This window comes from Pholis gunnellus (genome assembly GCF_910591455.1).
Source record: "Pholis gunnellus genome assembly, chromosome: 10".
NCBI lineage: Eukaryota > Metazoa > Chordata > Actinopteri > Perciformes > Pholidae > Pholis > Pholis gunnellus.
The window spans coordinates 8,822,231-8,880,308 of NC_136537.1; the positions used below are offsets into that span (position 1 = coordinate 8,822,231).

General features: G+C 44.4%; 5 protein-coding genes across 5 annotated transcripts; all 5 read left to right on the plus strand.

Moving 5' to 3' along the window:
* The first annotated feature begins 22,133 nt into the window (after positions 1 to 22,133).
* Positions 22,134 to 24,070, plus strand: tmsb2 (thymosin beta 2). The gene is made up of 3 exons (XM_079167728.1): positions 22,134 to 22,266; positions 23,379 to 23,483; positions 23,738 to 24,070. The coding sequence occupies exons 2-3, from the start codon at positions 23,384 to 23,386 to the stop codon at positions 23,773 to 23,775; spliced, it is 138 nt and encodes a 45-aa protein (XP_079023854.1). The 5' UTR covers positions 22,134 to 22,266; positions 23,379 to 23,383; the 3' UTR covers positions 23,776 to 24,070.
* A 1,382-nt stretch (positions 24,071 to 25,452) lies between these two features.
* On the plus strand, positions 25,453 to 29,471 carry LOC306702560 (protein Wnt-8a-like; the record flags this gene model as incomplete). Its single annotated transcript, XM_079168200.1, has 6 exons — positions 25,453 to 25,592; positions 27,644 to 27,677; positions 27,804 to 27,942; positions 28,318 to 28,443; positions 28,559 to 28,701; positions 28,908 to 29,471. The coding sequence occupies 6 exons, from the start codon at positions 25,453 to 25,455 to the stop codon at positions 29,469 to 29,471; spliced, it is 1,146 nt and encodes a 381-aa protein (XP_079024326.1).
* A 580-nt stretch (positions 29,472 to 30,051) lies between these two features.
* Positions 30,052 to 31,762, plus strand: LOC306702561 (protein Wnt-8a-like; the record flags this gene model as incomplete). The annotated part of the gene is made up of 6 exons (XM_079168201.1): positions 30,052 to 30,113; positions 30,204 to 30,237; positions 30,325 to 30,454; positions 30,701 to 30,826; positions 30,974 to 31,116; positions 31,205 to 31,762. 6 exons carry the CDS (start codon positions 30,052 to 30,054, stop codon positions 31,760 to 31,762), a joined length of 1,053 nt encoding a protein of 350 aa, XP_079024327.1.
* Positions 31,763 to 35,162: 3,400 nt separating this feature from the next.
* Positions 35,163 to 38,529, plus strand: lcp2b (lymphocyte cytosolic protein 2b; the record flags this gene model as incomplete). The annotated part of the gene is made up of 14 exons (XM_079168202.1): positions 35,163 to 35,240; positions 35,514 to 35,576; positions 35,672 to 35,718; positions 35,811 to 35,873; positions 35,970 to 35,998; positions 36,351 to 36,512; positions 36,615 to 36,710; positions 36,803 to 36,883; positions 36,993 to 37,071; positions 37,179 to 37,257; positions 37,586 to 37,660; positions 37,773 to 37,922; positions 38,131 to 38,273; positions 38,497 to 38,529. 13 exons carry the CDS (start codon positions 35,163 to 35,165, stop codon positions 38,254 to 38,256), a joined length of 1,128 nt encoding a protein of 375 aa, XP_079024328.1. The 3' UTR covers positions 38,257 to 38,273; positions 38,497 to 38,529.
* Positions 38,530 to 41,859: 3,330 nt separating this feature from the next.
* foxi3b (forkhead box I3b) lies at positions 41,860 to 43,714 on the plus strand. Its single transcript, XM_079167240.1, has 2 exons — positions 41,860 to 42,575; positions 42,688 to 43,714. The coding sequence occupies exons 1-2, from the start codon at positions 41,975 to 41,977 to the stop codon at positions 43,257 to 43,259; spliced, it is 1,173 nt and encodes a 390-aa protein (XP_079023366.1). The 5' UTR covers positions 41,860 to 41,974; the 3' UTR covers positions 43,260 to 43,714.
* The last annotated feature ends 14,364 nt before the right edge of the window (positions 43,715 to 58,078 follow it).

Here is a 58,078-nt window from a genome sequence, read left to right on the forward strand (position 1 = left end):
TTGGAACTACAACAAAATCTACTACTGATTAATACAGTGTGTACCACAAACTGATCATCTTAGCATACCGTTTTAGAAGTGGGTATACAAAAGCATCAACATGAAATGACGCAAAAACGTGCAAGATCAGATGACGATCCAGTTGCGACTATGAAATGTCACAAAACTCTGCAAATAGAGAGCAAGACGACTTCATCAATCATCTTTTAAGCTGAAAACAAGGGCAGCTGTCGCTCACAGAGCAGCTCAAACAACCCCCGGCTCTTTCAGCCTGATTGTGTCTCTTTCCCACCCACGGCTTTTTCGGGAATTTTAAGGGAAACTCAAATCAAGTCATTCCCACTCCTTTGTTTCTGAAATGTACACTTGCCTTGGAGAGAAACGTGCGGAGGACACAGTGCTTATATTTGTGCAGGTGGATGTGACTCTAAATTGAAAAGCTTTCACCTTTTTTTTCAAATGCACGTGTATCTACTATAAATTACACCAACACGTACAGCGTGCCAATCAACCCACCCCTACACACACAAAATATAACAAACATAAAACATTTAGCTAAACGAACATCCAGACGAAAGCTCTCTTCGGGTGAATGTGTTGACATAAGGTGTTTTCTTTGCCGAAAGCGGGAGGCATGCTGAGGCATCTGGACCCAAAGGTTTGACACCTATCACCATATTTCATTAGTAGCTGGCTGTGTTTGCATAACCCCACAGCTACACGCAGGCACAGGAGTCAGCGGTGAAAACAAGCCTGGCCCAGATGGCCAGAGAATGAAGGAAGAGAAAAGTTGCTTTCAGGATGTTGCTGACAGAGCGGATGTAATTCATTAATACTTATTGTGTCCTCCCTCTGCTCTCATTTTTTTTTTTCCCCTGTCATGTGTGTTACTCAGACCATTGTGCAGCAATGGAGGAGGGCTACGTGCAAAGATTAGCTTTCTCTGAACCCGGCGGTCAATTATTTCAAACAATAGAGCTTTCCCTGACAAAAAGGAAGCCAGCCTGCTTGATTTTGTTTTAGGTCTATTAAAAATGCTCTTTGGCTTGGTTTGTTGGTTCCAAAAGAGTTCCAAGAGCTCTTTGTTCAGTTTAATTCCGTGATTGAACGTGGTGCAGTTGCTTTTAAAATGTTCTGTTGAAGCATTCATGCAATAAAGATTGATAGGTTCCAATGGTGAATGACCAAAAATAAAGATTTATGTTTTCTTTGTTATAAGCAGTAACAAACTAGAGGTACTTTTACTCCGGGGGATATACCCGCAGGTATCAGAGTGTATATAAAAAGACTGAAGAGTAAGTCATTCAAAAAAAACGTAAATCTTAGCTGTAACACCTGCACACCACGTGTTGCCATTGAGAGCGCTTGAAAGCTAGCAAGCGACCAGAGAGGTCTAAGCAGTTAGCTACTGTATTGGATAAACTGTTGAATAGTTAGCCAAGAGTAACAGATTAATGGTTGAAATAGTTTGCTAAATGTAATGGATAAATGGCGAAAAGCCCAAAAGTAATGGGTTTACTGTGGACACAGTTAGCTACTGTACAAATGAAATAATTAGCTACAAAGAATATAGAAATGGTTAAAATAAATAGCCAAGTAACGGTTAAATGGTTGAAACATCCAGCTTCTGTCACTTCAGGTGGCGGTTGTGCAAATGCAAACTTGACCGAAACATTGACAGAGCAATACCATGAAAAAATACTGCAGTAGTATCCACTTTTATAGAATACATGTTATGGAATGTCATCCAATTGAAAATAAATTAAAATGAACACATTTGGAACGTGGTGGGTTGTGACAATAAAGGGTTTATCTGACATGGCTGCAGGGGTTCTTATACCATTGTTATAAGGCATATAATTGAAAGCAACCTTGCCGTAACAACTCATAACTGCATATAATGTAATGTCAAAAACGACTGACTCCCTGTTTTCTTTAAACATCCTTTGAAAATGGTTTTCTACGTCAGAGATAGGTCGCGGCACATTACTTTTAGATTGACATGCCCACTCAAAAACTGACATGACACTCCAGAGTGATGGACGTGGCGCCATGTCAGCATTACCCTAGTGTCGCAGAGACACGAATGACCAAATGACAATCTAGGCAAAAAGCTTTGTATTTGTGGAGAAGGCCTGTGTCCACGCCACATGCAGGAAGTGTGCCGTCGTCAAAAAAATGGGATGCATTTTAAAAACTCAGAGCTTTCATTCGCCGCAGAAGTTCATTTTTCTGCTCTCTCGCTCCTTCCGCTCCATCACCAGTCTCTCCGTCTGTTCCACCTCTGCTCTCCAGCTCCGTTTAACTTTTCCATCATCCCGCCTCACTCCCCCCCCCTTCCTCCATCTGTGTGAAGCTGTTCCAGTGTGTGATCAAAGCAACAGTGCGCTAGAGTTCTTTCCTCCTCCTGTCAGAAGCAAAGAGACGAGGGAAACAAAGGCCCCACAGTAGTCTGCCACAAATAACCTCTTCACAGCACAACACTCACACACAGACACACACACACACACACACACACACACACACGCACAGACCGTCTCAGCCTACAGCAGTAGTACGAAACAGTGAGTGAGGCAATTCCGTTTGAGAGCAGCAAATGTATGCCGCCACTTGTTGGGTCTCTATAGTGATCCCCGGCATAAAAGGATGCGGCTTCTAATTATCTCTCATTCACTCCGAAACCGACGCGACACGTAGAGAATGACTTTGACTGATAGGGGAGCCGGCTGCCTGCTTTGAGGTTTAAAATGTGTCGCAGCCTAAATAATAGTATGAGCTGCAAAGAGCCAAAAATCTAAAGTGCGGGGATGTGCGGTTATGTTCAGACAGGAAATCATGAAGTCAATATCCATTGTCCTTGTTTTGTTTTTTTGTTTTTTTACAAGGCGGTTACTGTCATTGACCATCTTTTTATGTGTTCTTTTTATGTGTTCAGGGAAAGTGTGAATTACATTCCAATTTCCAGTGGAGACAGGCCCCATAGAGTCTGTGGATAAGGAGGTCTTTGAAGTAGCCACTGTGGACCAAATGCAAATATGCCAGGAATTTGTTTGACATTTTGCTGTTCTGAACTCAGTTTCTGGCCGTCCCCCTCTGCACTCGCGTTCCACCTGAAACTCTCCAAACTCCCCTTCACACTTCAAGCTGCCTATAGCCTACATTATGCAATGTTGTTGCATTAATCGGCGGCCAAATTCGGTCTTTCAGATCAGATGCCTCGATCCAAAGGAAACCTGCAGGTCCAAAATCCTCCGACTGATGTTGGATCTGAACGGAGAACAGAAGGCGACGGGCCTCACTTTGGTATTACTTGTTCCAATTTGGCCTCCAGCAGCTCGATGAGACCTGTCTGTTATTTTTCTGCTTGGATGTTTTGAGATGTAACGGCCAATAAATGGGTTCGGGTTTTTTTTCCGGTTGTTTACTGCTGCAATTTTTGCAAGAGAGGTTGATGCAGGCACACAACTGAGGTCTACGTCAGGCGCACTGAAGCAGAGACATCATGAACAAGCAATTTACGAATGATAAAACACTATTCACATCAGGCCATCTTTTTTTATTTTTTTTATTCCGTATTGATGGATTGTCTGGGATTGCAGAACTGTGACTCTGTGGTTACCGAATCCCTGCTCGATGTCTGGTAGGAAGCGGGGAAACAGTGTGGCTCATTATCCTCCATTAGGTGTTTTTTTTTTTTTTTGGCGAATCAGTGTGGAGGCAGCTCTGGGCCGTATAATGAGCACGGCTGAAAATCACAGAGGACAGGCTGAAGCTAACCGCCTCAAAGAGCAGGTGTGCCTCCAACACAAACCGCACCATTCTCTGCATCTCAGCCAGGACGGCAGCAGAGCACGTAAAAGTATGCTGTACTGTTACACAAAAAGACGTGCATACTGTATATGCATATATCTATGCCCACTGATGCATATCTCTGCCCACACACGCACATGGGCCCAAAGGACGCAGCGTTGCGCCTGCACGCGACAGATATATTAGTTTGAGGGAGAAGAAAAAGCAAAGAGAACTCCATCTGACATTAACGAACAGAGCCGGGCTCAACGTCATAATGAGGCTGATGCTTCCTGACATATCCTGCGAGGACTGTCTTCTTGCGCGATTTATCTTTTCTTTCAGAAAAAACAACAACACTGGCGCCCCCCCCCCCCCCCCCCCCCCCCCCCCCCCCCCCCCCCCCCCCCCCCCCACCCCCCCCCCCCCCCCCCCACTGACTAAACACTTGTGTCACACAATAAACGTATCACAAAGCTTTCTCTCCGATACAAAGGACACCGGTTCATCCGTCTTGATTTGTGTCTCTTACTCGGTCTTCGCACTACACATTTGCATTGTTCTTCAGGGGCACTCCGGTATGTCCACGCCAATTAGGATGATATCGATACGCTTTTCATGCCTCCAGTTTATTTCTTGCGCGGCTGGGAAAATGAATGTAAAAAAAAAAGAACTTTTCCCTCCGCCCCTCTCGTTCTGTTTACCTCTCCGCTCACATCAACAAATGGGCTTTCGTCTCGGCTCCAAACACACATTTTGCCAGGCCGGCGTGTTCTATTACACGTTATCGCACGTTTGACGGCTGAGATTGAGCTCCATTAACCTTCTCAGAATTTTTAAATGCTATCAGTAAATTGTTTTCATGCTGTGGATTAATCTCCTGTTTGGTTCATAATAGTTTGTTATCTCGCCCATGTCTGTTTGAACAGCCATTTGGAAGCGTCTACCGATGCAGTTTGTACAGTGGTTGTTTGTTTGACTGATGACTGCAGTTACAGTGTTTGAACTGTCAACAAAAACAGCTGTGGAACATGAAACTGACCGTTCACTTCAACATTTTCCAATCACAGTTTATCAACCGTAACCATGTCAGTGTTGTAAAAAGAGATCTAACCGCAGCTCTACTCTTCAATACGAGATCAATGCTTTATTCCTATGTCTTCTAGATGGATCATTAACTGGCGGAGAATGAGATTTTTAGACATGTCGCTTTAGCCTCAGCCTTTTAGCACAATTGTATGTATGTACTACATGTAGCCATCAAGTGCATATTCAAGCCCACTTTAAGAGATTCCGTAAAATATCATTTTAAAAGTCAGCTTGAAACACTGAAAAGTTACCCGGAGACTGAATTTTCAACCAACTGTTGAAGCTAACGTTAGCTTAATACGCTAACCGGAGAAGATTTCTGTCCAGAATTTAGAAGCCTACTGGCATTGTCTGAAATAAAAGTAGTTATATAGTTGAAAAAATGACTCATTTCAAATGTTAAATCTGACATCATTATCATTGTAAACTGAATATGTGCGAAATGAGAACATACAGCTTGACAGGGGTTCTAACAGCAATCAAGGACAGCAGAGCTAAGCAGTCTTTTGTTTTTGCCTCGACGAATCGGATCGTCTTTTAGTCGTTTCTCATTAAGTTTTCAGAACAGAGTGCTTTACTGCCACAAGCACCCGCCATAAGGCAGCTATGCATGGTTCACATGATAATACGCGGAATATTTCATGGTGGTGGACACTACATCCTCTCGGGCGACGGCGGCCTCCACACAGCTCCTTCACTGTGGCAGGGAAGCGATCATGCATTGCGATCCCGTCTGAGGCACTCTGCGGAGGAGCTTAGGCTGCGATCTGTTCACTAACTCAGCCATCTAAGCGCTACAAATGACCCACAATATGCTGGAGTGCCCGCAGGGGAAATAAGGCTTCCAGACATGAGACTCCATCACCAGTGTGCTCAAGTGGGGGAAATGGAGGGGCAGAGAGCGTTTAACCATGCTTGCTTCACTGGCCTCCTGCGTCTTGTTAAAAGCCGATGGCCACTTATGACAGAAGGGATAGCGGAGATGATGAAATGTAATGGGCCAAGAGGAAAGGGCCTTGGCTGAAGAGGTCTGAGGAGTGAGGGGGAAGAAGATGCGAGAGCAGATGGCAGATTCCAATGGTTCTCGATAGAAAGAGGGGTAAAGTTAGGCCCCGCCCACGCATAACTTGTGCATGTATGTGTGTGTGTGTAAAAAAGACAACACTTACATTACCTGTTGCACGATACGTGATCCACCACTGCACAGTTATTTCCATAACTTTTACTTTCTACCGATTACATTACTGACTAGTTCATGGATGGTGTTTTTGTGCCCACCGTAGACCGAGCCGGTCCCCATCGAGTGCCACAGAGGTTCCATGCGGTCAGATTGTCAGAGTACACATGTTGGCGGGGCCTTGCTGCTCTTCACCCTGCTGTGAGAAGGTCAGCACCTCGCTGTTCCAGAGAGAACCAGTCCCCTGCGTTGTCAACACGCCTACTGGCTTCCATTTGCAACTGGAGGATTTGACAATTGTGTCCCGCTGGCCAATAAAATTCCAGTGACAGAGTGTCCTCTTACTGAATGCTGATGAGAGATTTCTTTTTTTTGCTTGCTTATTTGTTCCGTTAGAATAAAAAATGCAAATCCTCTCTGGTTTCGACCGAAATGGGCAAATACTAATTTGTGCGTGAAGTGGCAGAGAGAAAATGAAGATGAAACAAATCTGGCATCATATCTAGCAAATCATATTCTGAACAAGTGTGTGTACAAACACACCGCATTGTGTAATATGCCACGTCTCACTCCTGCTCTGTTCCGGCATCAAGAGAAGAAATTACATTTGTGAAACGGGAGATGTGCTCTGGCGAATACATCTTCCAGCCAGCCTTTGGCCTGAGCTGTGTTAGCCTTACAAGAAGATATGAGACAGCCTTATCGCTGCATTTCCTCAGTGTAATGCTCGCAGGATACTGACAGGATTATGATGATAACAAGTGCCACCAACCCCCCCCCCCAATCCCCCCTGTGGCTTATTTCGGAGACAGATTTCTGTAACTACAATGTAAGATATTTGAGTCTTTAAAGTGAATTTGGCCCATTTCTCTGATGAGACGTTCATTATTGTGAAACAATCAGGCAGATGTGTTCTTTGTCTCAGTCAATCAACTCTTACAGCCTGCTGTAAGTTGGTGGGTGTTGCACATTTTAACATTTGACACTCGCATTGAACGAAACAATACCAATTAGTATGGTTTGAGTGAAGTGTGGGAGTGAAATTGGGGGAGAGACTGGGGGTGAGCAGAAGAAAGTAACAGGAACTTGTAAAATGTTTCAGTAAAAATGGTTAAAAAGTGGACAATAAGTATTTGAAATACCCAAATAACTAAGTCAGTAAATCAGTAAATTCAGTGTCTCAGTGCAGCGTCTCACAAATATCAAATGTGCTTCTAAGTGAAATGAAATGTATTTATGTCTGGATTGTCCCTGTATGTATATATTTATATGACTATGCATCTCATAATGCTACACCACGATGCTAAAAATATTTACACTTTTATTTTGTCATTAATGACCGGGGTCTGTGTGAGTTTCGATCGTTTGTTTACTAGAATAAATCCAAAGTGGCAAAAACGTACGTATTTTTGTTTCGTCCTCCGTACCACCAGGAGACTACTTAACTGCGAGGAGGGCGGGCGGAAGAGATCCAGCCCTTCAACGTGGTTGACGAGCCCTCGGAGCAGCTCTACTTCTTCGTCCTCTCGTGAGAGCAGACTGGGTGCTACAGTGACTCACTATTGTCTCTCGAGGATCAAGTCCTATTACAGGACAGGACGGGCCCGGGGATAGCTGGCTAGCACGCTCATTCCGGTCTGTGCAGCGCGACACATAGTAATGTCGTCACCTCTTCACAGAATTTGGGCCAGATCTTTCACATTTTGCCATTAATGCCATCAGTATATCACAGTCATATTTTGCTAGGTATCTACTATAAAACATGACAATAATATGTGCATTTAATTGACCTTACTGATGATATTTTGCATGTGTGACGCGTACATTCAATAAGTTCCAACCATAGAATAAAAGAAACGTTGAGAGACAGCTGTATTTAATATATTAGTGTTTCTTGACTAGCAACTCTTGGCTATCATAACAAAACTGTATTGCAATTATGATGTTCATTTAATACAGTTTTGGGATCCACAGCGACGCATCCACAGGCCGGTTTATTTGAGAGCTGTGGGTTAGAAGTAGTTCAGCGTGTCGGAGGTGATTGGATGTTTGGAGGAGGCACGTGGAGTGGTTAGTGGGGCCGCTCACAAACAAGCGACTCCTGTGGTGCTGAAACGGAGGAGCACGAGGACGTATTATGTGTTCCTACTGTACGCACAGTGTCTCAGGGCCAGCGGTTAAATCAATGCCTTTCACCGTGTTCTCAAGATGCATTCATTCACAGCATTGATTAACACCTGGTCCACAACGAGCAGTTATCCATGTAGGAAGGCGATTCGAAAATTCTTCATGTGCTTTACTTGATCATGATTGACGTATTAAGAGCAGCAGATTCATCATGTTTTGTGTGCGTTTGTCAGAGTTAGAGTTTTTGTTTGCTCTTCTCTCCCACAGTCACCTCCTAATGTCACCCCTCATGGGACTTCCTGCCGTCTTTCGGGGAGACAGCTCAGGGACTAGTCATCTGTGTTCAGCTGTCAAAAGGATTCATCCAGCCAGCTGCACACATGTGGACTTGTGTGTGTGCGTGTGTCATGCGTTGTTTAGTTTTTTCATGTATGTGTGCATGCAGTTAAGTGCACAAAGTGTGCCTGTAAGTGGATGTCAGCGCAAAAGAGCAGCAGTGTGGGGGGGGGGGGGGGGGGGGGGGTAGCTGGAGCTGGGGAATGCATTCATCCAAAATATTTTCACTTCACATCCATGATTATAATTTCAAGCCTCTCCGGGAGTCATCGTGTGGAGCATTGACTGGGGGAAGATAACTGGCCGAGGCGAACATACGTATCCCTGCTCTATTCTATCTACTCTTCCAGCCCACTGCTCCACCAGTATCTATGAGTGTGTGTGTGTGTGTGTGTGTGTGTGTGTGTGTGTGTGTGTGTGTGTGTGTAGGTGTGTGTGTGTGTGTGTTGTGTTTGCATGTTTGACAAGAACAAAACGGAGGCGAACGTGAAAGGGAGAGCTCATTGCCGTGAATGTTTTATGTGTTGCACATAATGACACGGTGTCATATCCCATCCCCCTAGTGGATACTTGCTGTCACATCTTCAGAGAGTTTACACACACACACACACACACACACACACACACACACACACACACACACACACACACACACACACACACACACACACACGCACGCACACACGGATATCTGCCGTCCCCACCACACAGGCGGCTAAGCCAGGTGCCCTCGCTCCAAAAGATAAACCCCCAAAGCTTGAATGACAGGTTGAGCACTCTGAGACCAAACACATGCACACGCAAGCACACACGCACACGCACGCACGCACACACACACACACACACACACACACACACACACACACACACACACACACACACACACACACACACACACACACACACACACACACACCCTTTCCAACACTGTTTAGCCTCTCTCTCCATCTATTTATCTAGCTATGACCCTCTTTTCTCTCTCTATCTCTGGGCTCAGCTGGGTCACTTTTGACCCTTTAAATGCACAGATCTCATCCTGTGATGAAACATTTGTCAGCGGATTTCTGCCATATTCATAACCAACAGCTGGTATTTTTCTCCTCACATGCAAACAATTTGATAATATCCTAAGCAATAGGAAAAACGCAAACGCCAATAGGAACATTGAAGTTTTCTCTAAACTATTTAACTTTCTTTTCTTTTTTTTTTGCAGGACAGCAAGGGCGTGAGATTGTCCCTCGGTCTCTGAGGGTCTGAGCGAAATAGAAAGAAGCCGTGTTCAGAGTTAAGAAAACACCCAGTTGATAGACTCGTGCGAGAGATAGCTGGAGAATAGCGGAGAGGAGATAGCCGGGTCTCGTATACGTGTTATCAGGGTAGAGTTTAAATTGGGTTTAAGGGACGCGAGTCTCTGGAGGAATTTCAAATCATGCACTTGTGTGTAGTTGCGTGATAGTATTGATCATTACGCAGGATACATGTAACTATCGCTACTGTTGTATTACTTGGGTGGTATATACAAACAATGTATGTAAACGCTTTATGAAATGAGTCATAGGCTACATGCTATATTAAAAAAAATCAAATCCACCTTAAATTATGCTCTGTTTGGATGCAAATTATTCAGATTAGAGAGAACATAAGGTGTGAGATTGCTTATACCAGAAAGACTACAGACATTTTGTTTAATTATACCCCATGATGCACTTCAACGGGGTCAACAGCAAATGTTTGTTTCAACACTGAAAGTAGACTGAGTTAGAAAGTCAACATTTGGCTCCCAGATGTAGAATAAAGAAGCAAACAGCAGCTGGTTGATGAAATCAGGACAGAAATCCGTAGAAGACAAATAAAAGTCCAAACAAGAACAAAAGAGTGATCGAATGACTTCTGTCATGTCACCACGATCGGCATGGAGGACATTATCACAGCTTAGGGAAATCCACGAGACGACGACGCTCTACTTTACCCCGGTGGTTTCAAAACAATTCACACATCCATCCATTCATGTGAATCTGATGACTCTGTTACATGAGTCCCATGTGACCTCCATTATCAAGGTGCAAATCACCCACGTAGCTGAACAGAACACCCAGCAGTCAATGGAGCTGACATCGCGTCTTGATCGAAACAATATACGCCTTTTATTCAGAAGCTACTCTGTGTCGGCGTGTTGCTAAAGCTACTGGTGAGAAGATGATAATCCAAGAAGCCCAGTGTGAGTAATACATCAATAACTTTAAAGGCTTACAACTCACTTTTAGGGATGTACTGAACCAAAACCAATTCTGACACCTCAACTCAGGGACCGAATACTAGTCTGAATATCTCATATGTGGATCTTATGGGAATGCAGCCGGCTGTGACTGAATGTAACTGAGCAATAAATTGTATGATGACATTGACAAAGAAACTCTTTTGAATATGTAGTTAGTACAAGGTAAGGCATTTTTTTTATGTCAGTCTAAGCATGTTCTTAGTATGAAAAATGTATAAGGTCTCCCTTGTCTCACGAACTACCTCAAATTATTGTTGTAACACCAAATAAGAAAAAACAAAATATTCAAAAACTTGATTATGAAACCTGAGAGGAATGAAAGTGACCCATGCTGTGGGTCAAGCATGGACTCACACCTCTCAGCATTGGACACAGCTAATCTGACCAGGTCAAAGATATGTGCACATTCTCAGGCACAGGCGCGGTAAAGTGCACACTCCAACTGCCGCATGCAAACACACACACACACACACACACACACACACACACACACACACACACACACACACACACACACACACACACACAAACCCACACACAGCTTACTCATAGCGTTGGCAAAAGTGCACAGGCATGAGCAGCATTGGCAAAATGACATATTCAAAGGCGTGAAAGAGAGGGAGAGTTAGGCGAGAGTGTGTGTGTGGGTGTGTGGGGGAATATCAACAGATAATTTGTAAACATCTGGGTCCACAATCAGCATCTCCCTCCCTCTACTGTAATTAATTCCCCTGCATCCTCAGTTTCCATCTCCATCCTTTCCCTCTTTCCGTCTTCCATCTTTCCACCAAAAAAATCTGTCCTCTGCTCTCCATCTCTTCTCCATCCTCCTCCCCCTCCTCCTCCTCCTCTTCTTCCTCTTCCCTTTCAATGCACAGAGAGGCCCATATTTCTCCGGTTTGGCTCTAATGAAAACCATCTCAAATGCAGAAACACGCTCGCACAGACACGAACAAAAGCCAACAGGAAGACACAAACACACACACACACACACACACATGGTTTGATGTAAGGTTGGTTTCTAATGCCATCGTCATGGTAACGCTCCCTCGCCTCGTTCGCTTGCACAAGCGAACAGAGCGCAGATCCCAAGAATCCGTGTGGATTCTTATGTAACTCCACAGCCCCACGCACACGCACACAGAGACAGACAGACAGACAGATGGGAGTGAGTCAGTGCTAGACCACATAGTGAGAGCATCTGTCATCAACGGTATACCTTTCACTGTGACAAGAACACTATGTACCGCCGTGTTACTTCAGCCTCATTATGAGAGACACACACACACACACACACACACACACACACACACACACACACACAGTCACATCAGAGGCATCTTTGGTGCTTCGCGACGCAGCGAGAGGTGGAAATAGCTGCTTAACTAGTTATGGCAACACCGCTGGCTCATGTATCAGCATACTAATTACTAGTTTTCCTCCCTGAGGGGCGGTCGTACGCGGAGATGCTGTCGGGTAGGGTGGGGTGGAGGGTGGGGGGGGGGGGGCTGGAGAAATGAGAATGGGGTCAGTAGAGGCATCGCTGTGGATGTAATGAAGTGACTGGTAATTTTCTCGCCCGCAGAGCAACATGGGAGGGAGTTGTGGAGGGAAACAAAACGGGAGATAACGGCATGCGCCGGGCCTATTTATACGCAGCGCATGGGTTTGAGCGCAAAAAGGGATGAGCAAAGGGCAAAGTGTGAAAGCGACCGAGTACACGGCATCCTGTATCAGCTCCTCCGCGGCCCACTTGTTTACCTTGCGGACGGAGCGTTTCGTCTGTTGTTGTTTTTCTCCATCGGCCTCGGCGCGGCTGTGATACATTTGTATGTGTGGTCGGGTGATGCATTGCTCTCGCTGGTGCTTAATACATCAGACGCCCGGTGTGTGTGATTTATAGATGGATCAAAACAGGATGCCAAAGGGGCGAATGGGTTCAGAGAGCTTTGAATCAAGCATCGTGCTAACGGAGTAGGTGAGTTTCTACACGGTTGATCAAAAAGGCCCGAGGTCAGGTTTTTTTTAAGGCCCACAGCTATAAGAGGTTTACTAACCGCAGAAGTAACTTTTCTTTTTCTACGCCTAAGGGTTGCAAAGGTTGCTCATACTTCACATAAAGCAGCATGCAGATTTTCACCAAGGTGTTCATTGTCTACACATGCCAACCTACACCTGCAAGAAGGGGAAGTAAGAATAGCGGCACATTCATAGTGTACCTCAGATGATTTTCAGAGCGCCAACCAATACCATAGACTTCCATTAAAAGTGAGCTGGGCAGCTGTTTTTGTATTCTTATTTAATTACTTGCCCTATCCGTAAAGAGACCCTGATTTTGTTTTACTTTTATATCACCACATTTCTTGACACAGTGCAGCACAGGCAGATTTACAGTTGTGCATTAATAGGTTATGATGGTCCTAATGGGCTACGAGTTCCTAAGAATTCTAACCTTTCCCAAAATCCCACTGTCACACGCTAAATTATAAAGAAAAACCTCCCGTTACCCCTTTTTGTCAAGTATAAATCCAGCTCTATACAGTATAGACATGTCAATGCCACCACCGACAGGTATGTAGCACTTCTGCCGCTGTTTTTCTGTGTATAGCTGTCAAACACAAAATATTAGGTTTTTTGAAGAATCTATAACAAATTATTGCAAACTTTCCTTCTAAACTTGCACATATGTAATGCCTTTAAATGATCGCACATGTCAAAAAGTGTAGCTGCTATATCTTTACATGCCTTTAGATCGTCAACATCTGGACAGCTGCAGTTTCAAACTGCTGCTGCTGTTGTTACTTTTTTCGGCCACTATGTGATGCAGCGTTAGGCTGTTTGAAGGGTATTTACCACCACGGCAAAAATACCTAACTATAGTCGTAGAAAAAGCACCGTCATCCATCCAAATGATGCTGAAACTTTTAACGAGCAGTTGCTCCATCTACGACGTTTGGTAACAGGATCTGAAGTGACACGCGGCGCAGCCTCCGTAGCTTTGTTTCAAGTCGATACGGAGAGGCGAGGTGAGGAGGCGTGGTAATCGGCTCTCGAAATCATCCTGTTTGCGTAAGCGTCCTGGAGGAGCCACGAGCCAATCATCTCTTCCACTCCAAGACAGAGTACGTCTGTTTGTGGCACGGCCTGTGGTGCATGAAATCTGACTGTCAGGCTCTGCTGACACACCTGCCTGCGGACATGCGCCGACGTGATCACACACACACACACACACACACACACACACACACACACACACACACACACACACACACACACCTACACACACACACACACACACACACACACCTACACACACACTGAAGCTGGTAATTGGGCTAATAAAACCAAAGGACAAGAACAGCAAAATCTCACCCCCTGCCTTTGTGTAGTGTGCGAGTGGTTTTCTGCGTCGCAGTTCAAACGCCCTGGCATACTCTCTCGCCCTCCTAAAAGCCAGGCAATTTCCTGTGCGGCCGTTGGAGTGTGACAGCAGCAGGTGCCTAATGGGCAAATCTTAGGAAACAGGGCATTACCCAAATCCAGCAAACTCAATTGTATTAATCCACGGGATTAGCAGCTTTAATTCTCAACACGTTTCCAGTTTTAAAAGTCTTATTTCCTTGCTGAAAACGGGAGCAGCACGTGAGGGGAATATTGAACTAGTTAGGGTAGAGGAGTTTTCCTCCTTGTTCTACTTGAATGACAGGTACGTCGTTCAAATTTCGGTCTACGGCCATGATGATGTATTTTTGATTTAAGCATCGAAAAGAAAAGTCGAGCTGTGGTGGAGATGACCGCACATCTGGGACTCAAATCAGAGACGCCTTTCCGTGTGTTTTCCCCTCCCGCACCTCCTGGTTTACCTGTCAGTTTCATGATGGGCACCGCTCTCGCTAATTAATCCTGCGATCAGTCCCATGTTGATACCAAAGACCCCATTATCTTAACCCGACACTGCACACTGCCCCTATAACACCACTGAAAAACTGACAGTTTTAATCTCCCTCCCCGCCGCCATCCCTCCTGTCTCTCTTACTCTTACACACACGCACACGCACACGCACACCCACACCGCTTTCAAATAAGGGATTTAGATTACAGTGAACAGAGCCAGCTTCATGACGATGAAGTGTGTGTACTCCGAGGGTGAGCCTTATTGGAATTCATATTCATGTTTGTTGACTCCCTTCATATAAACAGGTGGCTGTGCGGAGATAACGTGCAACATATTGTGCCGACGATGATGCACCCGCGCACACACACACACACACGTGTGCTGTGTGTGTGTTCTAATCCTAAAGCAGTCATCGGGACGTTTATTAATCTCTCTATTTCAGAAGAAGCGCGCCGAAGCCTTTCAGGTGTATGAGCAGGGATTCCTGAACAGATGTCAACTCGTATCCACCCAGTGTGAAGCTGCGGCAACAAAACAAAACCGGTTTTGTTTTGTTGCCGTTGCTGCTGGAAGGTGCACAATTAGAAAAGGCTCCATCTCTCTGTTCTCTGTACCCCCCCGGCTCCTATTCTTCTCGATATACCTCCATCATTTTTTAGATGACTCACTCAAGGTCACATGTGTAGTTTGGATGTGGCTGACAGAAAAGATGATTTATTTATTTTTTCCCAAAAGGAGAGAAGAGGAATGGTGGAACTCACGCTTTTATTTCACTCCTCATTGTCAAGGTAACAGGAACCCGACTGTCACCTTATTGATTTGAATTGAGGATGGGGGAGGGGGAGCACAAAGTATGTGTTTGTCTTTTTGCTAAAAGTGTGTGTGTGTGTGTGTGTGTGTGTGTGTGTGTGTGTGTGTGTGTGTGTGTGTGTGTGTGTGTGTGTGTGTGTGTGTGTGTGTGTGTGTGTGTATCTCTCACTCTGTGAGAGTGTTCCTTTCTTTGATCCGGATAACAGATTTTTTTTTGTTATTTTCTTCGTCTCTTCTGCAGATGTCTCAGCTTGACACCACGCCTAACGTGCTGACCTCGCCACTTCACATCCGGTGCCAAGCCGACCTCTGCATTGATTCCTCATTCCAAAGGCTCAGAAACGCAGGCTGGCAGCGCTGACAAAAGCCATTACAATTCATCACGGCCGAATCAAATACACTTCAGACTGTGCTGGAATGATTGAAGGCACTTGTTAAAAGGTGCTTTAAATAAGACTGCCGTCCCATGACAAAACAATATATACCTGCAAATAGGGAGGTTGAATACTCTACTGGCATTTTCAACTCGTCAAAGATATCAGTAAGTGCTGCAGTGTTGTATAAAGGCTGTTGATATTTCCTCTGCTATAGATGGTAGTGTTGGGTCTCCAATTAGTCTGCAACCTTGCTCTATTTCTGTCCATTAAAAGGCCCCCATGGCTGTGCCAGAGAATGGGACATGTTACAGTTTCTTGGTCACCATCGGTCGTTCAGACCGTACGGTATGAATAACTAGATGCTAGAAAGCTGCTATGACTCACTCTGCCCACACAGCTTTTATTTGAATGTTACAGTAAACACTAATAGCCCTCTTACTGTATGGGATCACAAAGGACTACATCATCGTTGGCTGTTGACTGAGGAAAGCATGAGTGCGTCTTCTATTTGGTTTTGGAGAAAGGGAAAATGAAATGCTTTCGGCGCTGTTAAAATAAAGGGAGATGTTCTGTTCTCGCAAAATCATAATTTTGCAAAAATGATGAAAGAATAAAGTAACGTGAATTTTAGTTTTGCCTCAAATACTACCAAAATTCGATCTTTGTTGCCACACGCTGTAAAACAGAACATTTTACAATGTGTTTACATTTTGTACCCTCTGTATTTAGAATTTAGAAACCACCATGGCGACTGGAAAACATGCCACTTTATCTCTACCCTTAACCAAAGAGGTGAGACAAGGGGACAAAACCGTGATTTTAAAAGTGTTTTTTAAGTGGACTAGTTGCCTGACAGCTGAAAGGGTGGCTGTCCCAGCATGGCCGTGAGCTGCTGGCGAATAACTTCCACTCTGCGTTTCTCCTTTCCTCTTTCCCATCAACTTGTTTATGACTTTACAATGCAGATGTCCACAGCTCACACGTCAGACCTCTCTGTTGCCTGTGTTTTTGTGCTGAATGTGTGTAATCTCAGCTCCCTCTTCTGTTCATTTGCATGTCCCTGCGCTTCTGGATTTATTATGCATTCGATGCCAGAGTGCTGGATATATACATGTATATACACACTGGCAACATGACCAAACGGGACAAGCATGCTATGGGAGGGCCGGTGTAGAAAGTTGTGTAGGAATACATTTGAAAAAAATCAACAAATTTCAGATCAGATATTTTAAAAAAACATGTATATTCAAAGAAGAATTCCTAAAATCTGCAAACATATAAGACTCCAAATCTAAAGCATGACCCCCGTAAAAGCCTCTTGTGTCAGCTGGTAATGAGATTCATGATCTAAAAATCCCTCTAGCGCTGCTTCTAGCTGGACTCAAACAACATCACTCAACAAACACGATTATGATTCTTATCTGGAAAACACATCAAACACAGATTCAACGCAGACATGACTGTTATCTGCTCCTGAATTCAGAGTACAAACTGGCCGAACATCTTTTCTCCGTATGAGATCAAAAGCAGAGATGCATCTCAAACTATTACACCGAGCGACCGCTCTGCTCATATTCAGACGGACGCAGAAATCCAAGACGGCCACGGGGGGAGGTAGTCACTGTGCAACAGAAGAGACTGAAATTGAGGCACAAAATGTTCCGAAAACCGAGTAGAACCTCGAGCTGAAAGGTTTAGTCGATCCATCAATGAAGTAGCCAACAAATAGTTTGATAATTGAATCATTATTGAGTCAGAAATGCCAAAGATTCTTTGTTCTTGCTTTGCTAAATGTGAGGATTTGCTCGTTTTCTCTGAATATCTTAATGTTTTGGACTGTTGGTTGGACAAAACGAGACATTGGAAGGCGTCACCTCGGTTAAACAACAGATGCTGACATTCAGCGTGTTTAGCTGCACAGCGATATGTAACTGCTCCTCATAAACTCACTGATATCAAAAACAACTGACAGCGACGGATAATGGTCTTTATTTGCCAAAGTGTATGTAAGCATCGTTATTGTTGCTTCATTTTGTGTGTTGCCTCTAACAACATTTAGTAACTCATTGTCGTTCTAATTGCCAGTGATAACCAACTCTGCAACACAGTCAATTCTGTATTCCTTAAGGCAGGAGATCATTCTTTCAAGACCCTCCCCCTCCAAATTAGTTCATTTCTTTGTGTCGCAAACTCATTTGGTCATTTAATTTGCGTGGATTTAATCGCTCGCACGATCCATTCAATCCTTCAGGTGTGTGCACGCTTAATATATTGCATTTATCCCTGAGTGAAAGTAGAGGAAAACACTAAAAACCGGAGATGAGGGAGGGATGCTCAAAGGGTGACGACGCATGGAGGACATTTACTTTGAAGTGTTAAGCTCTACAAACAAAGCTTAAGCTCACCCTGTAGATATTTCAGGAAGAGTGATCTAATACACACACACACACACACACACACAAACTGATTATGGGCATTAAATGTAGAGATACCTGATAAGATGCATTTCAAACGCGTTTGGTTTTTATAGCAGCCGTCTAATCTTCCATCTATCGCTTTCCTCTCTCTCTGGGTTCCTCATCCCTCATCTCGGCCTCCATCTCCTCTCCCCTCTCTGCTGTTTTCCTCCTCCTCTCTTCATCTCTGTCACCGGCCTCCAGCTGGCTAGGTGAGATAACTCCTCCACGCCGAGATACTCTCAGCTCATCGGCCGGGTGATGGAACGAGGGTCAGCAATCAAACTCTGCATCATTAGTCGAGGCGATCGGGAGCTCTTATCTGGGGCCGGACTGTTCTAACCTGTTCTCCACATCCCACAACTCTCCCGAAACACACTCCAGTCTGGTGTACATTTTTAGTTGATTCCTCTTTGACCGTGGAGTAAGCCAATTTGTTTGATCGATGATGCAGCACTATTACAATGAGTGACAAAGTAAAAAAGATGGAGTCAGAGTTCCTTTGTTCTTCAAACTGGCGGCTTCAAAAGTACGTGAATGTGGTGCGTGATCTCAGCTTCCATCAACTTGGATGATGTAAAACAACTTCACCTGTGTGCAGGTGTCTATTCCTGTTAACATTGAATGCGTCTGAGAGCACAGCTGCGGCTGGCTAACACGAGAACCAGGGCACAAGGAGGGGGAAAAAAGCACGAGGAGCGCGGTGGTAGGAAGATGAGGGTGAATCGTTAACTTGCGACCACTGGCACGCTGAAACTTTGGCATCATGTTTAGATGTATTTACGATTGAACTTTAGTGCGTCTTCACCGACCTGTTTACCTGACATGAACGCAAACCAACACAACAAACAAACCGATCACAGAGCTGCAGTACATGATGCACACTGCATGCTCCTTTTCCATATTCATGAAAGTTAATGTTGCTTCACTTGAAGCTTCGCTGCTGAATTGAAAAACATTTTTCTCCTTCCACTCATTTGAATCGTGTCCTGTTCTCTCTCGGTGTCATGCTAAGCCACTGAACTATCTGGCTTGAAGATCTACTCGCTATTAGCACACAAGTGTGGAAGAAGTGTTTGGGAAAAGTGTGAAGAAATCTTTTTTTTTGTGTTTTTTTTAATCACATTAGTGACATTAGGACTCAAGCTGTTACTTAGTGCTGAGGGATGAGTGCACCCTGGTGGGCGCTCATGGACTCCTGAACACTTTCTTTAATAGTCCTGTGCTGCCATCATGTGTTTACACCATATGTGAGCATGGCTGTGTTCAGTGCGCACTAACAAAGTCTCCCTATATCTTTTGAATATTGCTAAATAAAGTACAGTGACATAGATAGATATTGCAGTTATAGCATTTATCCATCATGAGAAACATCTTCAAATGCACGGACTTGATGCCAGAAAAGTTTTACGGGTCTATTACCGTCCACCAGCAACCAGCGGTCTGTCTGACTGATTCTGATAGGTCATTCGGCTGCTATATTTGACCTTTGTCCGTGTGCATCTTGTCTCCAAGCTTCAAATATGATAACATTTCAAACAGAAAGGTTAATAAGAGGGCTCAGGCAAATGTAGAGAAGGTCAAAGATGCCCCCCCCACACACACACACACACACAGCATCCCAAAGAAACAAACAACTCAGTAGAAACGCATCTGAAAGGCTGAATCAGTGCGTGGTTTGAAGAGCACCGACTCATAATGAGCTGCACTGGGCAATCACAAAGGTGAGTCTGGGTTGTGTGTGTGTTGCATTCAGCAAACTTCATGTGGAGTGACAGTGAAACAAGGCTGCGTGTTGTTGTTATTAATTGTGATTGAATGTGTGAAGTCCACACATGCACACCAGCTCTTGTTAAAGGAAGCAGTTCCACATTTCGGCCAGCAGGTGGTGGTGCAGCCTGCTTACAGAGCACTCAGAGGCCTGTGCGGTGTGTGTGTGGGTGTGTGTGTGTGTGAGTGACCACGTTGTGATCCAGCAATATGATGTCACACATTAACAGGGCGCTTACCAGGACCCGCTCGCTTGGCTCATTGTGTCATTTCCCAGGTTGAGGTCGCGTTGACTCATCGCCGCTGTGCTATTCTGAGATGAGCCGTCTGCTCTGCATCGGCAGGCCTTAACTGTAACCCTCTGGCAATGTTAAAGAGTAAAGACACAGCAGGTCTCATGACGAGCCCTGCGAGTCATGGCTGTATTTGGGCCCTGATGTGATCAAGAGCTGCTTGATCAACCGCAGAATAAAAGATGTGACGATGTTGAAAATGAACAGCTCAGATGCAGACAATAAACAGCTAAAACATGTGTAAAATAAGTTGCACCACAATAGTAAAAACAGCATATGAGTACATGTAGGGTTAGCACTAAGACATTTTCATTTGAGAAGTGACTTTAAAAATGACTTGGTTGATTCTGAAAATACTGTTGTTGATTCATTTTCTGTTGATCGACTAATCAAGTTTCAGCTCTAAATGTGTGTGATCAGTGACTCAGTCACGATCAATGCTTGTTCATTGAGGTTTATTGTACATGTATTGCATTATTAAATGTATTGTATTATGTGTGCGTTTTATATGTATTTTCACCTACATTTTTTGAGTTTTGTGTGGTTTTATATGTATTTTCATGTAGAGCTTTGCGTATTTCTATAAAGGCCCTACTAAGCATGGTCATTGAAAACTAGCTCGGGCTATAAATGCTGTGGCATGTGGCACTGGTCCATGCTATATACGTGCCCGTATAAATATAAACATTACATATATATAAATAGGGCTTTCTACATTGCTTTGACCAATGCAAGGAGTGGAATGAACTGTTAACTTAAATTCTCGAAAATACTCACAATTTCAGGTATAAAGAAACAGTCACAGTTCCCATGGAGCCGTGCTATTAGCCAGATGAGTTTTAGGGGAAAGGTATCATTGTGTGTGTTTTGTACATTTTTTCTTATGCTTTGTGTCCGTCTAAGGATGATTATTGCAAATTATGTTGGACTATAAATGCTGTGGTACGTGGCACTGGTCCGTGCCATATACTTGTCCCTCTAAAAATAAACCCTACATGAAAGATCTGTAATATGAAAATATGTCCCTATAAAAAGAAACTCATTAGATGACTTGCAATCTTATTATAGATACTCATATCTCTGACACATTCTCAGTATGTAACGGATACTATAAAAGTAAAGGAGCACAATAAAAGTACTTGTAAGTTCTTATTGGTCAGTCACTAATAGGGAAGATTGGCGGCTCCAGTCCGCATGTCCAAGTATCCTTGGGCAAGATACCGAACCCCAAATTGCTCCTGAAGGCTGTGCCATCCATCGGTGTTTGAATGAGCATTAGATTAGATACCGATGAGCACTTTGACCACCTTTTATGGTCACCCCTGCCATTAGCGTATCAATGTGTGTGTGTGTGTGTGTGTGAAAATGAATTGTAAAGCCCGTTGAGTGGTCGGTAAATGCAAGACCTATTACTACTCATTTAGCTCATCATGACTGGCTAGAAGTAGGCAACATCCTCTTTCTACCATCTCTGACCTACTCAGCAAAAAAACGCTGTATAATCGACCTATAATAAGCACGATGTAATACCTAAATGATTTATCATAATCCATCTCAGATGAACACGAACAGCACATCTGCTTCCAATAAGGGGTTGGTTTCCTCAAGTCTTTTCCCTCGAGAACATTAATATTGATGTCATGGAGGAAGGCTGACCAAACACACTCTCTCTCTCCCTCCCTCCCTCCCTCTCTCTCTCTCTCCCCCTCCCTCCCTCTTATACCCACACCCTAGATGCAGGCAGGCGTGCACACACCGGCAGATTCATTCAGCTTCCGCATCGCTCTGCCTTCTCCATCTCTGTGTCTCTATCCCTCCCTGCTCTCTCTTCCGCCGGTGGATTTTAGCGCACTGCTGTGTTGAACACCGGTAAGAACGAACCCATCTCGCCGTCAGTGTGTTTCTCAGTGTCTCTGTGTCTGTGTGTCTCTGTTCTGGCTCTGTTTTACTGGAGCCACACAAAGGAATTGGGGTGTGGCTGGGTGAGTGGAGGCTGACTGCTGACGGCAGCTGTGAAATGAGGTGGAAGAGGGATGTTGAGGAGGATGACGATGGTGCTGATAAGGGAACAATAGAGCAAATGTTTGAATAATTGTGTTTACTGACGAGTTGGAAAAAAGGTGAGGTTACGACTGCTGCTGTTGATATCCAGACTCAGCAGGGCTGGATAGAGACACCATTTGCAGCTAGAGGGTAATCGACAAATGATTCGGTGAACCTCGTTTCAAGAAAGTGAAATATTTCAAATTCTGGCCATGTGCCCAGCATGTCTACTTGCTATGTCAAACCCATTCAATCAGGCCCCATTCAAATTCAGACTAGCGAGGATGATTTTACAGTGGCTTGGGGGCTAGTGGGCTTGTCACATTTCCACAGCAGTCTCTGACAGAGCAGTGGTCCAAACAGGCGTGACCGGGCCAGACTGCGCGGGACGGATTAGTCAGACCTGAGGCTAGGTCGAAGGAATATGACTGCAGTGCCTGGATCCACGAGGCTGCAGGGGTGGATGCAGAGGCAGAGAGAGGAGAGAGAGAGAGAGAGAGAGAGAGAGAGAGAGAGAGAGGGGATGCGTAGGAAGAGAACAAAGACCTCAGCCTCGGAGAGGGAAAGGCAAAGACAAAGGGAGGAACAGGGAGCGATGTTAAAAATAGGCACATGTTAGTGGGCATTTTTGGAGAGGGGAATATCAAGACGGAGCATGTGTGAGGCAGCGACCACGCACGGGCATCCATGTGGGGGCATGGCTGAGTCGCACATGTCGTAGCCACTCCCTTTATGTGCGGTCGGTTACAAAGATTATCTTCGACGGCAGACCAAGCCGTCAAGATTCAAGGCAGGTGAAAACATTGGTCCTACACTACGGAATATGTCCAATGCAATAGATTTGTGTCCATCATGTAACGCCGCATTATCAGCGCGATGGCTGACGGGAAAGGTCAAACTTGTGTGTGCTCAGGTGTTCTTCTCATCTTCTTTCACAGCCAAAATGTCCGACAAGCCTGACCTGACCGAGATCGCCCGTTTCGACAAGACAAAGCTGAAGAAGACGGAGACAAAAGAGAAAAACCCTCTGCCCACCAAAGAGAGTGAGTGCCCCTTGCGTCTGTTTCTCTGTGTGTTTCTATAGGCGGCGCTGAAGCCTCCACCCCCGCCCTGCAACAATTTTTCCTGTCAGCAGCTACTCATCACCTCCACTGCTGACAAACAACTACATGATCAGCTAGCAGAGCAGCAGCAAAAATAATTCGCTGCAACATCAGCACATCATTGATATACATTAAATCCTGTGCACCAAACACAAGCCTGCTGACTTAAACCATCTTCCTCTTCTCTTCCTCAGCCATCGAGCAAGAGAGGAAAGGCGATGCCACACCTTGACTCCTGAGCACATGAAGAAAAAGACGCTGAGATGCCGCAGCAAAAAAGCACTTTCTTTTGATTATCACAGTATTTCAATCTCTTACTTTTGTCTTGGGATGAGGGTGCTCTTGAGCTCCCTGGGGTTGCCGTAAAGGGGTATGTGGCATCCCCACATGGGAATGCTCTCTTACCACTTTAAAAAAACGTTAGCCTGGGTGTCTGTCTCGCACTGTTAGCCTATAGCTAACATGTCTCCAATATTGCCAAACTGGGGAGTGGTGTAGTGATGTAGCCCAGAGAGATAGACAGGCATCCAGGCTATGGGGGTGGAGGTGGGGGTGGGGGGACTACAGTCATGGGAGCACTCGGAGTCTAATCATGTGGGATGTTTTCTTAACTTTTTACTTTTCTTTATGAAATAAATACGAAGACATGGAACCAGTCAGCCCTCTGTGCATGTTGCTGTCTCTTTTGTGTCCATGTGCAGATTCTTAGACACTCATGAGGCATGGACTCATCGTGCACGGCCATGGAACAACTACACATTACAATAAAAAGGATTTTTATAGACTGCTTGCAATTGGCCTGTGCAGAGTACAATTAAGTAATTCACACCTCATGAGTGCATATTTATAGCCATAGTTCAATGCACAAACAGGGGCCATGTTCCTGTGTAGTTTACCGAAAGAAACATTTAAGAACACAGGCTGGCGACTCGCTTTTTTAAACCGTAATTATAATGGTAATGTACTCCAAGTGCTAATATTACACAAATCATCATACTAACATATTAATACATTTATGACAAAAGTCAACTCCTTATTATGAGAACTTGTTTGATCCTCTCCTTTAAATTGGCTCAACAAGGCAGCTAGTCTGCTAGTTTTTAAAGCTAGCTTAGATTGTGAGTTTTTGTTTGGCATTAGAGCTTAAAACATTATTTGATAAATGGACATACAATTAATAATAATCGGTTAATTGTTCTCATTTTCAAGGAAAAATAAAAGAGTCAAGGGGTTCAATGATTCCAGCTCCTCAAATATGAGTATTTGCTATTGTTGTTAGTCTTTTATGATAATTAAAAAACATTAGGTTTTAGAAGTTTAATCGGGATAAGACAGCTATTTGAAGACCTCACCCTGGGCTCTGGGAAATTATTACGGGTATTTTTCCCCCACTATTTTCAGGCACGTTATCAACTAAACGAGCCCTACTTGATTTCATTCAGTGAAGATTAACAGCAGCATCACTGCAGTGAAGAAAACGCCACAGTGCCAGCAAAGACAGTGCTGTGAAGCTAGCAGGAGCTAGCTGGCTAGCTGGCAGTAGCTGAGGAGACTTGAGGCTGGAGGAATGTGGTTGGCTGAAAGGCGAAGGGGGGGGGGGGGGGGGGGGGCTTAGTGACAACATATTGAGATTGACATTAAACAAAAGCAGCACTGTAACAATATACCACTGTGGATTAAAAACAGACCGTTGGGCATTTCGAATAAAAATCGTATGACATAAAACTAAGAATAACATCATAACATTTCAAAACAATCATTTGAGTTGAATTATTTAACTTTTTACCGAACTTTCCTGCATTAACGATTGGATACTTCTTTGTGTTGCCTATCATTTCTTCATTACAGTTATTTTTTTGAATTCTATAACAGCAGCCTTTTTCTATGGTCATTTACAGCCCCACATGGGATGTCGCTGGCTGGCGTCAGCAGTCCTACCACCCATCCCCGGCCTGTCAAGCCCGTCACCTCCCGAGCCTTTATTGCTCCATTTCTCTCACCTCGCATGGCTCATGAATCACTCGTCAACGCTCACCCGGACGGCCTAATGTGTCCGAGATGTCTGTTAGAACAATTTAATTAGCGCGCATTTGGACTTCATGTTGTTTTAAACTCAGTGTGTTTCAAAGGGGGTCCCCCGTACCCTGACGTGTCCTCTCTTGGAAGTGGTCGTGCTGGAATACACATAATTTACATGGAAAATAAAAATACATAGGAGCTCTTAAACTGTTACTATTATAGTAACATTATACTATTATACCATTATATGATTAACTTTACGTTTAGTCTATATTACTAATATAGGGAAATAATGACATTAACATATGATAATATACACTATTTATCAAATAGACCTTTGTCCATTTTTGCCAATTTTGCCATTTAATAATAATAATGAAATTGAATTAATTTCTTTAAATGACGTAACCCACGTGTCGTCCCTGAGAGTTTCGGTGCGTATGAGACAAATAGCGCCCGTGCTGAAACACGCCCAGCTGCATTGACTACTATTGTTTGCAGGTTATTAACCCATTCAATTCGATAAAGGAGCCTTGGGTTGAGGACAAATTATGAGGCATCGCAGATTGATTTCTAATCGCTCTGTATTACTTCCCAACAAGGTGTTGAGGGGCTCGAGGTTTCAGTCGTGAATGCGGTCGATATCTAATTAGTGGGGATTATCCTCACCTCCACCTCTCCACTATTGTGCGGAGGACCTCGCCCAGCCGCCCGTCTATTGTCCACCGCGCGGAGTGAATTGTTGTTTTAGGGGATTTTGAGTGGCTTAAAGTGGATTTGACATGTGTAAGCGATTCGATTTTTAAAAAGTGTAATGTTAATCAATAACTCTGCAATCAAATCACGGTACGAGTATGAAATGGCAGAAACCGGCATGGTGATGACGCATGTGATTATAGGCTAAATTAAGGATAATCTGAATTAATCCCGGATTTCTACACTGAACTGAGCAACATGAATCTGTTTCTTTTTATTTAAATCTACGAATCAAAACCACCCATGAAACACACATTATTGACCGTAGGCCTACAATGTAAAAAAAAGCATAAAAGCTCTTATTTGTTTACACTCTTGTAAATTCCAGACTGTTTTCACACCGAGTAGTTTCCCAGGGAAACATCTATTATCCTATTATCAAGACGATGCCAATGTCGCCGATGTGTGAAGCAGTATTTACATGACTATATACCATCAGCTCCTGAAAGACTTTATGGCGTTCCCCCTGGGGCACTGGTGCCATTTCCCAAACGTTTCCAACTACCCATGAAGTCCCAAAAGCTGCCCCTCAGTTCTGTATTTCTGACTGCACTGTGATGAGAAAGAGCCATATTTAATGTCTTAATGTCTGAGCTTTGTTGTGGCCTCAACCCCTCTTCAAACCCCTTAACAATAAATCATTGCAATATACCTATAGCAACATGATACACAGTGTTTTACAGTGATGTGTCATGATACACCTGGAATTAAAATATATGATGAATGACAACGTTTGTGTGTCCTATTTGTAACGCTCAGGATGATGTACACTGCATATGCTTCGTGGGAAAAAGCGTGTAAGGATCGGAGCCTGGGAACGGCAGGTGAATGAATGAGGGGCTGTTTAAGTGTCTGCGTCACTTCTTTTGAAGTGCACTTATGCACCGAAGGCTCCCATTTGTCTGTAGGACGCGGCGATCAATGTCGTCGTCGACGCATTTTCACAGTGAAACGCTACCTGCGGGACAAATCTGTCAATCAAAAGGGGCAGGAGCATATAAATATCATCAGCGAGGAGTCTGGCTACAACTTCAGTTGCCCTCCTCTCTCGCTCTCTATCGCGCTCTCTCTCTCTCTCTCTCTCTCTCTCTCTCGGCACTCACGTCTGGGATACACACACACAGTCCTCCGGTTTGGATTACAGCTGTTATGGGACCTTTGAATCTCCTTCCAACCGTGGTTTTGTCCATGTGCTGTCATGTTCACTTTGCACTAACCTGGTATGTCGCTAACTTTTGGATTAATTCATTTCAAATTACCACAGTGTGATGCGTGTTTGTCAGTGACCTTGGATTAACGTGGCTGTCCTGTTTTCTTTCTAAAAGGACGGTGAATAATTTCCTCATGACTGGACCTAAGGTAAATACAGTTTGGGCATGAAATCTCTTCTGTACATTTTTATATTTTAAATGACTTTGTTATGGACAAAAATATTGGTTGAATGCAGTAATGACTAACGTTTATATTTGGTTTTCCTCTCCCAAGGCTTTTCTCACCTATGCCGGTAGTGTGCAAGTGGGCGCACAGGGTGGAATACATGAGTGTAAACACCAGTTTGCGTTGGAGAGGTGGAACTGCCCAGAAAACACGCTCCAGTTGTCCACACACAACGGACTTCGAAGTGGTAAGATATTAACAGCATATGTCTGTATCATATGCTTGACTTGCAGCAGTGGGGTGGAGTGCTGCATGAGTTCAATTCCAGCAAATCTCGCTCTTTTGCACAAAGTTAATCCTCCAACACAGAGAGGGGGTTGTGACCGACTGTGCGCTCTGACCTCAACGGAGGAGGGAACACACTAACTTCAGTTACTTGTTGGAACTGCATTTATAAAACACCATGCCCAACATTATTACTCTATTCAATTCCTGTACTGCCTTTACGCACGGTTTACGCGCCTTTTACGCACAATATGAGCGCAGCCTTTGCGCAGTTATGGCCCCAAATTGGATCGCAAACTAAAACGTTGTGATTCGCATTCTTTGTCACTTATTGTAGCCACAAAGGAGACGTCTTTTGTCCATGCCATCAGCGCGGCAGGAGTGATGTACACGCTCACCAAGAACTGCAGTATGGGAGACTTTGACAACTGCGGCTGTGATGACTCCAGAATTAGACAGACAGGTACATTGTCTATGATTTGCACACCAATTGGCATGTCTGGTCTGTTTTACAGTTCAACTTTTATTACGTGAGACTTTTCGTTCTGAGAACTGAATGTGCATTTTTGACTACCCAGGTGGCAGAGGGTGGATTTGGGGAGGCTGCAGTGATAACGTGGCGTTTGGAGAGAAGATCTCCAAACAGTTTGTGGACGCCCTGGAAGGTGGGCACGACTCGCGCGCAGCGGTCAACCTGCATAACAACGAGGCAGGCAGACTGGTAAGATATGAGTGTACTATTATTAGTAACTGGAGTTTGTTATCGCTTTTGATGGGCTGTGTTCTCAAATGTAAACAAGTGTATTGAGAGAGGAAAAAGCGATGTCTTTTGTCAGTGGCTTTTACGCAAGGGTTCAAATAGAAGGAGAAAGTCGTGCACATTTGATCATTGCATTTCCATCACTAATACTCTCGCTCTCTTGGCAGGCCATCAAAGCGACCATGAGGAGAGCGTGTAAGTGCCACGGAGTGTCCGGGAGCTGCAGCATCCAAACCTGCTGGATGCAGCTGGCCGACTTCAGAGAGGTGGGCAACTACCTGAAGGTGAAGCACGAACACGCGAAGAAGCTGGAGATGGACAAGAAGCCGGCGAAGGCCGGGAACAGCGCGGACAACCGAGGGGCCATAGCGCACGCCTTTCGGAGCATCGCTCGCACAGAGCTCATTTACCTGGAGGACTCTCCGGATTACTGCGTCAAGAACCGGAGCAGGGGATTTCCGGGCACCGAGGGGCGGGAGTGCCTGAAGGGCAACAAGAACATGTCCCAGTGGGAGCGAAAGAGCTGCCGCAGGCTGTGCTACGAATGCGGCCTCCGAGTGGTGGAGAAGCGCATCGAGGTAGTCAGCAGCTGCAACTGCAAGTTCCACTGGTGTTGCACAGTGAGGTGCGACAAATGCGCGCAGGTTGTTACCAAATATTTCTGTGCGCGTAAAGGTGGGAGAAAACCGCAGAATAAAACGAAGTGGAGGCACCGTGCGCGCGGCCACTGACTGCCATTTGGTACATAGACTTCATCACTTTTTTATTTTTTACAGCCTTGTGGAGATCAATAAGCATTATTCTGTATTATAAGAATGTTATTTTCATCACATCACCTGAAGCCTGTTTAATGCACTTGATCTTATTGATTTGATCCTGTAAATCACGCCATGTTTTTTTTGAGGACCAAACTCTTCACGCATGCTCACTCGTTTTGGGGATTTGTTGCGTCTGTCTTCTGTGAAGTCTTAAAATTGTCTAATATTTTATATGTATTTTTATTAATTGAAAGGATCACCTAATAAATATTTTTCTACAATACGCATGACTCCAACTGATTTGTCAGGGGCAGAATTTTGTTTATTGGTGTCCTGGTTTCATATAGCCTCGGGGAAGAAAATAAGCTGTTGCCTAATGCCATCCTTTGATGTGCGCATAGGCGTTTCCTAAACTCGTCAACCAATCAGCTGTCTCGGACTTCAGGGGACAAAGAACAAGAGTTCCATTTGTTCTTCATTCAAATAAAAGAGAAAGTTGCAGCACACAGGGGCAAATAGAGCTCTACTTTGAGGGGCAACTGTGAAGGTGACAATGGTGCATGCATTTTTTTGGCTCCTGCCTCTTTTATACAAAACGTGTCCGGGACATGCTTGGTAAGAGACTATATACTGTTTGCCGGTATCTTCTAAGTGTTTGTGTCAACCTAAGATTGGTCTCATTCTCCTCATCTGTCTTCCTCTCAGGGTGGCAAGTAACTTTCTCATGACGGGACCCAAGGTAAATAGATTAGATTACCCTGACAAGTTTAGGATAACGTTTCGAAATGTGAATCGGGCCAACAACATGACATTGTCTCTCCTGCAGGCCTTTCTCACCTATGCAAGAAGCGTGCAGGGGGGCGCACTGACTGGGATCGAGGAGTGCAAACACCAGTTCGCGTGGGACAGATGGAACTGTCCCGACTCCGCCACTCAGCTCAAAGGACTAAAACGCGGTAGGTTGAGATTGTAAATAACAATTCCTTCATTGAAGGTATGAACGCAGGTCCTAAACTGGAGAAGAAAAATGTAATGCGTAATGTGCATGCGTAAAATGTGTCAAGAATATACAATAACACAGGACATCATAGATATATTAGTGTTATGAACATTTGTTTAACAACAAAAAGGCACAGTTGCCGTTTTATAGTTTTATATTCGCTTGTATGAAACGTGATTGCACTTTTTTTTCTCATTAACAGCCACCAGAGAGTCTTCTTTCGTCCACGCCATCAGTTCTGCGGGGGTCATGTACACTCTGACCAGGAACTGTAGTCTGGGAGACCTCGACAACTGCGGCTGCGATGTCTCCAAGAACGGGAAAATTGGTGAGCTTCTATAAGCAAAAACACATTACCCAGATTATAATCTTATGCGTATACGGCATGCTGTGCACATACAATTTATATTATTTCCAAACTTTAGAGGGCTCCATTTGGTGACCTGATTTAAGTTGTATATTTTTTTTTGTACAGGCGGTCGTGGCTGGCTGTGGGGTGGCTGTAGTGACAACGTGGATTTCGGAGAGAGGATTTCCAAACAGTACGTGGATGCACAGGAGACGGGGCAGGACTCCAGGGCTGCTGTCAACCTGCACAACAACGCGGCTGGGCGGCTGGTAAATTCCGTTCACGCCACAAGCATTCATCTCACATTACACCATTTTAAATTGTTAGGAGTTGTTAACATTCCCAGGTTTCCAACAGGCTGTGAAGGCAACAATGAAGCGCATCTGCAGATGTCACGGCATGTCGGAGAGCTGCAGTGTCCAAACCTGCTGGACACAGCTGTCCGATTTCAGAGAAATCGGCAACTACCTGAAGATCAAGCACGGCCAGGCCCAGAAGCTGGACATCGACAAAAAGCGCATGCGTGCTGGCAACAGCGCGGACAACCGGGGCGCAGTCGTGGACGCGTTCGGCGGCGTCGCGCAGACTGAGCTCCTGTACCTGGAGGACTCCCCGGACTACTGCCGGAGGAACACCAGCATGGGGCTGTACGGCACCGAGGACCGGGAGTGCGTGCAGCACGGGGAGGGGTTAACCGCGTGGGAGAGGCGCAGTTGCCGCCGGTTGTGTCACGAATGTGGCCTGAGGGTGGAGGAGAGGCGCACCGACGTCGTGAGCAGCTGCAACTGCAAGTTCCACTGGTGCTGCACGGTGAACTGCGACGACTGCTCTCAGGTCATCGTCAAACACGTGTGCGCGAGGAGGGAAGGGGCCGATGGGAACGGCTTTAGACGGAGACTCCGTGGACCCAAGTGAAAAAATAAATAAATATATATATTAATGTGTCCATTACCTGTCTACATCACAGTAGTCTGTTAAATAATGGCCCAAGATGCTAAATGTCTGTTTGCACTTTTCACGTCTCGTTGTATAAATACTTGAGTGTCTATTTATGAAGAATGTGTTTTGTTTTAATTCAAATAAAAGTTATAAAGCCCTCCGAATGTCACGTTTCATGTCAGTCAAGTCTTTACCTTGTAAATCGCGGGGTCAATGGATTTTTATGACAGGGCGCACAAGCGTCTATCAGAATGAGAATGGAGCGAATACACTTAACAGAGGATTACATGGATAACATGGCGCAGTTCGCACCTCGCCAAGGTGTTGATCCAGCATTGATCCGCCATCACTTTGATGTTTAACGTGTATTGATGCCATTCAAAGAGCAGCGAGGCTTTGAAAGACAAAACAGGGAAGCATTTCCACCGCTACAAATTGCTATTTGGCCTGATAATCCGTGACACCACATCAGCCTATATACTAGTCTTTGCATACCACAGGCAATGCAAATGTACCACAATGCATCAAGAGGGCAAACAGATAACCAAACTCTGTTTCTCAGCAAAGTGGGTCACATTGATGTCCAGACACTACATTGTAAGTGAGGCAATAGTTCTGAATGAGTCAAGATTCCACCATGAAAGCAAGTTAATTTCTAATCTTATAATTTGCAAGTAATTAGGCCCGAGAGAACCCTGGTCTCCGCCCACCGGCCTGGCCTCTCTGTGTCTAAAGGAGCCATTCATTTGCCTCCTTCTCTCCTCATACCCCCTGTATCTACAAAAATCTTCCTCTCAGCTGGACGCGTCATAAATCTGCCACTGCCTCAGCTAAATGAGTGATGGCATGGATATTACCTTCGTGAGGGGGTCCATGCCTGGGGGAGAGGGGGTGGTGGGGGTGGGACAAAGCTGTTCCACTAAATTTAAAGACCAGTTAGACGCAGTAAAGAAGGAGATAAATGAGAAATTACAGCATAGGATTATCTTTATCGGTTGATCGACTGGTGTCACATTGAAGTCAATGGAGTCCACGCCGCTTGTCGTCACTCTGAACACTTCAAATTATATATATATATATTATCATTCATATGCACACTGTTTTTTGTAACATGTGTGTCACTGCCAAAGAGAAATCTAAGCAGCTGTATATACTGAATATACAGCCAACTGACATACTGTATTGTTGTGTAAAAACAACTTAACGAATTGAGTTCGAGGCGTTTACTTAGATTCAAGCAATAGTTTTATTTATCACAGAGATATTAGCCGAGCAGTTAAACGTGAACGGTCCTAACAGTTCCTCTCCGATTGAGAGCAACGTGAAAAAGGCGCTTGGACAAGGCAGCGCGGTAAGTTTTGTAGGTTCTCCTTAGAGGAGCCATTGGTCAAAGTCAAGGTGCAGGCGGGATCGATTTTAGCAGAGTGATGGCCTGGTTGGAGCACTGAGCATATCCGCTCGCACCGGCTCTCGTCCGGGATCCTCCTTCGATGCGTCATCAGTGTGTGTGTATGTTGTGAAAGCCTAGCCTAACAGGCTCCAAAGTGTGTAATCTACGTTTTGCTATCCCAAGCTGTGGTACGTACTGTTCTCAGCTGGCAGTTTACTCCAAGATTTGATATCAGTGTATAGTTGCCCAAGCGTGGCCTTCAGAGTTACAGTTTTCTCATTCCTTTGTACAGGCGAGTGCTAGAGCGCCCCGCTTGGAGTTTTAAACCTTCATAACCTGTAACTCGCAACTCTGCTAATTAGCACATAAAGCTCTGATTAAATTTATTTACCTAACAGTATCCACCTACGTCATAGCAACCTGTTACATCGGTTATTCAATATTTATTCCAGCATGCACCATTGTACTGCTGTATTGTTTACAGTCAATACAAACGGTCTTACTTATAGACATTGTATGTTGTTTTTCATTATTGTGAAACACACACACACACACACACATATCTATATACACACCTATCTATATACACATCTAGCTGTCCTTGTTATAGCTGCATTTCTATTTCTGGTCATGTACATTGAGAGAAGCAAAAAAAAAAAGTCAAATTGCTGCTATGTGTCCTCATATCTGGTGAATGAAGCTGATTCTGACAAACTGAAAATTAGCATTTTAGCTCAGAGTCACTGAAAAAAGAAATCACAAATAGCTAGAAACACTTACAAAGCTGAGAAACTACCACTACACGCTGAGTAAAAACAAAAACAAAACTTAATTGTAGAAGGAACAAGTAACACTCTCACAGACCAAAACACTCCCTCCCATGCTTCCCATTTGTCTGTTTGCTTGTGGGGATGTCCTGTATTTCCCATGCTGCCCTGCTGTGCGTTAATGAAGGTTTCGCCCCCCCCTCCCCGCTCCGCCCCTTCCCTCTGCTCTCCACTGAGTGCATCATTGCTTCCATATTGGTCCATATGATGGCTGTTGCTTGTGGCTGCGCGTCACAAACTCGCCGATTAACCCTCTTTTACCCGCTTTGAGAAACAACCACAGTAACTGAATATCATCTTACATTGATTAAATTTTACTCCATTTCATGTGTGGCAGTATCATGTCTTTCATTGGAGGGGCATGTTTCCCAATCAGGACAGAGGAGGAACACCCGGGAGGGGGTGGGGGGGTCGATTCTCCCACGGAGACCCCCCAGGAGGACTCATGTATTCACCCAGACATGCCCGGGGGTGTAGGGGGGGGGGGATCTGAGCGTGATTGATCATCCCTCCTCTCTGCTGCCCTCCTCTCTCACCTGGGTGTGAGATACCAAGAGGCCTGACGCAGGCTGCGGCTGGGACTCCAGACCTGACGCGGCCTTCAACAAAAGCCGCGTTATGAATTAGAATGTATGAGACAACAACATGACTTGTATCTCTGAGCAGCAAACATTAACCAACGCATATGAACACAACTATTTAGAAGAGTCAACTTTTAAATCCACATTAGATGCGAGCGACAGTCTATTTGGAGCTAACCATACTTAAATCTGCATCTCACGTTAAGGTCCGGCTGCTCAGTCAACAATCGGACACAAAATTTAGCGCAAACTAAAATAACCACCGTATGCAGCTACAAGCATGTGGTGGCGTATGTAGGTGTGCGACAGGAAATCAGCAGGCTCTCTGTTTAGAGCAGGAAATACAGATATATCATTTTATATCACGAGTGCTTTAAAACCACAGAAACGTTGCTACTTCAGCCTTTTTACGCGACAGACGAGGACGAAGTTGACACAAATATGCCTATAAAGGGCAGAGAGGTCGAGTGCGTTGAAGACTTCAAGAGCAACAGTTTTGTGAGCCCACTGCAAAAAGCAAAAAGCTCCTCCTGTTGTCGTTTGAACCCTTCATTTTGTGACACTTACAGGAGACGAGCATGAGTTTGAACAATGTTCCCTCTAAAGCGGAGGTGCTGGGATGGAGTCCCCAAAGTCTGGCCGACTACATGAGGAGGGTGAGTGTCAAAAGAGACGCCGTTTCCATATCTTCTGTACCGTCGCGTTCCCTTTTCTGCCACGTTAAATCAAAACTTGATATGTGACGAATCTTTAAAGGGGCTGTACAATACATATGAAACTAAAGTAAACATGTGCAAATAAATCGCCTGAGTAATGTAAGCAGCAGTTCAAGGTTTACTCGGTTACAATAGACTTGAGCTACTATGATATTTCAAGGCAATTATATAACTCCCGAGACATTAAATTAAAAGTCTGTGACGTCCTCTCAGCTAAAGTTATTCAGCTGCGACAAATTCGTGATGAAGGATGGCATAAGTGGAGCAGAGTTCATGGTAAGTACGTTCTACATCTCTGCAGGCCTGTGCACGCATTTACTATTCTGAAATACAATTGATTTTTCTTTAATATTCAAATCTACGTCATCCAGGATATGACGACACGCGACCTTCAAGTGTTCCCCAGCCTTTCTGTCCCGTGAGTCCGACTGAAAACCTTTATTTCATTGACAACGAACAGTATTCCTAACCAAAAACATTGTTTAAAAAAACGTTTTTCTATCTTCGTAGATCAGTTGCGAAGATTCAAAGTGACATCAACAAGGGGGATCAGAAGAAGGCCTTTGGTCAAAGGTAAGAAAACAGATTTCATTTTACAGCTCATACCGGATGTGATACTGTAACAACAACAACAACAACAACGAATAAACTTTTTAATTTTCTGTGCAGATCAAAAGCACAAAAGCTCCCAAAACAAGGTAAAGGACACTTGTGGTCGACTATGCCACTGACATCATACGGCCGTCCTTCCTTAGGCCTGATGATAACATATTATTTGGCTTATTTTCCAACAGCACTTGTACATGAGGAAGAACACTGGGACTCTGATGAGTTTGTGAGTAAAACACATCTTTTAATGAACAAAAAAATGAGCCTCAAAGCAAGATAATTAAATTAAGTGACACATAACGCAAGGAATAGATCACATGTCTGGGCTGTGTGTGTGTGTGTGTGTGTGTGTGTGTGTGTGTGTGTGTGTGTGTGTGTGTGTGTGTGTGTGTGTGTGTGTGTGGCAGGACAATGAAAGTGATAACTACTATGAATATCCAGAGGAAGACGACTACATCTGTGCTTTGACTGAGCCACAGACAGCTGAGCAGCAAGACGGGGAGGAGACCTACGAAGAGACCAGCGAGGGGCCTTCCTCTGCAGACACACCGAAGCCTCCTCGACCTCCCAGAGTGACTAAACTTCAGGACAGTCCCTGCAGAGGTGACAGAAACATGTAAAAACATATCAGCATATCTCCCGCCTTTCGTTTTATGTGCTTGGTAAGCAGAATTGGTTAAAACGTACGTGTGCGTGTGCGTGCAGATCCTGTTCATAAGCCGTCCACAGCTGAAAGGACCTCAAAACTGCCTTGTCCACCCAGAGTGAACCACACACCTCAGAGACCTTTCAAAGCACCAGGTGACGACACATTTACTGACTCCACGACCACCTGAGCTATTGACGATGATGATGATGAACTAATCCTTCTCTAAAACGTGTTCAAACACCAGCCAGCCAACCCAACCTGCATACCGACAGGAGCAGGAGGTCCGGACAGTCTGGCCCATCCCAGACAGACCTTACAAAATCAAGTACGTGCTGCTTATTACGTTCCGTTTGGGGCGATTGTACCAGTTGAAAAAGCTAAATGTTGCGATCTTGTCACAGTATTGCTGTTCACATTTCTGTTTTGTCCACAAGAGGGCGGCGCTTTCAAGGCTCCTGGCTCATCCACGAGCATTAAAGCCAGAGCCCCCAAACCCTCAGATGTGTCCAACAGGTAGGCCAACAGTAACGGTTTATGAGTCTAGCTAGCCCGTCACTCTCAGTCATGCAATTACGTGAGTATTATTTCAATGATGCTCCATTTCCTCTCTCCACTCCCAGAGCAGCTAAAGTCATTCCAGGTCCTCCCGTGTCAACACAGGCTGCTAAGATTAACAACTCAACACCAGGACAAAGTAAGGTGAGAAGCAAATGTGGAATCACAAATGAGCCATGACTTCCGTATAAACGGTGCTAGTGAGCGCCAATGATATTAAGGGGGAGCTTCTCTGTGCACACTTTGAGTCATTTCAATAGGGAAACAGCAGATGGCGCTGTTGTAAAGACAAGAACACAATGGTGTCTGCTCTGAACTCAAGAGATTCTGCATTTTATTCACTAGACTGAGTTAACTGAGGAATATCCGTTCCATTTCTTTCACAATGACAATAATGTAAAAACACGTTTCTGTCACATGAGATGGGAAGGAAGTAGTCTTTACTACGACTGTGATGTCATGTTGCATCCAGGGTTTGGATCCCAGCTGGTACGGCGGAAAGGTCACCAGACACCAAGCTGAAGTCGCCCTCAGAGAGGTGAACAAGGTCAGGTCGCCGCCTCTCTCTGGAGCACAGACACACGTACACGCCAACATGCCGCTTTGTTAAACTGGCTGAATGTGTGTGGATTTGTCCACATATTTTGTGTTTTTTTTAGGACGGGGCATTTGTGGTGAGGGACAGCTCACACGGTACGGCTGAGCACCCCTACACCCTGATGCTGCTGAAACAAGGCAAAGTTTACAACATCATGATCCGCAGCCAAGACGACTCCTACTCCCTCGGCACCGGCTTGAGAAAGACCCAGGTAACCTGGAAACGCTGACGCCATTAAATAACGGTGATCAAATGAGGAAGGCGAAAGCCGGTCTGTGTTCACTTCAAATAAGCTGAAAAGTTCACATCTTGTGGCTTCGCCTCGGGCAGTGTTTGATGCTGACTGGTGCCGCGCTGCTTCATTAGGTCCCGGTCATCTTTTTCCTGTGTGTGTGTGTGTGTGTGTGTGTGTGTTGTAGAGTTTCCCCGGGGTGAAGCAGATGATTACCTATCACACGGACACCCCACTGCTGCTCATCGACACCACAGACCAGAGCGCTGGAGCGCAGAGCCACTGCTGTCTGCTGCACCCTGCGGGTCTCTGACCGGCACCGAGCTTAACGTGGGTGTTTGCATCCGACTCTCGATGCTAATTTGTGCGCACGCATACCAGTGGCCCGTTCATTATAAAATGTCACTGTTTTTACAAAAGGTCATTGTTGTGTAATTCCTCTTTTTTTTTCTTTTTTGTAATGTCATTTGTATTTTTAGTGAACAGAAATGATTTGTTTTTACTAAACTACGTTGACACAGCCTTACCTCTGTTCTTCATGCCTCGGTTTCAGGTCCAGCTGGGGGGCTGCTGCTTCAACGCCAACTTGTCAGGGTGGCCAACACAAACGATCAGATCACATTGCCTCAGCTGGGTTCGCACTGCAGGCAGAAAACAAATCCAGGAAAACCTGGTTTCACAAGCGCCTCGGGTCAACACATGTCCTAAAGTCCCGTTTCAAAAATACAGAAAGGTTCCACACCAAGGATGATAGTACTTCAGAAGAGATAACCTGAATGTTAAACTTGGATACATGCCTCTCTATTTTCATCCTGTTATTATAAAGGGGTCCTGGTATTCACTGAGATGTGCTACTCAAACATAAGTACACTGTGTTTGAGATCAATGACAAATGTATTTTTATTCCCAAATCTACTCTACACATGAATTTTAACCAGGCTTTGAAAAAGTTGTCGATTAACTCTGTAAAACAGGATAAAGGGTCGGTGTGCACTGTGCATACTAAATACGTTTTTGAGGGTGGTGTTGATGAACAAAATTGTTCCGCAATGACAACAGAGGAGCTGCTCCCGGACGGAACAATTCAAAACGAGCACTCGATCTTTTGAAAAAAACGTTTTCAAATCTGAAAGCTGGCAACAGCTCTCAACAACAGGTTGAACAACAGGTTGACTGACAACTACTTTGACTGCCTCTGCCCAAAACTGTCTCCCATGGCTAAAAAATAAATAAAAGCTGCAACATCATGCCTCATGATGGACAACCACGTGTGTGTAATCTTTCCGTTACTCCTATCGGCAATTACTCCCCCTTTCCGTTACTCCTATCGGCCCATCAGAGCAGAGTGCAATCTGAGTCGAGCAACTCCACTGACATCTACAAGCGAGGCGAAGCTGAGCAGCAGCTGGTGCGACAGTAATCCGATTTGGTTATCACGTTCCACATCTCAGATAACCGTTAGTTACATCACGCGCTTTGCATATCGATCATCTTACTGGCACAATTTGATTTTTACTGACATTTATTGGAGATGAAACAAGTCAAAACATACATGCCAGTTGATCCATGCAGTGAGATAAGGAGTCCAGCCCTTTCAGAACCTTTTCCAGATCAATGCAGGCGGTTGAGGCAGCTTGCTCGGCGTTCTCCATCTGAAAAGTAAGTGCAGAAGAACAAAGCAGACCAAGTCAACTGTAACTAGACCACACTAAATCTTACAGACTTGAAAGTGCAACATTCGGAATGCTGGTGTAATATCCCAAGTAAAGGAGGTACTGCACACTGAAATGTGATTTATTGAGCTGTGAAGTGAACGATAGGACAGTAGTGTGATGGAACACATTAATGCGGGTGTTAATATTGACATCATTTATAAAGATCTGGGTTTTGAAGGTTGAAAATGGCTCAAAACTGTTTTAATTCAGCCCTGAAGGTTAATTAAAAAGAACAATGGTCACAGATTCCCCCATTTGGTATCTATGACACGAGATCATTGGTAAATCCTGAGGGCAGAGTTACGCTTTAATACATTCCAAAAGTAGGTGACAAGACATGTACGTCTATGTCTATATATATTTTTTAAAAACACACCACAGAAGACATTCTCACTTTATGTGTTTTTATTATTGAATTTAACAAGCCATCAGAATACTTTATAACCACAGATCTAACACAAACTGAAGACCTTGGTAACATCAACTAAGTCTGTACATTACTGAATGTAACATAGTTATGAGCCAGAGAGCATCTGAATAGATGTTGAGGCAGTAGGATCAGGTTATATCTCTGGCTCCTGGTCTCGGTCTCCGCAGATAATAGCGCGGCACTTATGATAGGCTTCTTTCAGCTTCAGCATGGAGGTCCCCAGCTCGGGACTGGTCCGCAGGGCCACCATGTCATAGCCCATCCAAGTCAGCTGCACTACGGGTGGACACACAGGAAGATAACGGTGGTTATAACCAGACATGCACCGGTATGTGACATCTGATTCCCGAATTGCAGCCATATTAAAAGAAGCCGGTCTAACGCGGCGTTACAACGAGACAAAAGTTACACACCTGATATGTTTTCAACGGCTTCTATAATTCTCTCCAAGTCCTTGTTCAGCTCCAACACTTCGTTCACGCTGTCCTGCGGTAGGTCGTGGAGCAGCGTCGAGTCGGCCATCTTAAATTACAAACCGGCGGTTGGCTTTTTAATCAGCTGTCCCGTCACACAGACGCTAACTTCAGCTAACGTTAGCTCGTCATGGCAGCTACAGGTAAACGTTAGCTAGCTAGCTCGCGGCGCTGTGGTGTTAAGTTAGCAACGGTCGAGTTAGCGTGATATAAATACGATTAAAAATACGATTCTGACGGACTTTCATCTGTCAAGGGGAACAGCGGCATCTACAAACAATAGCTGGAGTTCAAATAATTAGTTTATACGGTTAAATGTGTATTATCTCATTTTAAAATGAGCAAAACTTACGGTAGAGCGTCTTGCTTCGGTAAGTTAGTTTGAAATAAAAAGCTCTCGCGCTAACTTAAAAAAAAAAACGACGCAATGCGCGTTCTCATTTTATAACGTGATGATATAACTTCCTACGACCACTCAAAACCCTTATTACGTACAATTATTGTAAACAAAACGGTCACTGACTGTATAAATATTAATAATTCGGAACATTATAAAAAAAGATAATTTTAGGTAAAGTTGCCTGTATAACTTGGAAATATCTGTTAGCTAACATATATGAAGGGAAATGCTACGCCGCCTACAGTTGCCATTTTAATTGGCTAAATAATATCAAAATACTATTATATTCAAATGATACTGTGTAAACTACTGTCACTGTAATGCTGTTATTAGCCCATTATTCCTACTACTGTGGTAGTCTGAAGCTACTTTTATGATATTCCTTTGATATCGCTACAGCTAAGAGGCCATTACAGTTGCTTTTGTTTTATTCATCATAATATCACTCTTTAAGTGTGGTTAAGCTTTATAGAAAATATGGATGCAATTTAATATCACAAAATGGTCTGTGTTCTGTGGGTGAAGGTTCATCTTCATAATGACTAAACTGGCCAGGATTAGCAAGCAGAAAAAAAGAATGATTAAATGTATAATCTATATCTAAATGATTTCATTGTGTGTCAATTTACATCATAATAATCAAAAAAGGACCGATGACTGAACAGCTTGAGTGGAAAATTATTTAATTGAGGGTGAACAAAACCCCTGGAGGAAGTGAACCAGCTGACAACAGGAAAAACACTGAGAGAAAGCAGGAACGGGCTTCTCACCTGAGAAAACAACCAATGAAACGAGGCAGGGGGCGTTTCCAGAGGAACAGATAAAGCAGGTACGACAGGTGACATCTTGACATAAAGCAAGGGCAACCAGACCAGAAAGGGGAGGAGAAGAGTAGCTTACAACTTGGAAGTGTCGAGACCATCATTTGGACCAGCTCACATTCAAATACCTGCAAAAGTCTGAACAAGGAGAAGGACTTTTCGAGCAGAGCGGTAAGAAGAGATTTTTTTACGATGTCTGCGTTTGAGGCCCAGGGACAGTCTCCTCCTCGGTGTGGCCCACAGTTCCCTAGCCTCGGCCAGGAGCCCCCTGAGCTCAGCATGTACAGCGACTGCTACTACCCTCCTCCCTCGCTGCCAAGTCCTCAGCGCACCACTCCGACCTCCTACGACCTGAGCGACTACACCACCTCCTCCCCGAACCCTTACCTCTGGTTCAACGGCTCCGGGATCAACACGCCGCCGTACCTGGCTACCGCCGGCCCGCCCGGTAACCCCGGCCCCCCCTTCGTCCCTCAGCACTACGGCATGCAGAGGCCTTACCTGGGTCCCGCCGGAGTCGGGGGTCCGGGAGGGGAGCTGAGCTGGTTCTCTCTCCCCTCGCAAGAAGACCTGATGAAGCTGGTCCGGCCGCCGTACTCCTACTCCGCTCTCATCGCCATGGCCATCCACGGAGCACCAGACCGGAGACTGACATTGAGTCAGATCTATCAGTATGTGGCCGACAACTTCCCTTTCTACAACAAGAGCAAAGCAGGCTGGCAGAACTCCATCAGACACAACCTGTCACTCAACGACTGCTTCAAGAAAGTGCCAAGAGACGAGGACGATCCAGGTAATATCTGTGTTTTAATGTGCTGTAGTGTTTCATTGGTGTGTTTTTAAAGACATTTTCCCATTTTCAAATTTATATTGAGCCTCACTAACTCTACATTCTCACGCCACAGGCAAGGGCAACTACTGGACGCTTGACCCAAACTGTGAGAAGATGTTCGACAACGGAAACTTCCGCCGCAAAAGGAAGAGGAAGTCCGATTCCCTCTCCGGCGCCGACGGCGGCTCGGGGGCTCCGGAGTCAGGTGACAGCGAGAGGGGAAGCCCCAAACACTCGGCCGGCCTGAACATCTCTCCCACGCCTGACAGGATCCCCTCCCCTTCATCGTCAGGCCCCGCACCTTGCCTCAGCAGCTTCCTGTCCGAGATGACCGGCGTGACGGCCGGAGCAGCCGGCGAGGTGGGAGGCGACGCGCTGAATAGGCCGCTGCAGATCAACCTGCCTTTAGATGGGCCTCATAGACCCACGCAACCTGGAAGCTTTGGCAATTACTCCCCCAACTCAGGTGGGCCAGAGTGGGCGCCGCAAGGGCCGGCTCCCCCCGTGCTCTCCTCTTCACCCACCCACGCCTCCCTAGGCTACGCCAGCCCCATCCTCAGCCAATACAGTGCGTCCAGTGGGCATTTCTACCCTACGCTGGGCTCGACAGGAATCATCTACCATCGCGAGGGCACAGAGGTTTAATGAGACATTAAGGCGAGAAAGTTTGGGTTTGAAAGACTCTTGACGGGAAATGTCACCTGTCTGGTCACTTTTTGTCAGAGAGAGAGAGAGATTCGGTTGTGAAAGACAACACAAACACACACACACACACACACACACACACAGATTGCGCTGACTGAGACAGTTGAGACCACTATAGCGTGTGACAGCTGAGTAAAAAGGGGTTAGACTCCCACAGTAACAGCTGAGTCAGCTACTACGGGTGTCACTCCCTGAAACCGCAGTCAGCCCCGCTATCAGATCCTCAGTCAGCTTTTACTCAATCGAAAGCCGGCACCTATCAGATCTGACTCATTATTAGCAGATCCTGGATCTGATCTGCTGACACCAGGTCATTTCACACTGCTATCTGTGATTCTTTGATGGTATCAACCATACAAACAATGCTCAGACAGCACATTTAGAGGAGCAGTTAATTACACCATTGTCTACGTATGGGAGTGTGTAGGAATTAACAGAAGCTTAAATGTAGATGATCTTTTTTTGTAGTACTAAAGCTTAAATATTCTGATGTCTGTTAGTGGTTATTGTACTTTGTAAATATGTCAATGTGTTGTGTATTGTTATGCATTTATATTGTTGGTTTATTGGTACAACTGTTATTGTATAAAATTGATTCCTAATGAATGGTACATGCTATATGCGTTGTGTTTTTGATATGAATAAAAGGTTTTAGAGTTCTACACTTTTTCTCAATTTCTCAATTTATTTTCATGAAGAATAATTATGACTCAGATTTCTCTCAAACACCGCATCATAATCTCAGAAACAAAAAGAAGAAAGAAAGTAAGCAAGGCATTAAGCTACCAGCCGACCGAAAACAGTCCTGTCACAAAACTGATGACCAGCAGAGTAGAACCTGCATGTCGGTGTAACACGATCTTTGTGTGATGGATAGTTAACTGATTCTCCTCAACGTTCCCATGTCCCTCTTTGCGCCACAAAACAACACTGAAGTCCCTGTCCGTCACACAATCTGTTCACACACTGCTGAGTGGATGCAAGAACCGTCATTTGGGGAGAGGCGGACCAACCCGGGGAAAAAAAGCTGCAAAGATGCTGAAGCGTGAATTAAACACAGTCGCTCAACTAGGGTGAATTTCACCAATATTATTCAAAGTTTTTCAACATCATAGATAGTCGAGACCATGAAAGACAAACCAAGAACGTTCTGTAGGTTTGTATTAAGTCAAATTTAAAAACGTTATTGCCACATGGCACAGAGAAACAGGTTTGTGCTGTACAAAGAAATTCATCGGTGTCTTTCTTTAAACTGCTATTCCTAAAAAGGTAACATGAAGAGAATAAAAACAGTAATATGCAGTAGAAGAAACAATCCTAATGTAAGATAAGAACAGTTGTGAACATAAAGAGACCATAATACCAACGACTGCAATGTACGTGTGTAAAGTCAGATGTGGAACAGTTGTGTAAATGAGCAATAAGTCAGATGGACTATTTTGCTGTCTGTTATGTGTCTTGATACAGCATTTGTAATTCATAGAGTAATATAATATTGTTGAATACATTTCATTTTCCAACATCTGGGACACATGAGTCCATGATTCTTTAAACTATTTCAATTAGTAATAACCATTTTCTAAATTGAATAAACCAAAGTTGAACGCAACTTTCAACTGTCACAAATCATGATAACAATCATACGACTTAGTTTTCCTATTTTCTTTAGTTATCCTGCACATATTGATGTTATCTATATCAATATAAATCCTTTGATAGGTGTCAGCCTGAGGCCTGTATTTACCCTGAATATGTCATTTACACTAAACACAAAGAAAAAAGAAAATGAACACATTGGAGAACAAACCCAGAACAAGTGGCGTTTAACATCCTGGTGCAATTGGCAAAGTGCATCAGTGGTTGAAGTAGAAAGGGTCAACCCTCTCAAAATTTGCATAACTGATTTCAAAACAAGTGATGAGGTTGCACTTAGATGGATCATAAAGTCCCACTTTATTAGCTTTGGAAGCACACTATCTGATTTAAATGTGTGAAATGCCTGTGCCTTAAACCTCAGTAGTCATTCAGGGCATCCTGGCTGTGCTAGGTTCGTATGCAAATAGATGATCTCTTCCCGCACACAGAGGATCATGAGCTTTTAAAAAAAGACAGAGCAGCGAAAGGAGCAGGAGATAAGTAGAGAGGAGGGGGAGACAAGCAGGGTAACTATCAGAATATCACTGTCCCAACATGTCGCACTTCGTTTCCCATATCGCCCTGGTGCAACCAATGGGTTTGTTTTCGTCTCCTTATCTCGTTCAGACTGTGCTGCTGGCAGGTGAAAGACGTGGCATCGAGAGCAGGGGTGGCCTTCTGCCTTGTCCTTTCTTGATCATGCCAACCGGAACGTTAAGAGGCTGCATGTTGTCTCCGCGACTTCATTCACAGCACACGTCGCCTTCTGCCCTCTTATTCAGACAGTTTCAAATTGATGCAAATTCTCAGCCGTTAATCACGCCGTGCGCGAGGGTGACAAGGTCAGGGGGAGAGTGCAGTGCTCCAGATGGAGCTCTCCAGATAAGAAACGGTTAAAAACCTGAGGGATTTACCTCCCCCCAGCTCCCTGAAAAACCAAAGTCAATTAGCTTTTTATTGAAACACACAACACAATACATCCTCAGATATATTGGAACTCCCCTGGTCTGTTGCTTGTATAATTTTTATTTGGACAGAACTCATATACAGATCACAACCCTTTCAAACTTAATATAACATCCAATTATTATACGTTTTTTTCCTCCCAGCATTTCTTCTCATCTCCTCTTTTTCTTTTTTCTTCTTCTTCTTCTTCTTTCCCAGTAGACAAAACCACTTAAAACCTTCATCAAAACTCTCACCTGTTTGATAACCTCATCGTGCATTCGGTTACAAAATGAAGCTGTCGTACATTGCAGCACACACACGTATTGTAGGGCACGGTAGTTTATAAATGAGTCAGGGATACCCGAGACAGCATCCATCAATCAGACGCTACTGTAGCTATGGACCGTCTTTGCCTCTGGCAGTAGAATTATTGCTCAACAGAGTGATGCGATTAAAATCTATCCTCATCTCCACCTGCTGCCCGGCTCGTGGCAGTCTTCCACACACCTGTCGAGCTAACGGAATGTACGCCCCCCTCACACACACACACACACACACACACATAGACGGTGTGTGTGTGTGTGTGTGTGTGTGCGAGTTTGTGCACTGCAGGGCACACGAGTGGGTGGTGTTTATATTGTAAACTCACACAGAGAACGAACTGGTATGCAATGAGAGATTTGTGTGTGTGTGTGTGTGTGTGTGTGTGTGTGTGTGTGTGTGTGTGTGTGTGTGTGTGTGTGTGTGTGTGTGTGTGTGTGTGTGTGTGTGTGTAAGAAGTGTCCTGATTATTGCGGTGTCAAACATATTTCACACCTCGCTGTTCTGCAGCTCGTAAATCTGCTCAAGTTTATCCCGGCTGAAAGCGAGGAGATGCACTACTTCACTTTGGATAACCGCGAACCCTGAACATGAAGCTAACTGTCCTGGTGCAGGATCAACCCAAAACACACACACACCTTCTGTATTTACTAAAACAGTCATGTCCTATCGAGGCTGTTTAGTAAACGGTAGCAGAGAACGTCAAGGCCTGGAGACATGTCGCCATGCCCAGTGCTTCAGCTCTGCATTACCAGCTCGCTGTTATGTGTAAACATCCACACACACTCCAGACACACGCATACAGGTGATGAAAGGAGTGAAACACCTTGCCTTTTATCTGGAAGTCATTGAACAACCTTTTTTTTTTCCTGGCTTTGTGCTCCTTTAGAGGTCAATAGGAAAAACGTTAGAATCCTTACAGTTTTCTTACTGTAGCAGAGTTTCTCACACGCTCGTCTTGAAGCGCGCGGTCGGCAGAAGTTTGAAACATACAAAATGCTTTTTGCCATCACCAATCTTAGTCCCAGTTTAGATAAAGAAGGAAAAGTCCAAGTTTGCCAACATCCCATTAAAGTTCTCCATAAAAAAACCTGTAAAATAACAGCAGCTCCTTCTGTGTAAAAACAGTGCATCCAGGCGTCTCAGGCTCCAGGGAATGATATCCCCCTTCCTAAACATGGCTTATATACACGATTTAGGGAAAAGAGAAGTTTAAAGACAAACACAGAGCGCTTGGAGACTGTGTGTATATATGAATCATCGCTATTGCACCCTAAAATATTGTCCATGTCAACATGCAGCAAACGTGATGATATGAACAGGGCTTGGAGGTGAGGGAGGGAAAAAGAAGGATGCATCGTATTGACTGAGAATTGAACTTTGTCACAGTTTACCTGATGGGAGGCATGGACTGGACATGGTGGGGGGGGGGGGGTTTCAGCCTGCGCTTTGGTCACGACTGGAATGTCTCAACAACTGTTGGATGCTTTGTATTATGAAGGTTGATCATGAAGGAACATGCTTGGAAAATGATAAGGGCCGTTCTTTTATTTAGGGACTTCAGTTATTGCCTCTGACGGTAGAGTGTCGCTCCCCAGTCTAAACCTGGCTGTCCTGATGATTAAAAGGCAAAGCGAAGACGAAACGTAATGCAACACGTGGCCTTTTCATTCTTCTCAGGAAGCTTTATCGAACGTTAATCCTTCTGGATGGAAAAAAAAGAAAAGAATTCAACTCACTTTCTGAGAATGAAGCACCGGCCCGTTGCATAGCACGTCCTCTCCACACCGTCTGAATCACACAGACCTTTTTTTTTACGAGGCTGCGTTTTAGCATGCAGGGTGAGGACAGTATCTGTTCAGCAGGCAGCATGATGCACTAATGCGCTCACATTTATTTCCATTAACCCAGCTCAGAAACCGGACCAGACAGCATGAGCGGGATTCAAACTGTGTCCATTTAGAAGATGAATTGCTCAACAGAAAACCAAACCAAAAAAAGAGAAAGAAAAACAAACAATTGTGCTCAGTTTCTAAATGTGGCCATTGACCTTCAGACATGGACTCCGACTGCAATTTAGCCTCAGGCAGATGTCGGAGTAAGACTTTTCCATGCACGTGCTAAGCTGTAGCTGATTTGGTTCAGACCTGGAAGGTGATGTAACCCAAACCTCACTTTTATTTGTTTGTTTTAGTTTTTAGGTCAATGATGATGCTTGCGGTGTTAAAAAAAACAAAAAAACAGCTGAGTGACAGCTTCCTCCTCCGTCTGTTCAAGCATTTTGCGTAAAATATTCAGTAATGCACGCGATACATCTAACCAGGACTTATTGATCTTTACGACAATCACATGTTTTAGTCATACATGGTTAAAAAAAAGGCTTTAACAGATTTATTAAATTTGAAACTAATCCAGTTCTTAATATTGCACAGTCATTGGTGCAAGCTGGTGCTGGAGAATCGGCCACACACACACACACACACACACACACACACACACACACACACACACACACACTGAGAACTCAAAGGACTCACCAAAGTGCGTAGAGCTCAATGGGTCCTCTTGGAACTACCCACACTCCTCTATGTTGTAAACAAGCAGATAAGCTGCAACATATGTAAGTGTCAACAGAATATTCTCACCTGGAGGCTTCAAGCAGCCTTCTGCACTAGAAAAGAGGGAGAGGAAATCAGTTTGTTTTCATTGGCTTTTTTTCATGTAACATTTGAATATCAAACCGACCCCAAAACCTCTGCCATGTATTCAGATTTCACGGGCAAAACACGCACAAATGTGAGCAGGTGTCAAGAGACAATACCTCTCAGCGCAGGAGGCATCACTTACAATCGTAAAGCTTTCAGTCTGAAGCCATGCTGTGGGGGCCTGGAGGTCACCTCTGACGGATTAGACCACCAACAGTAAACGTCTCGATGAAACCGTCGGTCCTGTCACGCTCGGAGACATCAGACGTGGTAACGTCTTCCAAGCCCTCATAAGCCGTGTGTTGTGACACACCGCTGTGACTTCAGTGACAAAAACAAGGATCCTGACTCCACTGGTTAGATGGGTACCGATAGGGATTTCCCTATATGCTGTGTCTTTTATTAAAACGTTTAATTCAATTAAGTCCGTCTTTGATGTTCTAAAACTCTGTCGATAAGTCGGCTAGCTTGATACAAATCTTGTTTGATACGAGAGATAATGCAAGTCATTTATTTAACATCTGACAGCTTTTTGTTTTTTTTTAAATGATGAAATGAGTTTGACACAGACGCGCAATATTTGATCAGCCCATGTGAGGGATTCTTTGCCCCCTTGTGCCATGAATGTTTATGTTGTCATGGATCGCTTTATGTGAGCTTGTTGGTTTGACGTATTTTGTTATGTTTTGTGTATTTATTATGTACAAATGAGTGTTATGTAGATTATGTGGCTGCAAGACAGATTTACGACAATAAAGTTAGTTAGGTATAGTGTTAAAAAAAGTCTTAACAATAACCATCGTTCTTGGATTATTTACTAACACCCAATTGTATGACTGCGGGAAACTATATGGCTTTCTTGTTTTATTCCTAGTCTCAGATCCTTTAGGTGCAAAAACAAATCTCTGGATATGACCGTTAGACCGAAGAGTTGTCAAGGCGCTTCTATACCAACAGAAAATTGTTCAGAAGGAAGGAGTGCTCAGCAGATCAGGTAAAAAACGTTTTTTTTTGTAATCCTGGTTTCTAAGAAAGTATACGGTGCACTTCCGTAGGTTTGCTTAAGCTCAGTAAGGCATGTGGGTGTTGCACAACAGTACCAGACAGTCAGCATACAGCAAATCCAAACTACTCGTCTTTCCTCGAGTGTGGAGCAACCTGCCCTGGAGTAACATGTAGGAACAGGTATCTTAAAAGAGTCTGCTTAGTGGTCATTGAACCGTTGCAGTTTACACATAAAGCATTTAAAGCTGTCTCAACGTTTATGCAGTGGTGCATGTGGGTGGGGGGTGTTCACCATTCGATTTATATTCCCATAATGAAGACACAAAAGCCACCAACCTCCTTTTTTTTTAAAATTCAAGTTTAATTGCATTTTCATTACTTTGCAGATCTCTGGAGGTTAAAGTGAAAATCAATGGTGAATGAATTGGCTGCTTTGTCTTGGTGAAGTGTGGTTTTTTCGCACATGACTGAACTGGGAAGATAATCAATCCACTGGAAGACTGGACCCCTTGTATGGTGGCCACTTAGCGGGTCTATAAACAAATGCAAGCATGTTTTTTTGTATTAATGGTGTACAGAGTGCGATGACGAGAATATGATTCACACAGCAACAATTTTTGGGCAGTTTTGTGCTTCATTGATGCAAGATTGAATAATTGATCGCGGCAATTTGGACCGGAGACACAGGATTTGACTGTGAGCGTGAACTCATTGATGTCAAAGTGAATTGTTCCATCAGCCAGAGCCTGTGACTGGATGGTGGGCCTCAATGAGCATCACACACACTGCACATGTCTGCCTTACATATACTGTAACCTGCACTGCTATCAGCATTCCCACGGACTCATTTCCATATAGATAAGGCACAGAATGGAAGTTCGGTACTAACGGAGACAGCAAGAGCAGGCTGGAGGAATAACGAATGTGGGCGCAGGACAGCGAATTATTTACGAACATTCGATAAGGCGCATCGGAGGAAGAAATGTGGAATGGGGGGGGCAACAGAAAAGAAAAAGAAAAAGCAAGATGCAATACAGGAGAATCTGTATCGAAACAAAAGCCACTGGAGTGTGTCCACGCTCAGAAAACACCAGGGAGCACGAGAAGCTCCCAGAGCAATCATTAAAACTGAATATATTTTATACCAAGAAGTCCGGCGCACACCTAAGTAGCCAGCCAGCCTCACTGCAAACAGAAAGTCCTACATCTGTCAGAATTAATGCAGCCTAGAAGGTGGCTGCACATTCACCCATGTCCTTCGGTTATTAGTCGGATCTCATTTGCAGAGAGAAAATTGTTTCCTGATAAAAAAACAAAACAACGTAAACCATAAATTGAGAGTGAAAGCAAAGTTGCAATTGCCTGACAACCTTTGAAAAACCCAATCAAACCACATACACGAACGGCTGTTTGTGAGAAAGTAAGACTGTCTTACAACCTTACACCTTGTTCGTGTACATTGAGGGTAATGCATCATGCGTATGACATGGAATTTACATATTCAGCCCATTGATGGGGGGAGAACCGGCAACGGAAAATGTATTTGCTCACATCTTTAAATCTGCACCCATTCATCTCCATGGAGAAGAGTGTGTGGCCACAAAGAGGACGTGAGCCACTGCAGCGGTCTGTGTGGGTTTTAATGGCCGATACCCAGTAATGGGCAATGTGGCTAAAGTTCCCTCAAAAAGTCATTACGCGTCCAAGAAACAACTGTGTGGCTGATTATTCTCACTGCTGTGCCCACTCTAATGTTTGCCCAGGCCAGGCGCAGCGCCTCGGCCTCCTGAACCTTCATCTCCCCCGCTGGGCGTTTTCTCCAGTTCCTGAGTAAATCAACTGGTGCATGCTAATTGGTGTGTCTTTATCCCTGTGGCAAAAGGAGGACCAGTATGGGTGTGCATGCATGCATGCATGCATGTGCGTAAGTGTGTGTGGGTGGGTGTGTGTGTGGATGGAGAAGCCTCTGCTGGACCATGCAGATGATCCGTTGTTTGACAGCTCACATCAGTACACTATGCGCGCACACACACAGAGACGCACTTCAAGGAGGTGAATACCATGTTCCTTCTAATGTGGATGTGTTTAAATAAAAACACTTTTCTCAAAGAATCCCCAGTAAGGGTGCTTTTGAAAATGACAGTTTCGCACAGTAGTTTGGCCAGGAAATGTGTTATCAATCAGTCACCGTCGTTGGTGAAGAAGCTGTGCTTGTCGGCATCTCATCGCCTGTAGAGTATTTGAAGCAAATAGAATTACGCAGGTGTGAAAAATGATTCAAATATTCATTGCATGCAGCAACCCAGAAGTTATCATTAACCTCTGGATGGAGGTGCCACCTGTGATTCAAGCCATCATCAGTGCCATAATCTGTATCGTGCGAGTGGCTGGATTGAAAGTTGAGTGAAGTGATCAGCGGTCACAGAACTGAGCTTTACCCTACAAACCGAGAAGAGCGCATAATCAGCCGTTTTCTTTCATTCAACTAAGCTAGCTGTTTTCCCCCCCGTTTCCAGTCTCTATGCTAAGCTAACCACCTGTTACTAATTAAACCGAAAAATATCAGGTGGAATCATCACACAATTAAAACAATCCGGCTTACAATTTATAAAGCATTCATATGAAATTAAATCAATTAGCAAAAACATTTTTTTTTTTTAAATGACAATAAATCACAAAAGTAGACTTTCCACACGTACACAACATAAAGACAGAATAAGGTGAGGCCCTCATGGCATTATTTATTTTTTCTCAGCCCCCAGCGGCCCATCAGAGCTGGTAGGATGAAGGTGACAAGGGAACGAATTCCCTGTTCACCTCTCCCTCCCGTGGGATTAAATGAGATGCCACCCCAGGTCCAGATGATAACCACTCCTGACACTCCACTCATCTGAATTTCAAGTGGAGGCAAAAGGGACAGGACTCGCTTCGGGGAGAACGGGTTATTCTGGAAGGAGAGACCATGGGTCAGTAGACTGATTTGATAAAAGGTAAGAAGTGCCACGATAAACTAAATACAGCCACGAAATTACATTTTAGATCCGACGCCGTGAATACACAGATGCAGGTCTGAAGGAAAGGGTTATTGACATTACAGTGCAGGGTTTACAATGAGCAGAAATAACCACACTCCCCACAACATTCTCATTTAAAAGCACAAACTGGGGGTGTTTACACCCTTGACCAGTCCTCTTTCCCTGGTTGTTGCCTGGGTTATGGCTGATTAGATGACCTGAATCCGTGTGAGACCTCGAGGGATCCACCAGGGCAGGTTGATGGATTCGCACTTCAGTTACTCGATAAATATACACACCGGAGCACTCAAGAGGAAGGGACATAACCTTTCACTTGACTGTCAAATGGAAGACTGACTGATAGCTGGAAGTAGACAACTGAGAGGAGGAGAGACAGCTAGAGATGGAGTGAGAAAGGAAGATTTAAAGAGAGGTAGATATGTTGTATCGTGTTTGTTTACATACAAAAAGAAATAGGTGAAAAAGTGACACATTGTCGATTCACAGGGTTGTTTCCTTGCACGTAAATTGACATTGTGTTGATTTTGCACTTGTTACGACCGGCTTGGAAGTCACAACACCAAATTAGATTCAAGGCAGGGATAGAGACAGTGACAGGAAGTCAAAGAGCTGGTAATGACCAAGACTCCCCAGCACGGCTAATAAGGACGGAACAGTTTTTTCCTGAAGTGCCAACGTGTGTACAGAAAGCTCTACCACCGTGGCGCTCCATTCCTTGGAGATTATCCTCACACACTATCTCAGCTTTTTAGCTTTTTCTCCACACTACATCCACCTTCTGTAAACTAGTCCCACCGGTGCCTTGTAGTTTAACATTCGCACGCGGATTTAAAAGCATTTCCCTGCAAACATAGACCCCTGCTTTGATGTTTCTGTTCCGTTCCTGTAAAATGCCGCGCTGACAAGACGAGATTTATGCCTCGAATGAAAGATTAATAACTGCAGCCTGATTGGCGCTGGAATGCTCAGATTCCCAAGTGGTTGGCTTCGTGTGATGTAGGTTAGAGTCTGATTTCGGATATGATGGGTGGACTTTCCTTCCTGGTAGGTGTCTGTAAGCCCTATTCATAGAGAGGAGCTTTCACAGTCTTCTCTGCTGCTGACAGCGCTGATAAGAGCCTGAGTGGACCTGAGGGCAGAGCAGGCAGGAGCTAAGTGGACAGGAGAATGTGTCTCTTATTGCTTTTTTTTACTGGCTAGACATGCACTTTTCATATATTACGGTGTAAAATCCATATTATTTTTGTATCAACACAAGATTTGCCTATTACAGAATGTGCAGAGCTTATCCCTGAGGATAAAGGGATAGATGTTAGTTTGATAAAGATAGGATTGAAGGCAGGTGGGTAATTAGGTGTTATTATCTGAGATTAGAAGTCTGTTAAAATCATGCAAATTTTATCAGCCCGACTGACACTTGGGTCAAAGAGTCAGTGACTTACTGACTTACTCAGGTAGGTGCCTGACTTCACCTTGAGTCACAGAGTCAGTTTGCCTTTTTCTGAAGGTTATTATCTCACATCACTGGCTACAAAACCCAATCCATTAAATTAGCCGTGGTTGTTGCGTTGTTGCACTCAGTACTCATGATGCCATGATGTTTTCCAATTTGGGGGATACAAGGGTTTAAAGCTTGAATAAACTCCCAGCCATTACAAGTGGCGGCCGGCTGAAGGCAGAAAATACGATGTTAACATCGAGGGAGTAAGCAGCTTATTTCTCAAAAGGATTATTCTATTTTTCACCTCCACTGGGCTTCGGTACAAATCCCAATGTACTCATGGGAGAGCGTCAAAGTTTTTTTTTTTATACATCCACTTCGGCTCTACTTAACAGTTTTTCAATGTAAATCCTGCTGTTAATAATACAGTATATAATTAATTGTTCATACAAGGCACAAGCATAAAAACATCAGGTGGCCTATCAATAATCAACTCAAAGGATTATTTGTGTAAACTGTAAAGATGGTGATCTTTATTTATTCATTTATTAAGTGATGTGCAAAATGGCAGACTAATGCTTATGGCTAGTTTAAATGTAAGACTAACCAATTCAAACAGCCAGGGGCCTGTAATGCTTTCCTGAAAAAAGTGCTGCAGGCATGACGCACTTTTGTAGGCCAACCCAATAATTTAGAGTCGCACTGGTTCTCTCGACAAAGAAGCCGATGGGATTTCTCTCCTGGATTTTGGATTATTGCAGAACATAAGTTTTATGGCAAACAAATGTTTATGACACGTTTTGTCAAGCAAGATAATCTTCACAATTTTCGAAGCGTGAATGCAATTGGCAAAAGTAAAACGCTTAACGCTAAAGCTAAGCTATGAACGAACTACACCACGGTCGCATGAGCATAAACAAAACGAGGCTGTACAGGCGGACTAGTCAACATGATGAGGTATAGCGGTCTCATTTAGCCACTTGTCACCTTTTTCAAGACACGTTAAAGCTTAAAAATGAATGTGTATCACGTATTTTATACCGCAAAACGATACGTTAAAATCTCTTAAGCTAGTGTTCACCACAGACCCTATTTCAGGCATCTTAACAAAACCCCATTCAAAACCCCCATTGCTACGCAGGCTACGTAACTGAAGTTGCAAAACAGAGTACTTATTTGAACCTAAACCAGAATCTTTCACTCCCAAACCAAGTAGTTTTGTTGCAGAAACCTAAGTGAAGTCAAGGGGCAGGCAGCTAAAAAGTGACGCCAAGGAGTCCCGACCAAGCAGATGTATGCGACGGGTTGGGAATGAGAACGGGTTGGTTGTTTCTAATCCTCTGAGGGTGTGTACTTTTAATAAGCTATTTCACTGATGCACCAAATGCATTTGTGGTTCGTAGTCCTGCAGGGGGCTTTCTGCTCCCAGTCCCAGACAGAATGCTGTGCCATGCTCTGTGAGCATTGCCTTCAAAGCATTTTAATTATACTTTTGTGAATATTCTGTTCTTGGGGGACCAGGCAGCTAATGTCACACATAAAAACACTTCGCCAAAACTTTGACTGCAAAGAGATGAAAAGTGGAATTATGCGGAAATGATGGGGGACGATAACAAGACTGCCTGACAGATAGAAAGGAGACTTTGGGATCAACGAGTGGAACGACAAGAGTTAAAAAGACTGAGAAAAGACAAAAGGGAAAAAAAGAAGTGCCTTAAGCTCTGCCTCAGATAACGCCTAGGGCATAGAGCCTGAGTAAGTAGACCTTCTGGGAAACAAAGAGTTGAGAGAGGAATGTTAAAGTACGACTTCATGTCCATTTCTTTTCTGAAGAAAGACAACAGAAAACACAACAGTCACGGGGAGACATGCCAGCTGGCTCAGAGCGGAGGCTAGCGCCTAGAGACTACGTCACGTTGAATTATACGCGTTCCTCCAGGACATGGCAGCCGTCACAAGTCATTTAGGGGAGATTTATCACTGTCCGTCTCATGAGCAGTCCTGTGACATTTCCATTTGTCACATGACAGCAAATCTACAGGCCAAAGCATGGGCCGCAGACACGGCCAACGCTTGAAACACGGTGTCGTCAAAATGCTTTTTTTCTCCCCTCTCCCTCACGATAGAGCGGCAGCGAGAGGCACGGACAGAGAAATAGAAACGGAGTCGAAGACAGCGAGCCGAAGAGATTCAGAGAAAGACGGTTACGCAACAGGGGATTGATGGGCAAGAAACCAGAGTGCAGCACTAAGTGTTCTTGACTGGACAGAAGATGTGAGGGGAGGATGTGTGCATGTATGAATGGATGGATGGATGAATCGATGGATGGATGGATGAATCGATGGGTGGGAGAGCAAACTGGAGGCTATAAAAAGGTGAGATCAGAGGAGCAATAGTGGAGACGAGTGACAGATAACTGGGAAGTCCAATTGCTGTCCACGTATGCATTCAGCGGGGAGCCGTTAGCCCTGGATAACTTGATTGCATTTCAAATGAAAAATGAAGTAAGGGGGTGATCAAAAGGGACCAGTTATTGATATGTGGACCTTAATGAGTGAGGCAGAGACTGGAAGGCTCTTCCCCCGCGGTGTAGCTCTAAACACACGCCTAATGCAAGCCCAGCATTAGGCGCAGAAATGCACGTCCTATTCAAATGATCATTCTAATGCTGTGGATTGGGTCTTTCATAAGACCACTACGCTTTAAATCAATTGCATTTTGATCAATCGACCGGTGACAGTTGCGGCGAAGCTCAGGCCTAGTTAGCTTTTGGCACGTTTTCTAAAGCCGGGGCATTCGGATTTAACTGCAGCGGCTGCCAAACGTCTAGTATATATATGTATCTGTGATTTTTACAAGACATTAAAGTTGAATTAACCAATTAGAGCAGCCGTAAAAGAACAGGAAGCTGGCAATAGTCAGAGCGTGCAAAGTGAGCTAGCCAATAAAGGAATTTTGAGAAATGTGGAGAGATACGTAGGATTTTACAAGCATTTAAGTGGCGAGAGAAGTAAAAAAAAAAACATATCACAGACAGATGTTAAAATGCAGGCAGGTAGGCAGAGGCAGTCAGCTGGATGCTGACTAACAATGAGTTGTCTGCCACTGCGACATCTCTGGTCCGACCATAATTATTCATTCGCCCCCTAACACACAGATCTGACATCCTCCCCCCCCAGGTGCTTCTCAAACGTCTCCATTTGTCTCTGTCACTGTCAGGGACTGTGACTGTATGTGTGTGTGTGTGTGTGTGTGTGTGTGTACTCCGATTTACAGGGTGAATGGAAATCAGATTATGCTATGTTCATTCCACAGCACTCCTCACCATTATCATTAAATGTAAAAAAAAAAAAAAGAAAGATTTCAGCCACCAGAGCATGAAATTAAGAATAGCAGGGATTTCCGCAGTGAGATGCTGATGCACTCAAATAGCCTGAAACATATCAGTTAACAAGAGCACTCAGTGCTGGGCAACGCAGGCTGGGAAAGCAATAGGCTGCAGCGGGTCGATGGTGTGGGCTGAAATCCTATAAGGCGTTATTTGGCTGAATACCCTCAAGGCCTTCACACAGATGCTGGAACTCCTTCCAATGGGCCCTCCGAGGTCAGGCATTACAATCAGAGTTGAAACTTGGAGAACGAACAGCATACAGATCAATCACACATGTG

What these genes read in the sequence shown, in the direction of transcription:
- tmsb2 (XM_079167728.1), top strand. Translation starts at nt 23,384, where the DNA reads ATGTCCGACAAGCCTGACCTGACCGAGATCGCCCGTTTCGACAAGACA. An exon ending in CCCTCTGCCCACCAAAGAGA is followed by an intron (nt 23,484 to 23,737) that starts GTGAGTGCCCCT and finishes TCTCTTCCTCAG; the next exon opens with CCATCGAGCAAGAGAGGAAA.
- foxi3b (XM_079167240.1), top strand. Translation starts at nt 41,975, where the DNA reads ATGTCTGCGTTTGAGGCCCAGGGACAGTCTCCTCCTCGGTGTGGCCCA. An exon ending in AAGAGACGAGGACGATCCAG is followed by an intron (nt 42,576 to 42,687) that starts GTAATATCTGTG and finishes CTCACGCCACAG; the next exon opens with GCAAGGGCAACTACTGGACG.